At 43.6% G+C, this 60,948-nt stretch overlaps 1 protein-coding gene and 1 pseudogene across 3 annotated transcripts; both read left to right on the top strand.

Annotated features, from left to right (window-relative positions):
- The first annotated feature begins 600 nt into the window (after window positions 1-600).
- LOC122731796 lies at window positions 601-32,976 on the top strand (annotated as a pseudogene).
- A 9,615-nt stretch (window positions 32,977-42,591) lies between these two features.
- On the top strand, window positions 42,592-54,285 carry LGALS12 (galectin 12). Of its 3 annotated transcripts, none has more exons than XM_043972635.1 (9): window positions 42,592-42,717; window positions 47,387-47,472; window positions 47,770-47,989; window positions 48,516-48,635; window positions 49,043-49,081; window positions 49,667-49,693; window positions 50,205-50,293; window positions 52,742-52,892; window positions 53,889-54,285. In XM_043972635.1, the coding sequence occupies exons 1-9, from the start codon at window positions 42,646-42,648 to the stop codon at window positions 54,033-54,035; spliced, it is 951 nt and encodes a 316-aa protein (XP_043828570.1). In that variant the 5' UTR covers window positions 42,592-42,645; the 3' UTR covers window positions 54,036-54,285. The 3 variants fall into 3 exon arrangements, with proteins under 3 accessions (XP_043828570.1, XP_043828569.1, XP_043828571.1); XM_043972634.1 differs by having other exon boundaries at window positions 47,387-47,475; window positions 47,776-47,989; XM_043972636.1 differs by lacking the exon at window positions 49,667-49,693 and having other exon boundaries at window positions 47,387-47,475; window positions 47,776-47,989.
- Window positions 54,286-60,948: the final 6,663 nt, after the last annotated feature.

Genomic DNA, 60,948 nt, shown 5'->3' with positions numbered 1-60,948 from the left:
CATCAAGGAAAGAAAAATGCTTGGACCCAAAGGCCAACACCTTCCTGATTCTTCTGGGATGACATGAATATAGTTGGTTTCCTCAGTTAACTGTAATAAAGATTAACCTATATGGTACAAAGGTTAACATTGAACTTCAGGTTAAAGACAGTTTTTAAATGACCATTTCAAACATAGGAGAGTGTGCTTGGTAAAATATTGATTTTTGGTAACTCAGCATCTTCTTTAGTACTTAAAAAGATTCACTCAAGCTCTTTAGGGACAATGGAGAAAAACCAGGCTCAGCAGATATTCTAAGAGCCGAGGTAAGACCTGAGTTTAAATCTGACCCTTCCTAACTGTGTGAATTTTTCCAGGTCACTTGACCTCAGTCTGCCTGAAATGGTGATAATTCCATTTACCAGAGAAGTAGGTGCTGTAGTTATTATTGTCCTGATTTTACAAATGAGGAAACTGAGGCTGAGGGGTAGGGTGATAACAGCAATGGAGAAGACATTAATGTCTCCCTGGATCCTGTGCCAAAAACACAACAGAGAATTTCCCAACATTCATCAAGATGGATTGCCCTGACTCCTTTAAGATAAGATCCATGGGACCACCATGGATACACAAATCGCCTTCAAGAGTACATCTTTGGGGCAGCTAGGTGGTGCAATGGATAGAGGACTGGCCCTGGATTCAGGAGGACCTGAGTTCAAATCCGGACTCAGACACTTAACACTTACTAGCTGTGTGACCCTGAGCAAGTCACTTAACCCCAATTGCCTTACCAAAAAAAAAAAAATATATATATATATATATATATATATATATATATATATATATATATATATATATATATACACACACACACACACACACACACATGTATGTATGTATGTATGTATGTATTGTATCGGCACTTAGCACAGTGCCTGATACATTTTTTGTTGTTCAGTCTTTCAGTCATGTCCAACAACACCCTATAAGGGCCAAATTTAATATGGGGGAATTAATTGAGCAGCTCACCATAATACTGGGGTAAGGAAAGAGATTAACAGCCTCTTTCAGAAAAAAATAAAACAGGCTTTATTGGTGGGAACAAGTTTAAAACACAAGTAAGGTCAATGAAATAGGAACCAAGAAAAAAGGAATAAGAGAAGGAAAATTATACGACCTGCAATCACACCACCGCCAGGACTCAGCAGTTCCCAAAGAGCAAACACCTGCATCCCATCTCTCTTTCTCTCTCCCACACACCAAAATGAATGTCTCTTCCCTTCCTAGCTCCTCTCTCCCTCCCCCAAAGGGGAGGTCCTTCAAGCTGATTGGTTGAGAGTGGGTCTCTTGCTGATGTCAGTAGTACACCAACATGTCACTCAAGGCCAGCCAGGTGTGGCCTCCATCTAATCATCCTTAAGTAAATACTTAGTTTCTCATTCTCACCCAATTCAAACAATACTAAATCAATCAGGTGGGGCCCCTGGGCATCTGCCAAATTCCATTATTTTATCACAACCCCCACCCCAGCCCCGCTCAACCTCAAATCATGTTATCTTAGAAGGTAAGGGAGATATAAGAGAGGAAACAAGGTATAAATATATTCTAGAAACTACAAAGATGGGTTTCTTTCCTATTGACCTTTTACAATGCTGGGGGGGGGGGGTGTCCCTAATGGAATTAGAAGAGAATCTTAATCTTAAAGAATCAATGAAAAAACTATTTAAAATAATTAACAATTTTAGCAAAGTTTTGGGACATAAAATAAACCCACATAAAGGGCGGCTAAGTGGCACAGTGGATAAAGCACCAGCCCTGGATTCAGGAGTACCTGAGTACAAATCCGGACTCAGACACTTAACACTAGCTGTGTGACCCTGGACAAGTCACTTAACCCCAATTGCCTCACTAAAAAATAATAATAATAATAATTTTAAAAAAAATAAACCCACATAAATCATCAGTATTTCTATCCATGACCAACAAGGTTCAACAGCAAGAGATAGAAAGAGAAATTCCATTTAAAGTAACTGTAGACAATATAAAATACTTGGGAGTCTACCTGCCAAGACAAACCCAAGAACTATATGAACACAATTACAAAACACTTTTCACACAAATAAAATTAGATCTAAATAATGGGAAAAATATCAATTGCTCATGCATAGGCCAAGCTAATATAATAAAAATGACAATTCTACCTAAATTAATGTACTTATTCAGTGTCATACCAATCAGACTACCTAAAAATTATTTTATAGAGCTAGAAAAAATAATAACAAAATTCATCTGAAAGAACAAAAGGTCAAGAATATCAAGAGAACTAATGGAAAAAATGCACAGGAAGGTGGGCTAGCCCTACCAAATCTGAAGCTATACTATAAAGCAACAGTCATAAGAAGTATTTGGTACTGGATAAGAAAATAGAGTGGTGGATTATTTGAATAGGTTAGGCACAGGAGACACAGTAAATGACTATAGTAATCTACTGTTTGATAAACCCAAAGACTCCAGCTTCTGGGATAGGAACTCAGTATTTAAAAAAAACTGCTGAGAAAACTGGAAGATAGTATGGCAGAAACTAGCAACATCTGACACTGTATACCAAAATAAGGTCAAAATGGGTATGTGATTTAGACATAAAGGGTGATATCATAGGTAAATTAGGAGAGGAAGAAATAGTTTATCTCTCATATCTGTGGAGAGGAGAATAATTTATGATCAAATGAGAGATAGAGAATATTATGTAATGCAAAATGGATGATTTTGATTACATTAAATTTAAAAAGGTTTTATACAAACAGAAGCAATGCAGCCAAAATTAGAAAGGAAGTAAAAAGCTGGGAAACAAATTTTACAGCCAGTGTTTCTGACAAAGGCCTCATTTCTAAAATATATAGGGGGAAAAACAAAAAAACTAAAATATATAGGGAACTAAATCGAATTTATAAGAATACAAGTCATTCCCCAATTGAGAAATGGTCAATGAATATGAACAGGCAGTTTTCAGATGAAGAAATCAAATCTATCTATTGCCATATGAAAAAATGCTCTAAATTACTATTGATTAGAGAAATTCAAATTAAAAAAAAACTCTGAGGTACCACCTGACACCTATCAGATTGGCTAATATGACAAAAAAAGGAAATAATAAATGTTGGAGAAGCTGTGGAAACAAATTGGAACACTAATGCATTGTTGGTAGAGCTATGAACTGATCCAACCATTCTGGAGAGTAATTTGGAACTATACCCAAAGGTCTATGGGACTGTGCATAACCTTTGACCCAGTAATACCACTACTAGGTCTGTGTCCCAAAGAGATCATAGAAAAGGGAAAAGGACCCACATGTAGAAAAATATTTATAGCAGCTCTCTTTGTGGTGGTAAAGAATTGGAAATTGAGGAAATGCTCATCAATTAGGGAATGGCTGAACAAGCTGTGGTATATGAATATAATGGAATACTATTGTGCTGTAAGAAATGAGCAGGCAGATTTCAGAAAAACCTGGAAAGTTTTAAATGCACTGATGCTGAGTGAAATGAGCAGAACCAGGAGAACATTGTACACAGTAATAGCAACATTGTGTAATGATCAACTGTGATAGACTTGGCTCTTCTCAGCAGTACAATGATCCAAGACAATTCCAAAGAACTCATGATGGAAAATGTTCTCCACACAAAGAAAAAAGAACTGTGGATTCTGAATGTTTCTACTTTTCGGCTGTTTTTTTTTCTTTTTTAAGTTTTTCCCTTGAGTTCTGATTCTTCTTTCACAATATGACTAATGCAGAAATATGTTTAATGTGATTGTACATATATAACCTATATCATATTGCTTTCTGTCTTAGGGGAGGGAAGGAAGGGAGGGAGAAAAACTTGAAACTAAAAATCTTATGAAAACAAATATTGAAAAATATCTTTCATGTAACTAGAAAATAATAAAATACTTTTATGATTTTAAAAAAAGGGAATCTTGTCATTGACTGGCTAACGATGATCCTGCCCATTGATGGACCTGAAAATGCTAAGCTTGCCCTATCTGGACACATTCTAGGTGGGGTAAAGGAGTTTTGTGTGGAGAAGCATGTTAATCACTGAGTAGTGGGAGGAGCAGGATCCCTCCACCTCTACCCTACCTTTCCCTACCTTCCTCAGCCATGGCATCTTGTAACAGAAATACTTGCTCAATTAGGTTATACCACATCCAACAGAGAAATATACATGGAATTAAGCCAAGAATAATCTTCCAAAAATACCCCTGGCTAGAGAGAAGAGCCTAGCAATTGGGAGCTCAGTTAGAGAGAGCAGCAAGCCTATGGAGCCCAGTAGAGATGCCATCCCCAAAGAGAGGTGTGGGAGGATACTAGGGGGTCCTGCAGTGGCAGAGGTGTGAGTTGCCTTGCGCAGATAGCTTCCCTTCATTCTTCTGTCATTTTCTGAGTTTGTGCAGCCATGGGAGAGCGTGTCCCAGCTTTATGGTTGGTGTGGGAAAAAATTCCATCTGTGGGGCCAAAGATCTACCACCCAGTGGGGGCTGTTTTGGGACACACAGACTTTGGCTGGGTCTGTGCTCATAGAACACGGGACTAGAATTGGAATGGAGCCCACGGGCCGTCCAGTCCAACCTCTCCATTTTGTAGTTGAGGAAACTTAGGGTTAGCCCAGAGTGACTTGTCTAAGGCAAAACAGTGGAAAAGAAGCCAGGGCTGAGTGCAGGTGGCCCTTTCCACCATGCCACTCTGCTTCCTGCACTAAGCCAAGTCCATTTTTCCTCATCCCCAAGGAGTAATGAGGCCCTAGGGAATGCCTCCTTCCTCTAGTCAGGCTTCAGAAGCCTTCTAAACTGAGATTTGGGGCTGCAGAGAGTACGTTTCCCTAAACACTTCCTCCCAAGTTAAGATCTGAGATGTGAGCAGAGAACACCAAAATAGGCCTTTGAAACATGACCCCAGATGAGAATGCCCAGAAGAATCCCCACCAGGGACATGGTCTGAGAAATCTGCTTCAGGTGACTGGGAGTCACATCTGCTTCTACCACAAGAGAAGGAAAAAAAAAGCAATGGAGCATGATGGGGAAAGCTGAGAATGGCTCTGAAAGGGTATATTGACGTAGCCTTGTCTGAAAGAGGCCAGGAACCATCCCAATTCAAGGGGATTTTTGCCAAGGGGTTGTTGCTAGTGATCAACAATCAGGGAGAGCAGCTGGCATGTCCTCAGGCCACCAGAAAGAGCAAAGAGTTCAACAAAGACCACAAGGTCAGGTGGACTTAAGTAGAGACCAGGCAAAAGCCTTAGTCAGGACATACTCTGTTTGAAACCACTCAAGATCCTGCCTGATTGGGGAGCCCACTTCGGTTGTGTAAAGGCCTGCTCAGGGGGTTCAGCTGAGACCAGAGGCTTCTTGACACATGCACCTGATCTTCAGTTAACCAGAGGGCACCAGCTTTGAGATATTAAGACAAAACAAGAAAAGTGCTTCTAGAAATCTTATCAAAACAAATGTTGAAAACTATCTCTAAATGTAACTGGAAAATAATAAAATATTTATATGGGGAAAAACATTTTTAAAGAAAAAGAAAAGGAAAGTGCTTGGACCCAAAGGCAAACACCTTCATTATTCTTCTGGAACAACAAGAATATGGTTGGTTTCCTCAGTTAAATACAATAAAGATTAATCAACATGGTGCAGCACTTAACCCTGAACTTTCAAGTTAAAGAAGGTTAAAAGATGACTAAAGAATAGGAGAATGTGCTCAGTAAAATATTGACTTTTGGTAGCTCAGCAATAGCCTCAGTACTTAAACTAATTAGCTGAAGGGCTTTAGGGACAACAGGATGAAAACTAGGTTCAACAGATATTTTAGAGCTGAGGTTAGACCTGAGTTCAAATCCATCCTCAACACTAATTGTGTGACCTGTTACAAGTCACTTCACTGCTGCCTACCTGAAATGTCAGTTACTGCATTTAACTTGCACTTATAGTTATTACTATTTTCATTTTACAGATGAGGAAACTGAGGCTAAGATAAATAGAGCAATTACAGCAATGAAAAAGATTATTGTTTGGAACATGTACCAAAAAGATTACAGAATTTCTCATTAAGACAAATGTCCCCAACTCCCTGAAGATAAGCTCTACAAGAGCACAAATGGTACCCAAATACCTGCCAAGAGTACAAAGTCTGGGGCAGCTAGGTGGCGCAGTGGATAAAGCACTGGCCTTGGATTCAGGAGGACCTGAGTTCAAATCCAGCCTCAGACACTTGACACTTAACTAGCTGTGTGACCCTGGGCAAGTCACTTAACCCTCATTGCCCCGCAAAAGGAAAAAAGAAAAAAAAAGAGTACAAAATCTTAGTCAAGGAAAGTGAGTTTGTTTTCCTTGTGAATGGCCACTGAAGAGGTAATGCCCCTTGAAGAAACTTCATAAACCACAGGGAGAGATCACCAGAGGGCTGGCTAACCCAGGCCACCAATGTCTTCCATGGATATGCATGCATAAACCTATAGCTTTAAGCTTTAAGTCCCCACAGATGGGGGGTTTTTTTCCAATCAGAATGTAGCCAGAGGACACAATTAGCTCAAAAAACAAATACAACCTTGAATAGCATTGCTAGATTTATAGTAGAATCTTTTCTCCACCTTCTGCCCCCACCGAATTCAGAACCCATCCTCTGCTATCATATGCACCATCCATGAAATAAAGAAAAAATACAGAGATCATGCAAGAGGGACCCACAAAAGGAAAACACAAGTGCATGGGGAACTCACACCACAGAAGCTGTGGGGCCCCTGTTTCCTTTCTGATATATCTGCATGATTAGATGTTTCAGGAAGGGGCTGTCACTCTGCTGGGCTCCCTGGGCCTCCTCTCTAAAGGGTCCATTGCTGTCTCTGTAGCATCTAGCCTTCAGGTGGAACAGAAATCCTTGGCAAGAGCTTCACTAGAAAACTAGAGACCAATTTCCTTCATGAATGTTGATGCAAAACTCTTAAATAAAAGAATAACAAGGGAAGTACAGCAATATATCACAAAGATCACACAGTATCGCCAGGCGAGATTTATACCAGGAATGCAGCACTAGTTCAGTATCAGAAAAACTGTCAGGATAATTGACCATTTCAATAACAAAACCGACAGAAATTATATGATTATCTCAATAGATGCAGAGAAAGCTTTTGACAAAAGAAAGCACCCATTCCTATTGTTTTTTGTTTTTGTTTTTGTTTTTTTTTATTATTTTAAGTGAGGCAATTGGGGTTAAGTGACTTGCCCAGGGTCACACAGCTAGTAAGTGTTAAGTGACTGAGGCCGGATTTGAACTCAGGTACTCCTGACTCCAGGGCCGGTGCTCTATCCACTGCGCCACCTAGCTGCCCCCCTATTGTTTTTTAATCTAAAAGGCATAGGAATAAATGGAGCTTTCCTTAAGTTGATGTGTACAATCTATCTAAAACTGCCAGCAGCATTATATGTTAAGGAGATAAGCTAGAAGCCTTTCCAATAAGATCAGGGCAGAAGCAAGGATGCCCATTATCACCACTAGTGGTTAATATTGTACTAGAAATGCTGTCTATACCAAAAAGAAAAGAAAAGGAAATTGAATGAATTAGAAGAAACAATGAGGAAACAAAACAATTACTCTTTGCAGATGACATCAGCTAAAAATCACAGGATATAAAATAAATGCACCTAAGTCATTAGCATTTCTATATACTACCAACAAAGTTCAGTGGCAAGAGATGGAGAGTGAAATTCCATTTTAAATGACTGTAGACGATATAAAATATTTGAAAGTTTACCTGCCAAGACAAAGCCAGGAACTAAATGAATACAATTACAAAGCACTTTTCACACAAATAAAGTCAGATCAGAACAATTAGTAAAATATTAATTACTCATGGGTAGACTGAGCCAATATAATGAAAATGACAAATCTACCCAAATTAATTTAATTATTCATTGCCGTTGCAATCAAACTCTTAAAAATTATTTTCTATAGCTAGAAAAAATAACAACAAAATCCATTTGGAAGAAAAAAGTCAAGAATATCAAGGGAATAAATGGAAAACAAAATGTAAAGGAAGGCAGCCTAACCATAGGAGGTATCAAACTATATTTTAAAGTGGTAATCATCAAATCCATCTCACATGGGTTAAGAAATAGAGTAGTGAAAAAGCACCAGCTCTGGATTCAGGAGGACCTGAGTTCAAATCCAGATTCAGACACTTGACACTTACTAGCTGTGTGACCCTGGGCAAGTCACTTAATGCTCAATGCCCTGCAAAAGAAAAAGAAAGAAAGAAAAGAGGATGATGGTGGTAATACTTACTTTGCTGAACTATTGTGAAGAAAATTCTTTGTCAGGTATAAGGTACTATATAAAATGTAGTTTATTATAAAAAGAAAAAAGATGAGCAGGATGCTATCAGAAAAACCTGGAAAGACTTATATGAGCTAATGCAAAGTGAAATGTACTGTATACAAAATAACAGCAATATTGTAAGATGATCTGCTTCAAATGACTTAGTTATTTTTAGCAATACAATGATACAAGACAACTCTGAAGGACTTGTGAAAAATGCAATCTATCTACAGAGAAAGAACTGATGGCATCTGAATACAGATGAATGTATATTTTGTTGTTGTTCCATTTTCTAAAGTTTTTTTCATTTGCTATGTTTTCCATGACTGCACATGTATAACTTATATTGAATTTCTTGAGTTCTTAAGGTGGGAGTAGGGAGGAAGGATGAGAATTTGGAACATAAAATTTTAAAAGTCGACATTACAATTTGTTTTTATATGTAAGGTGGGGAGGAATTCTAAATAAGTAAATTAAATAAATAAATAAATAAATAATTGAAAAGAAAGAAATAGAGTAGTGCATCACTGAAATACATTAAACAAAACAGGCACAGTAGTAAAGGACCATAGTAATTTATTGTTTGATAAACCCAAAGATCCAAGCTTCTGGAACAAGCACTCACTATTTGACAAAAACTACTGGGGCAGCTAGGTGGCGCAGTGGATAGAGCACCAGCCCTGGAGTCAGGAGTACCTGAGTTCAAATCCAGCCTCAGACATTTAACACTTACTAGCTGCATGACCCTGGGCAAGTCACTTAACCCCAATTGCCTCACTTAAAAAAAAAAAAACCACTGGGGATATTGGAAAACAGTTCAACAGAACCAAAGTGTAGATGATGGTTTGATGTATATGCAGAACTAGGTAGAGACCAACAGCTCACACTGTATTGTATCAAGATAAGGTAAAAATGGGTACATGAATTAGACATAAAGGGTAATACCATAAGAAAATTAGGAGAGCATGGAATGATTTGCCTGTCAGATCTTTAAATAAAGAAAGAATTTATGACAAACATCTAGAGAGCATCACAAGATAGGATAGTTTTTATTATATTAAATTTAAATGGTTTTGCACAAACAAAACCAAAGCAGCCAAGATTAGAGGGAAAACAGAAAGGGCAGCTAGTCAGGAGGACCTGAGTTCAAATCCGGCCTCAGACACTTGACACTTACTAGCTGTGTGACCCTGGGTAAGTCACTTAATCCCAATTACCCCACAAAAGTAGAAGAAGAAGGAGGAGGAGGAGGAGGAAAGCAGAAAACCTAGGGAAAAAAAACTTTTTTACAGCAAGTTTCTCTGCTAAAGGCCTCATTTCTCAAATACATAGACAGCTGAGTAAAATTTATAAGCATACAAGTTATTACCAAATAGATAAATGATCAAAGCATATGAACAGGCACTTGGAGATGATGAAATCAAAGCTCTCTGTAGTCATCTAAATCACTTAAAACAACTCTGAGGTACTACTGCACACCTGTCATCTTGCCCAATATGACAGAAAAGGAAAATGATAAATGTTGGACAGGATGTGAGGAAAGTGGGACACTAATGTACTCAATGGAATTGTGAACTGTTCCAACCATTCTGGAGAGCAATTTAAAACTTTGGCTAAAGGGTTATTCATCTGTGCACACCCTTTGACTCAGCAAGACCACTGCTAGGTCTGTATCCCAAAGAGATTCTTTTAAATGAAGAGGATCTACATGTACAAAAAAAATTTTTAACAACTCTTTTTGTGGGGACAAAGAATTAAAAAGTGAGGAGATGCCCATCAATTTGGGATTGGCTAAACAAGTTGTGGTATATGAGGGAATATGATCATGCTCTTAGAAATGATGAGGAGAGGGGCCAGCTAGGTGGCACAGTGGATAAAGCACCAGCTCTGGATTCAGGAGGACCTGAATTCAAATCCAGAATCAGACACTTGACACTTACTAGCTGTGTGACCCTGGGCAAGTCACTTACCCCTTATTGCCTCATCAAAAAATTTTAATTAATTAGTTAATTAATGAAGAAATGAAATAGAAAAATTATGAGCAGGATGCTTTCAGAAAAACCTAGAAAGACTTACATGAACTGAAGCAGAGTACAGTGAACAGAACCACAAGAACATTGTACATAGAAACAGCAATATTGTATGATGACCAACTGTGAATGACTTATTCTCAGCAATACAATGATCAAAAAAAAATTCTAGAAGACTCATGATAAAAAAAAAAATTCTATCCACCTCTGAAGAAAGAACCAGTGGAGTCTGAATGTAGATGGAAGCATAGTGTTTTTCACTTTCTTTGTTATGTGTCTCTGTTTTGTTCTGTTTTGTTGGTATGCGTTTTCTTTAACAGCATCACCATTATGGAAATATGTTTTGCATGATTTCACATGTATTGCCAACATCAAATTGCTTGCCACTGGCGGGGGGAGGGGGAGGGAAGGAAAGAATTTGAAACTCAAATTTTTTAAAAAGCAAATGTAAAAGAAAATTTACACGTAATTAGAAAAATATTATTCCAAAATAAAGTATGGGGCTGACCAGGATACAAGTACAATCTACCTTGATTCCAGTGCCTCCTCTCATTGAAATTTTTTTATTTATTCTATATATAGCTTCTATGTACATATTTGTTTGCTTGTCATCTCTCTCATGAGATGGTGAGCTCCTTCAGAGCAGAGAATCTTTTGCCTTTTTTATATCTCCAGTGCTTGACACTATAGTAGACAATTTAAAAATGTTTCTTGACTAACTGACAACTCAGGAAGAATTGGAAGAATACATCTTGCAAGTCTATCAAAAAAAACTTCAAATTAAAAAGGAAAGGGAAAGAGGAAAGGACCTGGGACTAGGCACCAAGCTGGACACCATACTAAGTAGCTAAAATGAAGAAGACTAGCAGTTGAGACTATCTTAAATTAACAGCAGATGAAATCCAAGGAAGGAACCAGCAGTAAAATCCATGGCTTCAAAGGTTTATGCAGAAATGTCCAAACTTTAGGAAATTAAAAAAGGGAATCGAAGGTCCCGATGTAAGGACGCAAACCCAGACTCCTTAGTGCAGGACAGTTGGTCTTTGAAAGACCAGGACCAGGGCAGCTAGGTGGTGCAGTGGATAGAGCACCGGCCCTAGAGTCAGGAGAACCTGAGTTCAAATCCGGCATCAGACACTTGACACTTAACTAGCTGTGTGACCCTGGGCAAGTCACTTAACCCCCATTGCCACTCGCAAAAAAAAAAAAAGGAAAAAAAAGAAAAAAAAGAAAGAAAGAAAGAAAGACCAGGACCTATGGTATCAAAGGGGTCAATGAGGAGGGATAGGCTCAGCCACTCCTTTCTGAGGTGCGGTCAAGTTCATTCAGTGAATAAAAAGTCCCAGAGTCATTGAGGTCAAGTGAGCCCAGGCAGAAATGATTGGATCTAAGGGCATCTCAGAGAGGAAGCCCCAGGCTGAGGGAAGTCCCAAGGAAAGGAGACGCCTTCCCACAACTGCCCGTCAAGATGCCTGTCTATCCACAGACATCCCAACATGTCAAAAATCATATGATATAGAAAAACAGTTCAGCAAAACTGACAAAATGCTCATGTCTGATAACCCTAAGCAAAATTCTGACCCCAAGATTCCCCTTGCCCCTATATATCTATAGAAAGCATGGAATGGGGAATCTAGTTCTCTGGAATCAAGGTTGGCCTTTGGAATTCACTTGTGTTTAGGAACTCAGGGAGGAAACTCAAATAGTCTGCCCTGACCTCCCACGCAGCCATCTTGCTACCACATTGCCTGTCACTGCCCTAAGAGCTGAACCTCTAGGATTCAGTCAATGTTTCCTGCAATACATTCCACCTGGCTCTCAACTAACTCAGCCATGTCAAAGCTACACATTTTCAATCTGAAGTTGATTTTTAACCAATGCAGTCTGTAAATTTATCTTTGTTGTACTTCCTCACTGGGATTGTGACAAGGACATATCATATGGGGATACCTCTCAGACAGGTGAGTGAGTTTCATAGAGCTTAAAGTTGGAATATAATTTCGTCTACTCCACTCCTTTGACAAAGTAGGAAAACAGGGCCCAGGGCAGCTAAGAGGCTTGCCCAAGGTCACATAACTCACGTCAAAAGCAAAATTCAAACCAAGGATTTTCTCTTTATTTCCATGTCATGCCAATAATCTATGATGACAGGGAGAAGATTCAAGGCTAGAATTGAAGCTATGGGTGGAGGTGGTTCTAAGATTGGAAAGAACCTACTAAAACAGTCAGGTTGGTGATGGGTTCAACATGGGACAAAGGTCAGTCAGTAAATAGTCAATCAAAATCCCGACCAAAAAACAAAAAACAAACAAACAATAATCAATCAACAAGCATTTCTTAAAGATTTACTGTGTGCCAGGAACTGGGCTAAGAGCTAGGGGTAGAAAACAAAAGACAGTCCCTACCTTCGGGGAGCTCACATTTAGTGGGGGGAGACAACATGCAAACTACTATGTACATTCAAGAAACACACACCATAAACTGGGGGTAGCCTCAAAAGGAAGGCACTACCATTAATGGGGAGTGAGGAAGGCTTCTTGCTAATGGGGGAATTTTAGATAAACTTCAAGAAGTCAAGGAAAAGAGAGAAGAGACAAAGGGAAGATATTCCAGGGAGGGGGAGAGAGCAATGAAAACAATGCACAGTGAGGATGTCTGGGAGGAGAGATGATATTATTATGCCTCTGCCCTGAGGTCACAGATATTGGGCTTCCCATGATGTAGGTTTGGGCGAAAACGGATGCTGTCTCTAAGTTACTTCATGTTGGCTGTCTTCAGCACTGGGGCTGCCTTTGCCCAGTCATTCCTGGTGTACTGTTGTTTTCGCCTCCTGCTTGCGTTTTCAGTGTCAGGATTTGTACTTAGCAATGGGTCCCTCGGTATGTCTTCTCTGTGGGGCTTCTTCAACATTTGCGTAAGTTCTTTGAGATCCCATCTGTGCCTGAAATTCACCCTGTGCTGTGATTTCCTTGCACTCATGGAATGGACCACCAGCCAGTACCAACACCTAGTAGCAGTCACATTAGGTCTGTTCCTTAGCTTGGGGCATCTGCTTCTTGGGATTCTGACCAATGGCATCCAGGACTGGTGAAAATTCCAACTGGTAGTCTCTGCTCCCTTCTTTGTCTTTCTCCTAGCCACTTGGTAAGTACCCCCAGGGTTCTTGCTGTCTCTCTGAGAGGCTGAAGATGGAGGCTGGAGAATCCCAAATGTCTACATATAATAAAGCTCATGTCAGGATGTTTCAAATCTTGTAAGAAGATGGGAAACATTCCTATCCTGAACCTGGGGGACACTCAGGAGTTAAAACCTATGTGTGCCAGATACCTTCATCAAATTAGCTCTAGATTGTAACAAGTAAAGAAAAGAAAATGAAAAATATTAGATGGACAGACTTTCCCCAGCATACCAAGAATATCCCAAAACACAAGAAGTGAAATAGAAAAAGCATTAAATTTCAAATCAGAAGTCATGAGTTCAAATCCCATCTTTACCCCTTAACAGGTGAGTAACCTTTCACCAATCACTTACCTCCCCCAGACCCCAAACTCTTCCTCTATTAAATAAATGGGTCAAACTAAGTGACTTTTAGGATCCTTTCTAGCTCAAGGGGCAGCTGGGTAGTGGCAGAGTGGGTACAGTACTAGAAAACAAAGTCAGGAATCAGGAAGACTCTTTCTTCATATGTTCAAATCTGGACTCAGACACTTACAAGCTGTGAGACCCTGGACAAATCACTTAACTCTCTTTGCCTCAGTTCCTAATCTGTAAAAGTGATGAAGAATAAAATGGCAAACCATTACAGGATCTTTGCCAAGCAAACCCCAAATGGATATTTCCAAAACAACTGAACAACATCCTACTGGAGGAAAAAAAATGATCTTCAATAGAATAGAAGGCTTTCAATCATTTTTAATGGAACTAAATGGACTAAAGCTGAGTAGAAGTATATTTCTATTTACATATGGGCATTTATAGAAATATATTTTATCTTTATGTTTTCTCCCTGTTAGAATATTAGCTCCTTGACAATGGTCTTTTTTCTTTCTTTCTTTCTTCTTCTTCTTTTTTTTTTTTTTTTTTTTTGCTTTTCCCCTGTATCTCCAGCATCAGAACAGGGCCTGGCATATAGTAAGCATATAATAAATGCTTATTGATTTATGGAAGATAAAGGTTAAAAAATTGCACTCAAAAAGACCTCTCTACCATTTTTGTGTCTTCTCCAGCTTTTCTCCAGCAAGGATGGGAAAATAGTCTCTTCAATTTCTCTCACACTCCCATTTAAGTGTTTCTCTAGATTTCATAAAATAACAGTTGAATCAGGTTCAACAAGAAAGTAATTCATCCTCCTCTTGTTTCTGTCTGCTCCATAATTTATCTCACAGATCCTCATAGATCAAAATTGAACTTATTTATATACTCCCTGACTCCATGGCGAGAAACATCTCTTAGCATGACAATTACAACTGTTCCTACATATTCCCTTCTCTGATACTAAAGGGAGTTCAGTTTCTACAGTCTAGGTAGGAGAGGCTTTTGAAATGACCTCTCATGAATCCTTCAAAGGCTGCCTATAAATAAGACTGGAGGATTTCCTCTCTGGAAACATCTTGGCATGATATTAGTCCCCATGCATGGTTCAGGCTGCACACAGGTTATCTCTCAATTATGCTACATAACTTTTCCAGTGACACCTTTGGACCAACTATTCAGTCTATGCCCACCATGAATTTCTCCATAGCTCTCCGGGCAGGGGGGGGGGGGACTCCAAATTTCTATTCTTAAGATATTGTGGCAGGGGACTAGCCCTTTCCTGCCCAGATTATTAGGGAGCCAGGCTGGGGTTTCTAAGATATTGCTACTTATAAATTAGAGGCTATTGCACCAGTTTGGGCAGCAAGCATTTATTGTTAATTTGACTGCGTGTTTGAAAAACTTCCCCACTAGTAATACACCCAACATGGGGCTGGGGAGAACCAGCCCAGGGCAAGAGAAGTGCATAAGACAGTAGGAGAGGCAAGAGCTGGTGCCTAGCTCAAGGAGGTCCCCAGTGCAAGAGAGAGAGTAAACAAACCTGCTGTGATCCACCCACCCCACTCTTCTTCCCCTCAGGTGACTGGCTCATCCACACTGTTCAAAGCTAATTGGCTGGAATCATTTAATTCCATTGGTTGACAAGACCTGAGGTCCATAATAGAATGAGCTATATCGTGGTGAGCTCAGGGTCTAGTGGAAGACAAACCCTCTGAGGGAGAAGGTGCTCTCCAAAAGATGTGGTTTTAATTTCTACTGAGTTAATCTGATCTCTAATGCACCTTTGGGCTGGCTCTGAGAAACCAGTCAGAGTTCCTGAGTGGGGAGGAAGGGTCCCTGGGTCCCCCCAAAAGTCTATTATTAATCATTATTTTCTCACAATCTCTTAACTCATCAAGGTATGAAAGTGTGTTAGAGAATTTCTTTAAATGATTTGGCTCAACAAGAATGATCTGACAATCTCAATGAGACTACCCTGCTCTGGTGATCTTGATGAACGGTCTAGAAAGAAATTGTATTTACATTGGTAATGGGGCTTATTAGACACAAGAATCTTCCTAATAAAGACCATGGAGATGAAATGTTAGATAAATTCAGGAGGCATTTGTTTTAACCTTGAAATTATAACAAGGAGATGCTAGACCTGCCATATTTATTTATTTGTTCTTTTATGAGTGGAATGAGGGAATGAAGAGGATTTAGAGGACAGACTAAAAATAAAGGAAACAAAATATTTCTAATAGAAAAGATCAGAAGGGAAAGTTAGGTGGCACAGTGGATAAAGCACTGGTCCTGGAGTCAGGAGGACCAGAGTTCAAATCCAGCCTCAGACACTTGACAATTATTAACTGTGTGACCCTGGGCAAGTCACTTAACCCTCATTGCCCTGCCAAAAAACAGAAAAGATCAGAAAACTTCACTTAGGATGGAAGGAAATATCTATTTCCTGGGCAGAGATTCAAGACATATTCAAATAATAAAATTCTCCTATCTGCATTTGCATTGCTGATACAAGAATCAAATTCATGCTGAATTGTGCACTGGAGAGGAATACTCCCCTGGGACAGAGAAGGAGGCAAATATTTGCCACTTAGAGTCTAAAAGAATGAAATGATTATTTCAATCCTGTCTAATCTATTGGCAACTTTGGAAGTTTTTCCCATAGTCTATTTGAATATGTATAGGGGAGGTCAGATTGAGCCAAAAGAAAGCCCCGTCCTGACTCATTTAAAGGGAAAAATTTGGGGCAGCTAGGTGGCGCAGTGGATAGAGCACTGGCCCTGGATTCGGGAGGACCTGAGTTCAAATCCAGCCTCAGACACTTGACACTTAACTAGCTGTGTGACCTTGAGTAAGTCACTTAACCCCAACTGCCTCACCCAAAAATAAATATTTTTTTTAAAAAAGTAGTACCATATATTAAAGGGAAAAATTCAAAAGGGCTTTGGTTGATCAGTAACTCTGGCCATCTTGTCAGAGAGCTGTGGCATAGGATAATTGGCAATGAAAGCTTTTACACATGAACTTTCTTTTGCATGTTAAATAATACAAAGTAATTAGTTGTAGTTTTTTTAAAAAAAAGAACCTCAGATCTGCTATACACAAGAAGTGTTGTTTTCAACAAGAAGAAAATGGAGGATTAACTATACTGTCATGCCCTATTTAATTAGGTGGTTACCAGAGTCTGCTAGATGGCTGATTGTCCACAACAAATGTGATGATGCCTTAAAGGTGCTCAGACAAGTTGCAAAAATCAATGGAGTAAAGGACAAGACCCTGACTATTGAGGTGAGAGGGGAAGGAGGAGCCAGGGCTGGGATGTTGGAAATGATGGCTTTTCAACTCAAGCCCAAGAGCCAAGGGCCTACCAAGAAGAAAGTCCAATCTCTGATGAGCCTTCTCCAAATCTTGCTGGGCAAGGGAACAGGTAAAGGATAAGGGTGGCTAATTTAATCCATAATGGCCAAGTAGAGGGACTTGGTGATTGAGGGTCCCTGGAGGCTACAATAAATTTGCCTGTTGGAAGCCATCAATCTTTGGGCCTGCCTGGCTGTGTCAGAGAGAGAAATCAGAGTCGGGGAGAAGGACTTGAACTATGAAAGGTGTGAGGATGTCCTAGTGGAGGGCGGGAATGGAGTCTCTCTCCTCTCTGGTTTAAGAGGTTCCCTACAGCCCTCTGCCCTTCTCCCCTCCTGTCTCCAGTGTCATTCTCCATATCCCTTCCCTTTCCACTTTCTCCTCTTTTCTTTTTCGGTCAGTGGTTTAACCCTACCCCCTGCCATTCTATAAGGAGTGTGGGGACCAATTTTTAATTGGGGAGTGCTAGCTAAGCGACTCGCCGCAATATTGGGGCAAGAAAGGAGACTGGCAGCCTCCCTCAAAACAGAACAAGATTTATTTTAACAAGAACGAACTTAAAAACAAAACACAAACAGGATCAGTAGGATCAAGGGAAAGGAAATAAAATGGGGAAAGGGAAATTATAATACCTGAAAAAATAGCACCGCCCAGAAATCAGCTGAAAATACGCAGCAGAATGCCTGTCGCTTTCCAGCCTCCACCTACAATGCCCAATTCTCCTCCCCCAAACCTAGAAACTCCCCACACAGCCCCAGCCAATGGGATGGCCACTCTGACAGTCACATGACTGCCCTCACTAGGCTTCCAATCATTATAATTTTGCTAGGCCCATGTAGGCGTCGCGAGTGGTGATGAGTGAGGTGCCAGCCCTGGCAACACCTACAACCAGTGGGTAGAGCACCATGCGGTTTGTGGAGCCCCAGGCCAGTGCGCGCTGAGGCATAAAAACCTCAAATAACAATTAATTCTTTACATTAGACAATGTAAAATGGTTGATGAGACAATTATATAATGAATATGAAATGAACTTATACAGGTAATGCACTTAGCACAGTGCTTGTCACATACTAGGTGCTTAATAAATGCTTACCCCCTGACTCCTTTTGGTCCCATAACAGCCTTGACTGTGGCTTGACTACCAAGGATCACCTAACTCACACGTGGCAAATTTAGAAAAAGAATCCTACTGGAATTTGTATGAAATGAGTTTGATGAGCTGTACTCCAGTAAATCACGGGAACACAAGGGAGGTACAGAAGCCAGCTCCTGCAGACAATGTGGAGAGAACACTAGGTTCTTTGGTCAGGAGACATGACTTTAAATCTTCCTCAGTCACATCCTTGTTGGGTCATCATAGACAAGTCACTTCATCTCTCAAGCCTCAGGTTCCTCACTCATCCATATGTAGCTCCAAGGGGAATTTCCCTAACTCATATATGGGGTACCAAACAGGACCATCCCTGGGTCCTACACTTTGAATTACAATGAGACCAAATTCTCACAGCAACTGAAAGAAAAGTGCCCTCTGTCCAAGCTAAAGCCTCAGCCTTCTGTCCTACTGCAAGGATGAGGGGAAAATACTACAGAAGCAAGGTGTTCTCTCTGTTAAGCTACATCCTCTCAGAACCATAGCTCATGAGCCCCCACTGGTATCATTGCTTTTTGTGTTCAGCCAATGAGCAAAAGCCAAAGCAAAGCAAATTTTAGTGAAATAGCATAATGAAAAAGTATCAGTAGAACATTTCCCTCATAAACCTAGGGAACACATTCAACAGTTTTACTACACTGCATCAATATGTAGAGTGGACATGTGCAGGAAACATAAGTCCATACAATAATAGGTCCCCATTGTAACGATTGTAATAACGCCACCTGCTGGAGACTTACTGTAGAAGAGTTCCACCCATGAAGTGAAGGTCTTTGAGGGCAAGACCAGGAGTCTTTTCTTTGGCGTTAGGAAGTGACGCGGCTAGTGGGAGGAGGAAGGGAGAGACTGGCGCTCACTCTCGCCCCCCATATTCTGAGTTGTTTGTTTTTGTTATTTTTTCTCAACTGATTATTTGATCAAACTCTTTAAAGCATTTCCCTGGCAAATTGGTTGCCATGGCAAGTGTAAATTGATTCTAGAAGTATTATTTTTGATAAGCATATTCCAAAAAAAATAAAAAGAGGGGAACATTTGTAAGTTTTCTTTTTTCAAAAAAAAAAGTTTTCTTTGAGATTCTGTTGTGCTTTAACTTGTATTTAAATATGTTCTGATTTTTCACAAAAGTAATTGTATACTAAGTAAAAAAAAGGGTATTATTTGAAATTGTTGCATAATTATATATTATATTTTGAGTCAAGATATATTCACATTTTTTGCAATCATTTATTATCCTCAATTTTAAATACATATGAGACTTGGATTATGGGAACTTATCATTTAAGACATTAATTGCCTTTATTCTGAGTTATCAGCACAAGAGGAATACATGCAAGAGCAGACACTGAACTGTCACATGAGGGGAGACATGCATGAAGTCAAGGTATGGCCGAGGGAACGGCTTTTGACAAATGTTGAGGTTGGATTCTCTTGGTTTAATATTTTATTCTCTTTTTCCCCACAATATTGTACAGATGGCTGGAAGTATTCATCCCACCCATCTCACTTCTACACCTGGCTTCTATGCTCCCTCCTATATGCCTGATGCCATGGACATCTCAATCCCATGCATCTGATTAAGTCTGACTCAGTTTCCTCCAATATGTTCAGTGGCATGGACGTGTATTCCATCCACCTATTTTAAGCCTGGCATACTGCATGGGCAGTATATATTGCTCAAGTGTGAGAATGCTCATATCCCATCATTTCTCTGCTCTTTTATGGTAACCCCCATAATTATCTCAGGTGTCATGAAAAATAACAGTGTTGAATTTGGCCTTGATATCTGTTACTAATTATATTAGATTTTAAAATTTCTCATAATGGCATGAGGATAATTAGGCAGATGATGCAAAAAGTGATGAAACAAAGATAAAAATTATTTTTAATAATTAATATTGCAGCAATTGTCTTCTCAATTACCCTCCATAAGGGGGACTATAGTAATATTATAATTTTAAAGAATGTTTCAATTTTTGTTTTATTATATGTTTCATGTGTAACAACTAAGATTATGAATTCCCTTAGACATGTTTTTGAGAACTTTTATTGTTTGATTTGATTATTGACAAAGCTATTTTAAAGTTGTGTTAAGATCAATTTTGTAGGAAATTTCCTGGCTGATTACCAGCATCCACACATCAACCCCTGAAAAGACTTCCATTCCACGACTACACCTAGAGGACATCTGAGAAAAGACTTTCAGAGACTTTAAATGAACAGTTTTGTTTTGTTTTTTTCTCTTTTCTTTTTCTGTTATAATATACACCATCTGTAATATGCATTCTCTGGGGGCAGCTAGATGGCACAGTGGTTAAAGCACCGGCCCTGAATTCAGGAGTACCTGAGTTCAAATCCGGCCTCAGACACTTGACACTTACTAGCTGTGTGACCCTGGGCAAGTCACTTAACCCCCATTGCCTGCAAAAAAAAAAAAAAAAAACCAAATATGTATTCTCTGCAGAGGCCCTCCCTTTGCAAGACCAATGTCAAAGCGTCGGTTCATGAGGACAAAAAAATCGCCCCTCTGGACAAAAACTTTCATCTCTCCCTTTTCTATATTGTTATTAACATATTGTTAGCATAGGTTATTATATTCTGTTATTTTTGACTGTTTCATCAAGGAAACGTACCGTTTCTTGAGGAAACAAAGCGGGGAACTGTAACGATTGGAATAACGCCACCTGCTGGAGACTTACTGTAGAAGAGTTCTACCCATGAAGTGAAGGTCTTTGAGGGCAAGACCAGGAGTCTTTTCTTTGGCGTCAGGAAGTGACGCGGCTAGTGGGAGGAGGAAGGGAGAGACTGGCGCTCGCTCTGGGGCTCTCTTTCCTGAGGACGCGGGCGGAGAAGGGAGCTAAAAATGTGCTCTCCCTTTAATAGATAGAAATCTAGGCCTTTCTCTCTCTCTTTACCAAATTCTTATTCTCCTTAATAAATGCTTAAAAGTCTAACTCTTGCTAAAGCTTATAATTTATTGGTGACCACTCATTAGATATTTTAGACAGTTTAGCTAGAATTTTAACCTTTAACACCATATAAGGGCTTCTATAGGCCACCTAGGCCAACCCCCTTCTTTTACAGATGACGAAACTGAGGTTCATAGAGTATGCTAGTGACTTGAACAAGTTCACAGCAGTATTAAAGGAGAGATATGAGCCCATATATTCTGACTCCCGAGTCAGCACTCTTTCTGCTCTACTCCATATGCATTGAGAGGCACACACACACACATACACAGGGAATGTGTGTGATCAGGACATATTTGGGGACCATGCAATCATAGAGTTGAAGCTGGAAGGGACCTCAGCTGCTTTCTAGCTGAACCCCCTCATTTTACAAATAAGAAAACCCAGGCACAGGGAGAATAAGGGACTAGTCGGCTTGGGGCACACAGGAAGAATCAATGACAAGATTTGAACCCAGATTTCTGTCTCCAGGCTAGTGCTAAAACTAATAGTTTTGGGGCAGCTAGGTGGCACAGTGGATAAAGCACCGACCCTGGATTCAGGAGGACCTGAGTTCAAATCCGGCCTCAGACACTTGATACTTCCTAGCTGTGTGACCCTGGGCAAGTCACTTACCCCCAATTGCCTCACCAAAAAAAAAAAAAAATAATAGTTTTTTCCTCTGTTGCTCGTTAGCTTTTATGATGCAGGTATGCTAGAAATGACTAAGTTCTGAAGAACATTTAGCCATCTCATTCAAACAGTGCCTATGATGCATTTCCATTAATGTTTTCTTAAAATGCACTGATGGTGCACAGAGGGCTCCATTTATTTACATCAGTAGTTCCATGGAGGAGCACCCACAGGTCATATATGGGGTCAAGGTGTGCCCCTCATGCTGTAGTGACCGACCTGGGCACAGCCTGCTGTCTCTGCTGATCTTGCACTGCCTGAGGCTTCTCAGTGGTACTCCTTTGGTCCTATGGACACAGGTATGGCTCCCCTGGGCATGTTATAGAGCTTGTCATTGAAGTAAGGAAAGGCTTGATGAGGCCTTGGGGTCATAGCCAACGAGCTTTCATTTAGTCTCAGTCCCTGCCTAAAACCTCTTCCTGACCCAATCCTTCCTTCTCCTTTCTCCTGTTCTTCCATACCTTAACCTCCAGATTGACTCTGTTCTTGACTGTTCTCCCAAAAGGCTTTGAGATCCACCATGGAGAAGGAGCTGGGTACAACACAAACCCATTATACCATGTTGGATTTGATCCACTTTCCTGTCCTGCGTAGAAGAATCCTCTGTATGTCCTTTTCATGGTAGGTTCCTTAAAATGTATGAGGAATGTTCAAGCCTACAAGCAACTCCAAAAGAATCCCTCAGGTAGACAAAGTAACTAGGAAGTAGAAAAAGACAAGCTGAGCTGCAATCCTCTCCCTCTGATGCACAGAATTGTACAATTTTAGAGCTAGGTGACACAGTGGATAGCATGACATCCCTGGAATCAGAAAGTCTCATCTTTCTGAGTTCAAATCTGACCTCAGATACTTAATAGCTGTGTGACCTTGAGCATGTCACTTAACCCTATTTCTTTTCATTTCCTTTTCTGTAAAATGATCTGGAGAAGGAAATGGCAAACCACTCCAAATACTTGCCAAGAAAATACCCAATGAGGTGATGAAGAGTCAGACACAACTGAAACAACTCAACAACAACAAAGAGTTTGAAAAGCCTTCAAAGGTTATCTTATTTAAGCTGGATTTAAGGAATTCACTGAGCAGTATTGCATCAACATCACCTCCCAACTCTTATCCAGCTTCTGCTACAAACCTCTAGTAAGAGGCAATCCAGTATCTCTTGGCACAGTTCATTCTACCTTCAAACAGATCTAACTATTGAGATTGTTCTTTACATCAAGCTTCAATCTGCCTCTTTGTAACTTCCACCAATAACTCCCAGTTCTGCTTCTGAGGCCATGTGGAGCAAATGTTTGCTCTCTTCCATGTGTCAGCTGTGCAGGTCCCTGAAGGCAGCGCTCGTGTCCCCCCTCCCCAAGGCTTCTCTTCTCCAAATGAAACACCCTCAGTTCCTTCAAGTGACAAGAACACGATGACCTTGAGCATCCTGGCTCCCCTCCTCGGGGCACTCATCCTAGTCCTATTTCGGATTTTTTAAATCACAGGCCAAGAAGAGCCCCCAACACTTTCTTACGTGATATTGGAGATCTATCTCAAGGCATCCGACAATTATCATTATGCTTCCATGGATTCAAGACCTCAGGGACATGCATTCTCCTTCCACTGGTGAAGATTCAAACCCACAGTCACCTTCTTTCTCATCTTGTGTACTTGTTTATCCAAATCAATCCACAAGTCTTCCTTGAAGGATCTATCCAAAGTGGTAGAGCAATAAAGGTGATAATGGTACCTAGCATTCATATGAGTCTTAAGGTTCACAGAGCATTTGACAGCTATTTTCCCATTTGCCCCTCATAACAACACTTTGAGATAGGTGCTATTATTACCCCATTTTATAGAGAAGGAAACTGAGGCAGACTGAGGATAAGTGACTTGCCCCGAGTCAAACAAACAGTATTTGAGCCTGTATTTGAAATCAGAGCTTACTGATTCCAGGTCTTGCTCTCTACCCACTTTGCAACTCATTTGTCAATCTTCCTCTAGGTCTCTTCACATATCATAGGTATCAGTGCAATACTTGGGCAGCCCAGCTGTTTATCCCTCACTCTCCCTACATGCCAAGTGCACTCATGCATCATTCTAAAGATGCTGTAATGATTGGAATGATGTCACCTACTGGAGACTTGCCGTGGGAAAGCTCCACCATGAGGAAAATGCCTCAGAGGCATTGTGGCTTTTCCTTGGCGTCAGGAAATGACGTTTGCTCATGGGGGCTGTCTATTAAGGCTACCAGCCAATCAACTTGAGGAGCCTCCTATGGTCTGGGAGGAGACAGGAAGGAGGAAAGGGAGCCTGCGCGGAAAGCTCTGGGGCTTTTTGGGTTCCTGACTTGATGGTGGTGGCGGCAGAGAACTTCACAGGAAATTTGAGGAAAGATAGGAATGCCAGGCTGTTGGAATTCTGCTCTCAATCTTTTTCTTCCTATTTTCCAATAAACCCTTAAAAACCTAAACTCGTTTTATCAGTGATTTTAGTCAGTTTCCCCCAAAACTGGGGGAACAGATTAGAATCCACATTTAGAATCTTAAATTACACAATGCCTTTCATGAAACTTGAAAAAAAAAAACACCTCAGATTCATCCTATAGACCTTGTTCTATGTGAAGGTTGGAGAACATCTTTTCCCTCTCTAACCTACAAAAATATCTCCCTTTTTTCCATCCCAAGGTTTCTCCCCTAAACCTCTGGTTTTTCATATTTAAATGTTTCTCTTAGGTGAAACTTTTTTGCTGTTTTCCAAGTGTGATATAACTCACTGGAAGAGACAGTCCCCATGACCAATGTGTTGAACCCAGAAAGCAATAGGATGAGGTATGCATGCTGAGTGTCCTGCAGAAAACTGCAGACCTCCTTTGATGACTCTAAGCTTCCCCCAGAAACAAAGACCCTTCTTCCTAATACTGATATATTACCAGCATTGTGTATGGCAGGGAGATGTGGAACACCAGGCTTCAAAGATCTGGCAATGAATATCATCCAGAGGGAGATTGAAAGGCACAAAGTGGGTGTGAACATGCTTCACATTAGAGCCAATGAGAAACTCTGGAAAACAGGAATTAAAGATGTCATTAAGGGATTTTTCAGAGGAAGACAATATGCACTAGCCATATAGTGGGTGCAAGGAAAATGCCCCTCTGCACAATTAGATAAATGATAGGATCTTCAGCTGTCAAGACAAAGTTGAATACCAAGCATGTTATAAGGTCTCTTCTGTCTTATCCTAAAAAGCTGCTTCTGTATAGATAGTAAATTTCACAGAAACTGTACCTAAGACCTTAGGACCCAAAGGCTCATTGTGCAAACAGCATACTTGGGAGAAGTGACCTTATATAAACTTGGTAAGTAGTATGGGCCACTACCTAAATCTCTTATTGTCTCAGGTGTTCACTCAGAGAAGATGAGGAAGATTAATAGTATAAAATCATATATCATAGTGGAGGGGCAGCTAGGTGGCACAGGGGATAAAGCACCATTCTTGGATTAGGGAGAACCTGAGTTCAAATCCGGCCTCAGACACTTGACACTTACTAGTTGTATGACCCTGGGTAAGTCACTTAACCTTCATTGCCCCACCAAAAAATAAATAAAGAAAATAAAGAAAATCATATATCATATAGGGCAAGAGGAAACATATGAAAAAAGAATGAATGAAAGATTCAATAAAGATGGAAAATTATGAGCTCCAACTTATTCCTAACATATTGACTATGTTAAAGAATTAGTAGGTAGTAACTTGGGAAAAGAGAATTTCTCCTCTCCTAATTTACCTATGGTATCACCCTTTATATCTAAATCATGTACCCATTTTGACCTTATTTTTGTATATGGTGTAAGATATTGGTCTATGCTAGTTTCTGCCATACTATCTTCCAGTTTTCCTAGCAGTTTTTGTCAAATACTGCATTCCTATCTCGGAAACTGGAGTCTTTGGGTTTATCAAACAGTAGATTACTGTAGTCATTTACTACTGTGTCTCCTTTGCCCAGCCAAACCATCGATAGAGAATTTCTCTAGTCTCAAAGGAGGTACTGAACACTGGTTTAGGGGAAAAAATTTTAACTAAAAGCCTTGGTCTTACATGTGAACATGATGAATAGAAGCTGGTTCAGTAAAAGAAAAGGGTATCCCCCCCCCGTCCCCCAGTATAGTGGGCAGTGGATATAGAGCTGACTTCAGACTAAGGCACATTTCTCCCACATCCTGAGCACATCCTGTGACACAGGGCAATTCTCTTAACCTGTCAGGGCTGCAGACAAAACTCTAAGACTAAGTTGCAGAGAAGATGACAATTTCCATTGAGAGTTTGTTTCTTTACCCACTAGCTTGATTCATCAATGAAATCACAGATCCGGTAAGAAAACAAAAAGAAAAAAGAAAAAAAGGGGGAAAAAAGCAACCAAACAAAAAATCCTACATCTTGTCTCAAGAGAGCAGTGCTGGTGGCACCAGTCATCTCAAGCATTCTTCCATGCTTCTTCTCTTTGTCCATCCTTCCTCAAATGACAGGTTAAATAGATAGCTTGGTTCCAGAATCATGCAGTTTCAATGTCAAAGGGGACCTCCAAAGTCACTGAGTCTACCTATATCAAAACAAGAATCCTCTTTGTTTCCAATTTACCTATTTCCTCCTTAATCTTTTATATTTCTTATTTTGTGCTTATTTTAGGTTTCTTTACTGATTTTCAACTTTTTTAATGAATATTTAATTCACTGGTCCTTTCATTTTCTATTTGGTTAATGTATGAATGTTAAGTATATGATTTTCCCTCTGAGGATTGCACTAAATAAATCTCAGAAATTGTAATCTATTGAATCATCATTATCATTTTCTTTTACCTGGTTATTAATTATTTTTATTATTTATCCTTTGACTCATTCATTACTTAAGATTTAATGTTTAGTTTCCCTTTGGAACTGTATCCTTTGTTTATAGTTGCTGAAAAAAATTATTTTTATTGTATTATGGTCTGCATAGGATATATTAACTATTTCTGCCTCTTTACATTTGTTTGTAATATCTCTGTGTCCTATTACATGGTCAATTTTTATAAAGTTTCATATGGTGCAGAGAATTACATACATTTTTTCCTGTTCTATTCGGTTTCTACTGAAATTTGTAAAGCTTTATATTTTACCTTTTCTTTATCTTTATGTAAGACTTCTCTAAAATGAATAGAGTTACATTAAAGTCTCCTGTCACTATTATTTTAGTATATGTTTTCTCGAAGTTCAGATGTTTCCTTTATGAATTTGGAAGCTAAAGCATTTGTTCTGTGTCAGTGTATTAATGATATTGGTTTTTATCTTTGCTTCTTTTCAGCATAATTTCCTTTTTTATCCTTTTAAAATTTTTTAATATTCTTATTTTGTCTGATAGAATAATGATAATTTCTGCTTTTTGCATAGTAAAATTTTTCCCATCGCCTCAGGTTTTTTGTGTATGTCTTTGTTTTTTAAGTGTTTTTCTTGCAAGCAACAGATTGTAGGATTTTGTTTTTTATTCAATCTGTGACTTTTTCATTTATTGGATTGATTAATCCATTCACATTTAAGATTATGAGTTAGGTTTATATTTTCCCCTGTCTCTAAAATTAGGGATATTTTTCAAGTTAAGATTTTTTTCCCTCTTCTGCTGTAAACATAGTAATACTTTCCTTTCATCTTTCTTTATGGTGGCCCTATTTTCACTGATTCTCTTCTTCTTACAACTGATTCCCTCTTCTTTTTTGTTACCCCCTTCCTCTTTAGAGTTTTGTTTATTAGGTGTTTTTTTCTTTCTCATTTTAATGTTGTTGTATAACTCTTCCCCTCCATTTTCCTCTATGTCAAGTGGATCTCCCCTTTCTATACCTCCCTTTCAGGAGTCCTTTTCATTACTTTTTGCAATTTCATCTTTTGTACCCCTTTACAAAAATAATTTCTTTCCCTCTCTTTATTATCTATCTTTTCTTTCTATTTACTCCAGAATCTCATTCTCTGCTTCATAAAAGTCTAATCATATGGTTTCTTTCTTTTGTCTATATCCATCTTACAACTGAAGCTTCTAAGAGATCCATTCTAATGACTCTCCATTCTAGGAATTTTCTACCACTGGTTTGTAGGCGTTATCCCAGAGATTCCCCTTTTCCATTGCACCTCACTCCCAGAACAATGTAGTTGTCAGAGAGTACACTGCACCATGGTAGGTTCCCTACCCCACAACTGGTCTATACACACTCTTGTTGGACATTGTTTCTTTATTTGCCTGGAAATTTCCTCCCTGTATTCATGTTCTCCCATGCTTCCAGGTACCAGTTGCCCCCAGTGGATCCAACTCTACCCCCCCCTCCCAAGATATGTAGACTTTTCAAGCACCATACCCCCAGGCTTCATTCAATGTAAGGTCCTCATCTCCCTCTCCACCCATATCACAGATTCAATGAACACTAGGCAATGCACCACATTCCTCTTTGTGTCTTCAGAATGTCATTTTTAGGAGCTTCCTCTCCTCAGGACAATTTCCCTTACAAAAAGCCTTAGGATCCTCCCTATACTTTCTCTAAACCCTTTGAAATTGGCCCTCCCAAATCCAAGATGCATGTCAAACTAGGTCCTGCTTCCTCGCTTTCTCTGTCATGAACTCTAGGATGGATTAGTCCCCTGATCCCAAAGATCTTAACATTTCTTCAATATTCAGTTTCTCTACATTGAACAGAGTCAGGGACATAATTACAATTTCTTTAATCTTTTTAAAGCATGAAATTCTCAAGGTAAATCATTAATTTTTGTTTGTTTAGAATTTTATTTTACAAATTACATGTAAGGTAAATTATTAATTTTATAGCTTCCCTGTTTTTGGCAGATTGCATTCCAACAAATATTTAGGTAATTGAAAGTCCTTATTAACATACTTTCCTACTCCAACGTGTCAGGTTTGTGATTAATTTGTCCAACTCTTCATGCACTTTCTCTTTCTGTCAAAGTGGTCTGTAGTATAATCCTACACTAATTTCAGTTCTGTTACTCTCTCCTTTGACTCTTATCCAAATGCTACTAATTATTCCCCCCACCCCAAATTCCCGGATTCTATGACTATTATGCAATAACTATGAAAGCTTTGAGTCAGTCATCACCTACTGCATTTTGTCAACAACTTTATAATTTTAATTTTGGTCCTTAGTTGATAGTTATTTTTGGCTTAAAAGTAAGGGAGTTGATAAACTTAGTTAAATTTGTGAGTAGACATTTAAGATTAACTAATGCTTGTAACATCTCCCTTGGCCCTACATCCCCATAAAAGCTTAGACTACAACCACACTGGTGGGTTTGCCCTGAACTTCTGAAACTGACATTTAGAGGTCTCCATATTATGGCTCCAGACTTATTTAACATTATTGCTGTTCATGCTCTATCTACGTGACAACCACAAATGACTTTCTTGCTATCTCCTGCACTAGGGAGTCCATCCCCTACTCTTTGTCTTGGCTCTGCAGTTCCTCATGCCTAGAACACATACCTTCCTAACCTTTGACTTATCAAATCCTTGGCTGCCTTCAAGGCTCAGCCCCAGGCACCAGCTCCCACTGAAGCCTGTTCTGATCACCCCATTTAGTGATCCCCTTGCCCTCCTGAATGTATCTGTTATTTACTTAACTGCATTCATGGAACATTGCAACCCCTAGCTGAACTCCTTGAGGGGTTTGTGTCCCTAGCACCTAGTACAGGCCCTGGCACCCAACAGGTCTTTCAGAAAGGCTTGTTGAGGGGCAGTTAGGTGGCTCAGTGGATAGAATACTAGCCCTGGATTCAGGAGGACCTGAGTTTAAATCCGGCCTCAGACCCTTGACACTTACTAGCTGTGTGACCCTGGGCAAGTCACTTAACCCCAATTGCCTCACCAAAAAAAAAAAAAAAAAAGGCTTGTTGAACTGAACTGCATTTAATGGTGAGCTCTGGGCTCCAAGTGTGATGGATTCTCTCCCCCTTCCCCACTGTCTGCTGCAGATTCACAACAGGGATGCTTTTCTATGGATTCTTTCTGGATCTTCAGGACTTGGGGCACAATATTCAAATGCTCCAGGTTCTTTTGGGAGCTTCCACCTTCCTCAGCAGGTTTGGGGCCTTGTTTATCATGAACTGCCTTGGCCGTCGAACAATAGCAGTGGCTTGCTTCCTTCTTGCTGGACTGCTCATACTTGTCAATGTATTTCTGTCTCCAGGTAAGAGATTAGGCTTTGAGGCAAGGGGAAAAGGGGAAAGGAGGCTTTCCAAGGGATCAGAGGCAGCTTATGACCTAAAGGAGCAATTGAAGGAACTTGGGACATTTAGTCTTAAGAAAGACAGATTCAGGGAGAATATGAGTCATGTCTTTTAGTATCTGAAGGGCTGTCTTATGCAGACCTCTTTGTTTTGGTTTGGTTTTTGGTTTTTTTGTGGGGTAATGAGGGTTAAGTGACTTGCCCAGGGTCACACAGCTAGTAAGTGTCAAGTGTCTGAAGCCAGATTTGAACTCAGGTCCTCCTGAATCTAGGGCCAGTGCTTTATCCACTGTGCCACCTTGCTGCCCCCTAAGGGTTGTCTTATGGAGGGGGGAGTAGCTTTGTTCTGGTTGACCCTAACAAGGTCAGAACCAGGAATTTTGGTAGACATTCACAGGCTCATTTAGCCTTGATGTCAGGAAAAGCTTCCCAACAATTACAGTCATCCCCAACTGGGCTGATGATGGGCTGCCTCAAGAGGTCGTCCTTCCTGGATGCCTTCCGACTGATGCTGGACAACCACTTATTGGGTGTATTGTAAGGAGGATTCCTTCATGCATGAATTGTTTTAGATGGACACTGAGATCCTATCCAAATCTCAGATTCCATGGTTCCATGCAATATATATGCCACCATTCATGTATTGAAACCCAAAGCTTTCTGACTCCAGATCCTATAATCTCTCCTCTATGTTACCCCACCTGTAGAAGAGGAAAGAAGGAAGGAAATAAAGAATGAGAAAGACAGGAAAGGAGAGGAGGAGACAGAGTGAGGACTAGAGGAATGAAGCAAGAAAGGAAAGAGGGAAAGAAGAAAGGATTTCATTGTGATTTCTGAAAATGGTGAGGCTAATCCTTTTTGCAAATGTAGTGATAAATTTTGTTTTCACATCACCTAAATTTCTCCTCTTATTCTTCCCCCCTCTCCTTCTCCTAGAGAGTCATCGCTTATAACAAAGAATGATTTTTAAAAGAAAAAAAGGAAGAGAAAAAAATCTATAAAATTGATCAGGGCACTGAAAAAGCCTGAAAATAACTATAATATTCTATGCTCATGGACCTCTGACCTATGCAAAAGAGGTGGGGAAAGGGGGAAGATATGTTTTCTCATAACTCTGCTTTGTGTTATTCTTTCCATTTATTTTGTTGTCTTTGTTGGACATAGCTGCTCTAGTTTTTCTAGGAAATACATAAGTCAACAGTCCCTATCCTGAAGAAACTTCCACTCTACCAGGAGTAGAGATAGGAGAAAAGAGTGGCACCCTTCCAAGACTTCAACCAATGAAGGAGTTTCATCCTTACTACTGATGAAGGAGGTTGATCCTTGACACATTCAGCTATAGATACCAGGGAGAAAGAGGGAAAATAGAGCTATTGAAGCAAGATCAAACTAACATATCTGGCTATTTCTTGAGATGATCATTTGGAGTATAAACTATAGTTTCTTTTTCTGCAAATCTATAAATTCCAAGAACTCTGAGCTTCCTGTGATTTTTAAGAATTTCAGTACTCCATGAATACACACTATAGACTCAACTAAAAGTGGGTTACAGGAAGGAGATATTTAACAGGTATTGAATTTAGAACAATCAGATCTTCTTCATCCTAACAGGAACATGTCCATTGGATTGATTCTTACAACAGAGCAGGTTGGGGCAATTCTGGGCCCACTGGTGAAAATACTCAAGCACTACATGCCAGCCATGCCACAGATCATCTTTGCAATCATAGCCATCACTGCCAGCCTTGTGATCTTCTTCTTCCTCCCTTAAACAAATAACAAGCCAATGCCTGACATCATCCAAGATATACCACCTGTGGCATCTTGGGAAGGTCACTTAACTTGTCTAAGCTTCATTTTCCTCAACTGTAAAAAGAGGGAATTGGACTAGATGAATGAATACATGCGTGACTTTATTTAGCACTTACTGTGCGTTTAATAAAGCTTTGTGCTAAGCACTTGGGAAACAAATACACAAAGATTCAAGCCCTACCCTCAAGGAGCTTACATTCTACTAGGGGAAGAAAAATATATACAACAGAATTAGGGTCCTATTCGAATGTTTTGGTCTGGAGAGTCACAGAGAAGGTGAATAGAGACACAGGGGAATTGATTGACAAGGCTTTTTCAGAAGCAATAGCAATATTGTTTTCTGGAAAGGGGGTGAAGTAGTGAAGAGTGCTTATAGGGACTGGGTGAAGGAAGGTATTCCATGACATTAACAAGAAAGGTTAGGAGGGAAAGAGAGGCATCACTCCTCCTGGGAGCAGCTAGGTGGTGCAGTGAATAAAGCACTGACCCTGGATTCAGGAGGACCTGAGTTCAAATCTCACCTAAGACACTTGACACTAACTGTGTGACCCTGGACAAGTCACTTAACCCTCATTGCCCCACAAAAATAAATAAATTAATGAATTAATAAATGAGCAAGTAAATGAATGAATGAATGAATAGGTGAATGAATGAATAAATAAATAAATAAATGAAGACACAGAAGGAGTGGTCAGAGAGGTAGGAGGACAATAAGAAGAAAACAGGGTCTGGGAAGCCAGGGGAGGATAGAGAGAGGAAAAAGGAGAGGGCCCTCACATGTTTCCTGGTTTTAAGGGATCAAAAAGAAGATGGGGAGCAGGGAAGAAGAAGAAGAATATGGGGAGCCAGAGAAGGAGATAAAGAGTGGTTAGAGGCTTACATGATCTGATGCAAAGTGAAGTTTACTGTAGTCACAGTAACAGCAACATTGTAAGATGATCAACTATGAATGGCTTAGCTATTCTCAGCAATACAATGATCCAATTCAACTCTGAAGGACTGATGAGAAATGTGACCATCTCCAGAGAAAGAATTGGCGCCATCTGAATACAGAGTGAAGCATCATTTTTTCAGTTTCTTTTTCTTAAGGTGTTTTTTTGGGTTGTTTTCTTTCACAACAGGACTAACATGGAAATGTTTCACATGACTACACATGTATAACTTACATTGAATTGTTTGCATTCTTTGGGGGGGGGATTGGAGTTAAGTGACTTGCCCAGGGTCACACAGCTAGTAAGTGTTAAGGGTCTGAGGCCGGATTTGAACTCAGGTCCTCCTGACTCCAGGGCCAGTGCTTTATCCAGTGGGCCACCTAGCTGCCCCAAATTGTTTGCATTCTTAAGGGAGGGTGAGAAGAGTGGGAGGAAGAGAATTTGGAACACAAAGTTTTAAAAATGTATGTTAAAAAAAACTTTTTTACATGTAATTGGGGGAGAAAATAAAATTCTAAATAAATGAAAAAGAAAGGAGAAAAAGAGTGGTCAGAGGTCCTGTAAGTGCCATGGAATGGCATTTGACTTGGACTACAAATCCCAGGGTCCAAGTTCTAGTTGGCCAGTTTATAACCATGTGACCTTGAGTAGAAGGACCATACAGAGGATGGACATCTCAGGTCCCTCCTAGCTGAGACATCCCACCTTAGAGGTCATCAAGTCGAATCCCCTCATTTTATAGTTGAGGAAGTAGGCTCGAGGAGGGGCAGAGTCCTGCCAAAGAACCAGAGCTGAGATCTGACCCCAGGCCCCGAACTGTAAACTCACTTCTCCATTTAGCCACAGAGGGAAGTATTTCTCCAGTGGAATTCAAGCTTCTCATGGGCTCAGAATGTTTCATACAATCAAAAGTTTAGAGTTAGATGGGACCTCAGAGAGTCTAATCAAAGCGAGTGGGCCACAGTCACATAGGTAAAAAGAGCCAGAGGAAGGGCTCTTTCTACTACACGCCATTCCTTTTGTATCTGCATTGACCACCACAAAACAGATGCCTAATAAATGCTTGTTCGATTAAATTGAATAGTAAAATGAAAATTTTTTTTAAAAAGAAACAAACAAGCCAAAGGCATTACTACTGGATGGCATCCAAAGACATGGGCTCATTGTGCGAAATCCACTGATAGCCATCAGTGGCCATCACCGGCCTCTTGGCTCTCCATCTCAGACAAGTTTAATCCCTACTTAATCAAATGAAGTAATATTTGCAAAAGCACTTAGCATAGGTGCCTGTCACATAGTGGATGCTTCATAAACACTTCTCTTCTTCCCTTTCCTCCATTACACACTCACATTGGTTTCTTTTCTTTCCATTCATTCTTGGGAAGATATTCAAGAGAAGAGGCAAGACCAAGAGATCCAGGTGACACCATGGTGAAAATAAGCCAATTTTAGGATTGCTCCAGGAGTCTGACTAAGAAGAAGACAACTATAGTCTAACCTGGGGTTTCCTCTTCCTTTGGTGGGGAGGCAATGCATCAGTGGTCCTGCTTAGACTCCAGCCTTCCAGGAGGGTTCAGTAGTGTGAAGCAATCAACAAGCATTAATTAAACACTAACTAAACACCTCTGTGGCACCTCACACATAACAGCTTCACTCATATGAGAGGAAAGGAAAATGAAAAATGTTGGAGGAGGAGGTGGGAACAGTGGGACACAAATGCACTGTTGGTAGAGTTGTGAACTGATCCAACCATTCTAGAGAATAATTTGGAACTATGCCCAAAGGGCAATCAAACTGTGCATACCCTTTGATCCAGCAATGCCACTACTAGGTCTGTATCCCAAAAAGATCAAAAAGGGGGGGAAAGGACCTATATGTACAAAAATACTTACAGCAGCTCTTTTTGTGATGGTAAAAAATTGGAAATTGAAGAGATGCCCATCAGTTGGGGAATGACGGAATAAGTTGTCATATAGGATTATGATGGAACACTATTGTGCTATAAGAAATGATGAACAGGGGGGCAACTAGGTGGCGCAGTAGATAAAGCACCAGCCCTGGATTCAGGAGTACCCGAGTTCAGATCCAGCCTCAGACACTTGACACTTACTAGCTGTATGACCCTGGGCAAGTCACTTAATCCCCATTGCCCCACAAAAACAAAAGCAAAAACAAAAAAAAAAGAAATGATGAACAGGCAGATTTCAGAAAACCCTAGAAAGACTTACATGAAATGATGCTGAGTGAGGTGAGCAAAAGCAGGAGAACATTGCGCATAGTAACAGCAACATTGTACTATGATCAACTATGAATGAATTAGCTCTTCTCAGAAACACAATGAATGATCCAAGACAATCCAAAGATGTCATGATGAAAGATGCTGTCCTCCAAAGAAAGAGCTGATGGAGTCTCAATGCAGATCAAAGCAAACTATTTTCACTTTATTTTTGTCGTAGCTTTTTTCCCTTTTTGTCTGTTTCTTCTTTCCCAACATAACTAATATGGAATTTATTAATTTAATATGGAAATTATGAATTTAATCTGGAAACATCATTGCATTTATATAACCTGTTACAAATTGCTCACTGTTCTAGGGAGGAGGGAGGGGAGTGAGGGAAGGAGAAAATGTAGAAGTCAAATTTTTTAAATGAATGGTAAAATCTGTCTTTAAATGTAATTAGAAAAATAAAATATTATTAAAAATGAAATACTTTGGGGCAGGTAGGTGGCGCAGTGGATAGAGCACTGGCCCTGGATTCAGGAGGACCTGAGTTCAAATCCGGCCTCAGACACTTAACATTTACTAGCTTAACCCCAAATGCCTCACCAAAAAAAATTTTTTTTAAAAATGAAATACTTCCTAAGTGCTAGGCACTGCAGATACAGAGGCAAAAACCCAGCAACCTCTGCTCTCAGGGAGATCACCTTCTATCTGGGGAGAGGGCACAAATACAGATAACTAAATACAAAATATGCTTAAAGAATGCCAGACAATGCTCCACAGAGGACCTGTGCCCATTTACTTGACACTGCCCTCACTCCAAGGAGAATCCACAAACAGAAGTCAGTGGCTTGAAGACCTGCCCTTTGACAGTCACTGCCAGGAGAGGCTCCCCCTTGAGCAGAACCTGGATTTCCAAGGGAATTGAGCTGCCCCTGTTTCAGGATCTCCAGGATGGAAAGGGGACTCAAAAGTGATTTCTAATTTTTCCTACTTTGCTGCCTCAAAACTTTCCAGTGTTTCCTCATCCCTCTAGGATCAAAGACAAATTTCTGCCAGGCTTTTCAAGCTCTCCACAAACTAACTCCAAGCAAACTTAGTTCTCATGACTCCCCTTATCACACCTCTCTTCTGGCCAAACTTGTCCTTCAACCTCACACTTCCATGCCATTGCACAGACTGTGCCTGTATGTCTGGTTGTTTTCCCAAATTGCCTTTCCCTCTGACAGTGCTTAAGTACCAACTCCAGTGGAAAAACATTTCTCGTGCTCCTAGTTATCAGTGACCATAGCTTCCTCAAATTGCCTGCTATATTCATTCCTCTATAGGTACTATAGCTGCCATTTACCCTATAGAATGTAAACTCTCAGAAAGCAGCACCTGCCTTGTTTTGTTTCTTTGCTTTCTCTCCATGGCCTTAGCACCTAGAACAGTATCCAACCCAGGAGGAGCTTAATAAATGGTGCTTCAATTGAATCAAATTGAATTATTAAAAATCAACTTGTAGATAGATCATTAAAACTTTGCAGTTGGCATAAAATCAGGTGGAATTTACTATGTAAAATCTCCATTTATGGGGCAAGAAAACTCTTACTGATAACAGAATAATCTGGGAACAAGAAAAGAGAAAGGCAAGTGGCTCATTCTCTAATTGATTAATGGCCAAGACATGAATAGGCAGTTTTCAAAAGAAAAAAAAAATTAAAGCTCTCAAAAACCTATTAGTAATAATAATGACCATAATAATGAAAAGCTAGTGTTTCTGCCAAGCTTTAAAGTTCACAAAAGGCTGCTTTGCAAATATTATCCCATGTTGTTCTCACAACTCTATGCCTGGGGGGCAGGTAGGTAGCACAGTGGATAAAGCACCCACCCTGGATTCAGGAGGACCTGAGTTCAAATCTGACCTCAGACACTTGACACTTACTAGCTATATGACCCTGGTTAAGTCACTTAACCCTCACTGACCCAAGTCCCCCCCCAAAAAAAAAAGACAACTCTATGCCTGGGGTCTCACACCTAGTGTCTGAAATTTGAACTTGAGTTTTCATGACTCCACATGTATTGTCCTATTCACTGTAATTCCCAGGGTCAACATATGAAAAAATGCTTCAGATCACTAAAAATTAGGAAAATGTGAATTAAAGCAAAAGGGCAAAATCAAAGAGTGATAAAAAGCCATCGTTTGAAAAAGAAAACTTTGGCCAGTTGATAGATCCTTCAAAGAGCAGCACTGAAGTCCTGAAAATAGCTTCCTTCTTTTTTTTTCTTTGCAGGGCAGTGAGGGTTAAGTGACTTGCCTAGGGTCACACAGCTAGTAAGTGTCAAGTGTCTGAGAGCAGATTTGAACTCAAGTCCTTCTGAATCCAGGGCCGGTGCTTTATCCACTGTACCACCTAGCTGCCCCTGAAAATAGCTTATTTCTAATAGGCTCTCATATATTCCTCTGCCTCTGTATGAGAATGAAGCCTGAAACTCTGACTCGACTTTCCACTCTGAAACTCCTTAAATACCAGAACCTAAACCACTGACTCTGGATCTAGTATTGGAGCCTTGAGGTTCCATCTGCTTGTCAGGAGGACTTTCTATGACCTGAGGAACAGTTAGTAACCGAGAAGATTTATAGCACAGCTTGCCTTGAAGCAAGATGAGAAAAGTCTTATTGTATGACAAGGTTACTGTTCATGACTCAGGACTTGGAGTCATCATTTAGAAAGAGTTCTAAAGAAATTTGTATGAAATGAATTTCAGGATCTAAGCTCTCGCATCGATATTCTCTGCATGAGAAGAATTTTATTTCTAAGTTTTTTGAATCTATCTCTTAGTTCCAAGAAGACTTCTGACTCATCGGGATATAAAAGTTTGTTAGAAAATTACTTTTTAGAGCTAGAAAGACTACCAAAATCTATCTGGAGGAATAAAAAGTCAAGAATGATAGGGAATTAGTGAAACAAAACAAAATGAGAAGGGAGACTAGCAGCACCAGATCTCAAACTACACTACAGAGCTGAAATATCAAAACAACTTTTCTGGTTAAAACTTTTCTGGTTCTGGATAAAAAATACAGGATGGAGAGTGAGACAGATTGGGTACAACTGGGGCTAAGGCTGTCACCTCCTGCCTCAGTGACAATGCTGGAGGTGAAGACACTTGGGTCAGAGGTCTGTCGATATATTCCCCTAGCTCTGATCCATTGACATTCAGCACTGAGCCATTTGGCTTTAAGAGCTACCACTGTGATTATGGGAAACCACTTTCTTTTGCATTCTGTTGGGGGCAGACACCTTCAGAAACATGCCAAGCTGAGGTTTCCAGGAAAGGTGGTAACATTGTCAAGAACTTCCACCCCACTGCCTGGCAGCAGTGAAGTTGTCCAAGGGATTGTTACTATCGATCAACAATCAGAGAGAAAGGCTGCTCGGCCACTATCAAGACCAAAGGGTTCAGCAAAGACAAGGTCAGGTGAACCCAAGTGGAAACCTGGCAAAAGCCTTAGCAAAGACAGGTTCTGATTGAAAACCTACAAAATACGGCTTGATGGGGGAGCTCACTTCAGCTGTGTAAAGGCCTGCTCTGTAGACTAATCTGAGCCCAGAATTTTCTGGACACCTGCACTTCATCTCCAATTAACAAGAGGACACCAGCTTTGAGATCTTAAGACACATCAAGGAAAGAAAAGTGCTTGGACCCAAAGGCCAACACCTTCCTGATTCTTCTGGGATGACAACAAGAATATGATTGGCTTCCTCAGTAAAATGCAGTAAAGAATGATCAATATGGTGAAGAGTTTAACACTAAACTTCAGATTAAAGAGTTTAAAAATTACTATTTCAAACATAGGAAAAGGTTCTTGGTAAAATATTGACTTGTGGTAACTCAACATCTGCTTCAGTACTTGAATAGATTACCCCCAAAATCTTTAGGGACAACAAGGAAACAAACTAGCTTCACAAGATATTCTAGAGACGAAGAACTGAGTTCAAATATCACATCAGACATTTACTATGTGACACGTTACAAGTAACTTAATCTCTACCTTAATGTCTGGAATGACAATAATTTCACTTACCTATGAAGGAAGAGCTATAGGTATGATGGTCCTCATTTTACAGATGAGGTAACTGAGGCTCACAGAGGCAGAGGGATAACAACAATGGACTCGATGACCCTCGGGGTCTCCTCCAGCTCTCCGTCTATGATCTGAGGCTTAGAGTAGCACCCCCACCATTTTGTCAGTTTATACTCACTTAGGACCCCTGTGGCCCCTGGGGTAGAGGATAAAGATAAGGTAAGGAGAAGATCAGCTATCAGCCGTGGTTCTGTTAGTCTTGTGCTCTTTTCCTCATCTCTGGGGCCACCTGGTGGTGGAGTAGATGAAGCCTGGGCCTGACTCGGGAAAACCTGAGTTCAAACAGGGTCTCAGACATTTCCCAGCTGTGTGACCCTGGGCAAGTCACTTCACCCTATTTGCCTGTTTCCTCATCTGTAAAATGAGCTGGAGAAGGAAATGGCAAATCCCTCCAGTATCTTTACCAAGAAAACCCCAAAATGGGGTCACAGAGAGTCAGACATGACTGAAAATGACTAAACAACAACTACAAAAGTGGGGATAATAACAGCATCTACCTCCAGGGTTGTTGTGAGGCTCAAACGAGATGTGTTTAATGCACTTTGCCAACCCTGAAGTCTCTTTCAGTGTGAGCCACTGCGTTATTGTTGCTATTGCTGAGTGTGAAATCAAAGGACCTGGGTTCACTTTCCAGATCTGTTAGGATGATGAGAAATAACTGGGACACATGATCCTCACAACAGCCCCAGGGAGGGAGGGGCTCTGGGTACTTTACAGAATCAATTCAATGCAGTGTAGTTCTCCCTAGACTGGCAAATGGCTCTTTGGACAAAAAAGGTTTAAAAAGACCCTGCTCTAACCCGCTCATTACAGATGGGCAGATCCTGACCTACAACCCTGGGAGGAAGCCTGTGGGATGAAATCTGTTCTCTAACTGAATCTGCAGGAGTTTTCTGTCATTGTGCATTTTCAACCCACCAATGCTAGGGTAGCCCTACTCCAGGAATGTGATAACAGTTGCTGCTGTTTCCATAACCGAGTGCTATCACCTGGGATCTTGGCAACAACTTAAATGTCACAACCATCCCCATCTGAAAGATGAGAAAACTGAGGCTCATGGAGGTTAATATTTGCCCATGTTTGAGTGGTTTGGAAGGAAGGGTCAGAGGCAGGATTTGAGCCCAGGTCTTCCTTATTCCTAATCCAGTGGTTCTCTACTATTAAAGGGGGATTTTCATATGCAAAAAAAACGCTGGGAACCATTGAGCTGGGTGGTTTAAATCCCATGCCCTGAGATCCTCTGTCCTCCTTTGGGTCAGACTCCCTAGCTTTTGGACACCTGGGCACTTTCCCAGAGTCAGTGCTGAAAAGGAACCCTATCCAAAGCCACCAACCCTGGGAAGAGACAGGAAGTTATGGAAGGGGGCTGGGGGAGGGGGGTGGGGAAGGGAGCAGGTGGCAGAGGTAGGGCCAGAGTCACCTGTCAGAAAAGAGTATACTACAAGAAGGAGAGACTTAGCTTCTCCAAAATAAAAATGCATCCTCCCCCCACCCCACCGCCAGGCCACAGAGGGGCTAGGGTTTTGGCAGAAATGAAGAGGAATCCCTGAGGGGTTGGGGAAGAGCCAACAGTCATGCTAACCCCAAGGGGTGCCAACAAGTCCCAGCCCCACCCCGCCTAGCTCCTGACCCACCCATGAATATGGGTCTCTTAGAACTTACCTCATCCTGATCTGAAAGGGTTAACTTTTGGGGCCTGGATTCAGAAAGTCTGATTGCACACCCTCTTGTTGCACACCATCTGGCCGAGTCTTCTGGGTGCCAACTGAGGTCAGGGCTCAAGCCGGAACTGGGGAGGAATGGGGTGAAATGGTGCAGGGGGAAGAATGAAGTGACAGGGTTCAAGACCTGACCCCTTAACCCCACCACCCCCCAGCTGTGTGGCCTTGGACAAGTCACTTCCCCAGCGGGGCACTTAGTTTCCAAACCTACACAATGAAGGGGTTAGACTGGGTGACTTCTGAGGCCCCTTCCAGCTCCATTAGCATCCAGTGATTTCCCATGTGTCATTTGTTTCATTTGTAACCATGGGCAAGAACCTCTCCCTTTTAGAGAGGCTGGAACAGTGGAAAGACCTGAGTTCAAATCCAGATTTCTGCTCCCTACTACCTGGGAGACCTTGGGAAAAGAACTTGCTGCTGTTTATGCTCCGAGTCAAGGCAAATAAGTCAACAAACACGCTAAGCATTTACTGTTTGCCAGGCACTATGCTAAGCCCTAAGGATGAAAAGGGAGGGGGGGGGGGGCATGTGTGCAAAAACAGTCCCTTTCCTCAAAGAGCTCACATTCTAATGGGGGGGGGGAGTCCATGAACTTTCATTAAAAGTATTTTGATACCTATATTTCAATATATTTTTGTATTTTCCTTTGTAATCCTGTGTATTTTATTTGATGCCTTTAAAAACATTCTTCTGAGGAGGGATTTCTCCCAGAGTGCCCAAGAGGTCCGAGACTCAACAAAGGTTAAGAACTCCTGGAGCTGATAGAGAGCAATCTTAGAAGGGAAGGCACTAGCAATGGGGGAAACCAAGGCAGACCTCCTGTTAGGGATGGGACTGGAGCTGACTCTTGTATGTATGTTTTATGTTCTTCTCTGTGGATGTCATCCTATTGCTCCACTACCACCCTTGCCCCTCCCAGAGGTTCAGCTTCACGAGGGCAGCGAATGTTTGGGTTTTGTCTGTATTTTGGCTTTCTGATATAGTACCTGGCACATAGCAGGCATTTAAGAAATGTAGACTTGGGGGGCAGCTAGGTGGCACAGTGGATAAAGCACCAGCCCTGGATTCAGGAGGTCCTGAGTTCAAATCCAGCCTTAGACACTTGACACTTACTAGCTGTGTGACCCTGGGCAAGTCACTTGATTCCCATTGCCCCACCAAAAAAAAAAGAAAGAAAGAAAGAAATGTAGCCTTGAATTGCATTCTGAGTGTAAAATGAGAGGGTCTGACTGGATTGTCCCTAAGGTTTCTTTAAGGACTAAATCTGTGATTCCTAGGTTGGTTTGGTTGGGGGGCAGGGGGCATGGCTGATTCCCAAAAGGCCTCCCCAAGCAAATAGCCATCCAGAACTAGCCAGAGGGCATTAGGACCCTGAAGGGGGTAGGCTAGAGCAAGCGCTGGGAGAAAGGGCTTTGGGTGCATTCAGATCCAGCCCCAGGAAACAAGAGTCAATCAGGTGGGCAGGCTGATCTTGGCCTTACCAGCTCCCAATCTCAGATAGCTGCCAGGCTCTTCATTCACTCACCCACCCACCCTCCATGTGGCGAGGAGAAGGAGGTCTGGACCCCCTTCCTGACAGCTTCATCTTGCAGCCACCAATCTTTTACCCGGTAAGTAGTTTCCCTGGCTGGGGAACTCTTGGTGCCAGGGGCTCTGACCTCCCACATTATAGTAATGAATGCTGGGAAGTAGGTCAGATTTATCCCCTTCCCACCATCAGTGGTCTCTGGCTGTGGAGCATTCTCCTGTCCTCAGAGCACCATGTATACAGTGGAGTGGAAAGCACCCTGAATCTAGAGTTGGGGGAGGGGAGGTCTCCTGGATTAGAATCCTGAATCTTGTTACAAGCCACATGGCAGAGTAGGGAGAGTTTTCAGTTTGGAAGCAAGAAGAGAGGAATTTGAATCCTGACTCTAACATTTAAATGATCAACCCACTCTTAGCCTCAGCATTCTCTATAAAGTGGAGATAATAGTACTTTCATTCCCTCACCCCACAGAGTTGCTATGAAACACCTAGGAGATCTTGGTAAAGTTCTTTGCAAACCTTAATGCCAGTTAAGTTAGCTATTCTTATTAGTAGTACTATCTGTGTGACCTTGGGCAAGTCAAAAGTAAAACACCACCATAACATTCCATTATATACATATGCCATTGTTTGTTCAGCTGTTCCACAATTGATGGACTTCCCTCCTTTGTTTCCAGTATTTTGCCACAAAGAGTTGCTACAAATATGTTTGTATATATGGGTCTTCTTCCTCTTTCTTTGATATCTTTGGAGTATAGCTGGGTTAAAGGGCACGCACAGTTTAGTGATAATACAGGTATGGTTCCAAATCACTTTCCAGAATGACTGGACCCACTCAACTCCACCAGCCTTTCCAGCATTTGTCAATTTCCTTTTTTTAAGCATCTGTGGTGATTTGATGGGTGTCAAGTGGACACCTGCTCCCACCCCTGAGCTGAAGGCAGGGTCCAGAGCTGGCACCTCTAAGGTCAAGGTATTCTAACACCCTGGGGAGCCTGGCAGAGCTGGGCACAAATAGAGGTACCCTCCCCCATGCCCCTCTCCTACCCATCCAGAGGGGCAATCCCCCAGCCCATAATTTGTCACATATCAGCAAATGAGCTAAAAGTGAAACTTTGTTGATTTAAAAGGGATTTTTAAAAAATAAAAGGGATTAAAATGTGACCAACCAGTAAAAAACTGGAAACAAAGCAGGTGTCCCTCAGACTGAATAGAGTGTGGCACATAAATAAAATAGAATGTGTTTGTGCTATAAGAAATGATGACTGTAGTAGGAATATGGAGAAATAGGAGAGAGAATAGCTGTGTGAATCTGCTTCTAAGGATTTTGTGATGATCAAATGAAATAGCATATATAAAGAGCTTTAAAAACCTTAAGGCATTATATAAATGCTAGCTGCTGCTGCTGTTATGCCTCACAACTACTTGGCAAGGTAGTTGTTATTATCCCCATTTTACAGATAAGGAAACTGAGGCTACAAGATTTGAACAGCTTGCCCAGCATCACACAACCAATAGATGTCTGAGACAAAATTTGAACCCAAGTCTTCTGTCTCCTGGTTCAGAGTTGTTCCCTATATCATGCTGTCTCTCTCAGGAGATACACCCCTTTGTGATGAATCCATCAAAAGGCATCAATTTATTAGACCCTGGGGTACAGACCAAAACAAAACAGTTCCTGTCCTCCATTAGCTCACAGTCTATGGGGTTGGGGGTGGTGGGAACTGAAAAGGTCAGGCCCAAATAACTGGGCCTCCTGAGCTATGGAACCCCAGTGCATATGAGGGACACCAGCATCACCCCAGATGTGAAAGGTGGGGCTGGGTGAGAAGGGAAACAAAAATTCCGAAGAATGCTTCTTTTTTCTTTATAAGAACTTTGATTTTTCCAAAATCATGAATGCCTTCTGACAACAGCAGTGATGACATCCAGCTCTTAGTGTGTTAAGGTTTGCAAAGCTCTTTATATCCAGGATCTTATTTGATCCTTACCCCCTCTGTGAGGTAGGGAATAACACTCCTATGCCCACCTGATAGAAGAGGATCCTGAGGATCCCAGAAGTCATTTAGACTTGCCCATTGTGGCAAGTAAAACTATATGTGGTCGCCCTGTTACTGTCCCAAGCGTAGGGAAAATTAGCTGGGATTTATCATCTATTTGTTACTTAGAAATTAGAGACTACTGCACCAAGTTTGGGGCATTAAGCATTTATTAAAGTATATTAAATATTAGTAATGAGAGCACACATGGCTCTGAAAGATAGGAGAGCCTCGCTAGGAAATAGAAGAGAGAGAAAAGATAAAATGGGGAACCCCAGTGGGCTGCATCTGCTCTCACCAAGTTCCCACACCAAAAAGAAAGCCAGTGTCTGTGCAAGCTCACTGCAGGCAGGAGCAGAGCCCACCCATACACATTGTTCAAAGCTCATTGGCTAGTATCACTCAAATCTATTGGTTCACTGGATCTCAGGGTGGTTCAGTGTAGTCGTGCTGAGGTCAGAGCCCAGAGAACAGATCCTCTGGTAGGAACAAGGCTTTCAGGTAGGTGTGGTTTTGAGTGAGGTAACTTCCTGACTCTAGGCTGACCTTAAGAAAGGTCAGGCCCAGCTCTCTCAGCAGGGGCTTCTGGGAGTCCCAAAACCCCTATTATTAATAATTTTCTCACAATCCCCCCTCTCCTTTGTTAAGAAACAGGGTTTCCTTAAATGAAGCAATGAATATAAACAAAATACTTATAAAGGAGTTCTATGACTAACAATATAAGGAGAATGAAAAGAGAGAAAAGAAATTGAGCAACACATTGACAAAAACTAAAGGGAACAGTCCCCTTTAGGAGGTGAATATCACAAATCATGTATGCAATAGGAAAAGGAAAACAGGAAAATGTCCATTTAAGTCTTTGAAAGTCAAGTGGTTCTTGGGATGTCATCTGTGTATAGCTCTGGATTCTGGCTCTGGATTCTAGGCATGGTCTCAGGTGTGGTTGTAAAGCAGTCTCTCAGGTGTGGATGGAATTTGGAATCAGGTACCCAGTGAACACTGGGGATTGCCTGGTTCTCCAAACTGCTGGAAGGTTTCCTATAAAATTGATCTTAACACAATTTTAAATAGATTTGCCAATAACCAAATCAAATTATAATTCCCCCTGTGGAGAATAAATTGAGACAGTATAATATAAAAATTGTCAGATTAATTTCAATTATAATAACTTCTTAACAAAAGTGAATATACCCTTAAGTTATTTGCAAAAGAGTCCATAAGTTATGCTGATTTATTTATTTATACCTTCTTTAATACAGGACTAAGACAATTTTGATATTAATTTTAAAAAGGATTTATATCCTGGTTTCATCACTTTTTGCCTTCATGTGCCTAATTATCCTCATGCCATTATGAGAAAGTAAAGAATCTAATATAACTGGTAATAAATGCCAAGGCCAAATTCAACATCGTGTTTATCATGATACCTGAGATAATTATGGGGTTACCATAAAAGAACAGAGAAGTAAAGGAAACAAATGTTGCCAAGCTTCATGGTTCTGCAGACAACCAGTGCAATATGTGGAAGGGAAATTGAGTCAGGCTTAATCAGATGCATGGGATTGAGACATCCATGGCATCAGGAATATAGGAGGGGGAATCAAAGCCAGGTGTAGAATGAGATGGCATAGCCTGGCCATCCAGTGCTGGGGGGGGGGGGCAGGGCATGAAATTAAACCAAGAGAATCCAACCTCAGCTCTTACCAATGGCCATTCTCTCAGCCTTTCCCAAGGCAGTGCAGTACCTAGACTTCCTGCTTGTTACACGTCCTGTGACAGTTCAATACACGCTCTTGTATGTATTCCCCTCCTAAATGACTGTTATCTTGGCTGCTCTGATCTGATAACTCCGAATAAAGGCAATTAATATCTGAAATGGTAAGTTCCCATAATCTAAGGCTCATATGGATTTAACAAATGAAGATATTGATGAAAGCAAAAAATGTGAATTTGCTTCATGACTCAGAATATTATACAATAATTTCAAATAATAACTACAAATATATAGTCACAATCACATATAGTAGATGATAAATGTAAATGACTGACAGTATTATTCATTATTACATAATTTCCATCAATGCATTAATAAGTAAAATCACATCACCTTGAGAATCAATGTGAGCTGCCCATTAATCCCTTATTTTATATATATATATATATATATGTATAAAGCTTAATAAAAATATTAATACTTCTAGAATTAATTTATACTTACCATGGCAATCGATTTACCAAGGAAATACTTTATAGAATCTGATCAAATAATCAGTTGGAAAAACAAACAATTTAGAATACAGGAGAATAATACTTCCAGAATTAATATTGTATTATGATATCAAGACCATCTTGCATTGGTTCACACAGCTAGTAAGTGCTGGAGGGAGCGTTCAAGGCCACATCTCCTCTTGACTTCATGTCCAGTTCTCTTTTCATTACATCACATTGCCTTAAAAACAAATCTCCTGGGGCAGCTAGGTGGCACAGGGGATAAAGCACCGGCCCTGGAGTCAGGAGGACCTGAGTTCAAATCTAGCCTCAGACACAACACTTACTAGTTGTGTGACCCTGGGCAAGTCAACCCCAATTGCCTCACAAAAAAAAAAAAAAAAATCTCCTTCAGATGTGTCTCTCTCTAGCCTTCCCATCTCTAGTGTGGGTACCCTGCCCCCTGCCACATCACATCATGACTTTGTTTCCCTGGCTGGTTCAGGTAATCCCCTATGTCACGACAATTTTTGGTGGCCTTCGTGCTGGGAAGATGGTCATGGTCCAGGGCGTGGTCCCACCTGATGCTCAGAGGTAAGAAGGCTCAAGTCCCTGGTGTCTAAAGGGTTCCCCCATCCTCAGCAACTCCCCAGAAGGTAATGATGGGAAAGGGGGCGAGGTTACTTGCTTTGCTCCATAGGACCCAGAATAAGAACTGCTTGGCCTGAGCTTGCACAGGGAGTTGGGGCCAGCCAGGTGTTTGGGTGCTGGGCACAGGGCTGCCCATTGTCTGTCCTATTACCTTAGAGTCAAGGTGACAGCCTTCCCAGGTGGGGCTCCGGGACATCTGGGCTAATCATCATCTCCCTTCCCTCTCTGCCCTGGCCCTGCCAGGTTCCAGATCGATTTCCAGTGTGGCTGCAGCCTGCAGCCACGGCCAGATATCGCCATTCATTTTAACCCTCGATTCTACACCAATAAACCCCATGTCATCTGCAACACCCTGAACTGTGGAAGATGGCAGCGGGAGGCACGCTGGCCGGGGCTGGCCATGGGCAGAGGGGACAGTTTCCTGATCCTCTTCCTCTTTGGAAATGAGGATGTAAAGGTAATAGGTGAAGTCAGGGGATGGAAAGCCCTGGGCTGTTCTCAGTCTGGAAAGGAGGAGGAGGGAGAGGTGAGAAAGAGAAGGGAGAAAAGAGAAGGAGGGAGCAAAAAAGAGGAAGAGAAACAGAAGAGGGGGGAGTGAAGGAAAAAGAAAAGGAAGAGGAGAGAAGAAGGGAGAAAAGAGGAGAGAGGAGGGAGAGAAGAAGAGGGACAGAAAAGAGGGGGAGGGAGCAAAGGAGAAGGAAGAGAAGGAGGGAAGAGGGGGAGGGGAGGAGGGAAAGGAGGCCAGGGTGTCTAGAGAAAAGGGGGGAAGGAGTGAGAGAATGAGAAGAGCGGGGGAAGGCCAGTGTAGACTAAGGGAGGGGGAATTCTTTGCTGTCCAACTCTTGCCCTTTCCTTGAGAGCCTTCCCAGAAGACCAGGTGTTCCTGGTTAGCTCATTCCTCATCCTGAAGGTGAAGTGGGCGGGAGCAGGCAAGAGTGGAGAGAGCCGGTGGTGTCGGGGGTACCAGGCATCTTTCTCTACAGGTGAGCGTGAATGGCCAACACTTCCTCCACTATCCGTACCGGCTCCCGCTGTCTAGAGTGGACACCCTGGGCGTTTACGGCCATATCTTTGTGAAAGCCATCGGATTCCTGAACAGCAATGTAATTGGTTCTGGGAACCCAGGCCTGGGGCAGCGGGACTCTGTCCTATAGCATTGGGTGGGCAGGAAGGGGCTTTCTGGTTCCAGCTAGGAAGTATTCAGGGAGAGAAGAGGCAGAATTGCAGAGGCCAGGCTGGAGGCACAGGCTGATTTACCAGGGAGGGAGGGCAAGGTTGGGAGCTATTCCCTGGGGAGATAGGGCAGATGGCTTCTTGGGCACTGACAGGCCCTGTGGGCACAAAGGAGAAAGACCAGGCCCTGCCCTGTGCCAGGTAGCAAGTAGCCTCCCCAGGCAGAGTGAGCCCCCACACGTGGGAAAAGCCACGAGACTTTCTATGAAGTGGCCAGTTAGGGATGTTTGCTGGCCACTGCTTGCCACGGTCACCCGTCTTGTCCTTCTGTGCACAGCCCTTTGTGGAGGGTGGAACAGAGTACCCAACTGGACACGTGAGTACAAGTGGGACCTCCCAGCTCCATCCCAGGGTCCTGACAAGCAGCCAAAGCTGCTGTCCTCCATCGCAGGGCCTTGAGAGGCTAGCTACGCCCCTGCCACCCCACCCCCACCACGCCTTCCCACCCACGCCGAGCTCTCCAGGGTGGGGAGGGACCTGAGTTGGGGCACAGAACCCCGGAGGGGGGTTACTGTGTGCAGAGGGTGGCCTGATGCCACCTCCCTGCCACCCACCCCTGGGCCATTCCCAGCTTGCACAAGTCCAGGGCTGCCACTTCCCCTACTGCTGTGGTGCAAGGGGACAGGCCCCAGGCCCAGAGTCAGGCCGGCTTCAGCTCCCCGAGGGCTGGCCTTTAACTCTGCCTTTTCTACACCAAAGTCCCTTCTTGACCCAGTGGAGAAGAGCTGCTGAGCCTGGATAAGGCCAGGCTGGGGTAGCATCTGGCCCTGTCAGGACACCCAGAGGGGCTTGGGGGAGAGGGGCTGGGGGATCAGGATGCTGGGGGAGGGAGTTGCTGGGCGGGAGGGGGCTGCTGGGCAGATGAGGGAGGCACTCTTCCCAGCTCCTTTTCCCTTCACAGCCTTTTTTACTGAAGAGCTCCAGACTGGTGAGTGAGGCTTCCCTCCCATCTTGGGGAGCCAGTTGCGGGGGAGGCTCAGGGCTGAAGAGACTTGCACATGGGTTAGGGCTTTAAGGGGGATGCCTAAGTTTCTGCCCAGCCTCCTCCCTTTTCTTTGTAAGAAGCTGGCCCCAGCAAGTAGAACTGTGCAGAAAGCCTGGTGAGACTATAAGCCCCTTGAGGGCAGGGGCTACTTTTTGTTTCCATAGCCTCCACATCAGGCATAGTGCCTTGCACCTGGTAATGTTTGCTGACTAGGGAGGGTTGAGGGTCCAGGAGGTTTTCTAGAAAATCCCTTCCTTGGCATGGGTCCAGGGGGCAGATATACTCTTTTGTGGGTGGGGAGTGTTCAGTAAAAAGCTGTGGTCTTGCTTGGAGCGGGGAGGGGGGCCCATCCTTGGGTATGAGTCTCCTATTTCCCCTTGGCTCAGCTTCTCCTGGGGACACCCTCTGACCCAGGGCCTCCTGGGATCTCAGTAACTCTTCCTTGTGCTTTCAGGCAGTTCCCTGCACTTGGCCTCTTCCCCAGGGCCTGTGGCCAGGACAGGTCATCGTGGTGCGGGGCCTCGTGTGTCCCAACCCTCAGGAGTAGGTACCGGCAGGATGGAGGAAGTGAGTGGTCCAAGGGGGAAGAGAGGGAGTGAGTCCCCTGTGCGGAGCTCAGTGTCCAGGGGGGAGGGTGAATGAGTGCTCCTCCTGGGGCAGTTACAGAACAGAAGTCAGGGGGAACCTCCCACTTCAGAGCCGGCCACCCCCAGTGCTTCTCCCTTCAGACTCTTGACCATGCTAATGACTAATGTTCTGAGTGATTTAGCGCCCCCGTGAGGCAGGTGCTGGGATTATCCCCATTTTAGAGATGAAGGAAGTGAGGTGTGACAAGCCCAGAGTCACACAGCTAGTTATGGGTCTAAGGCACTTGGGGTGTCCCCTGGCCCAAGGCCTGCACTCCTTCCATAGCCAGTACTGCCCCTCTCAGAGCAAGGGACATAAATGCCAGGGTCCCCATACTTCTAGGCTCAGTGGGGTCAAAGCAGGTGACCAGTGACATCTCTTGGGGCCCAGGCCCTGGGAAGGTAGAGCACTCCATAGCTCTTGGTTTTTTTTTGGGGGGGGGCAGAGTAATGGGGGTTAAGTGACTTGCCCAGGGTTACACAGCTAGTAAGTGCCAAGCATCTGAGGCCAGATTTGAACTCAGGTCCTCCTGAATGCAGGACCTGCGCTTTATCCACTGCGCCACCTAGCTGCCCCCCCCTTTTTTTTAATCAATGATATTCTTTTTTTCCCCAGGGCAATGAGGGTTAAGTGACTTGCCCAGGGTCACACAGCTAGGAAGTGTTAAGTGTCCGAGGCCAGATTTGAACTCAGGTCCTCCTGAATCCAGGGCCAGTGCTCTATCCACTGCACCACCTAGCTGCCCCCTGTAGCTCTTTTAAAAGGAAGGTTGTCACCATGCTTTGCACAATCCCCTTGCCTTTCTGCCAGACCACATACTCTTAACCTTTATCCAACATCCCCACCTCCTGGCCCTCGGTGGAGAGACACATGTGCTGATTGCTATTAGGTTCTCCCAAGCATCATCTCTGCTTAGAGGTGAGTGACCCTGGGCTCCCTCAGCCATGCCAGGGGAATCAAGCCAGAAAGTCTGGCCACCAGGGGCTGAGGTCCAGGGCCAGCACAATGATGCCCTACCAGGCCAGCCCAAACTCCAATATCTGCCATGCATCATTCCCACATGGTGGCACAGTGGAAGGCGTGTTGTCTCTGGAGTCAAAGGCCCTGGGTTCAAATCCCACCTCCAAAGCTTACTACCCTGTGACCTTGGGAAAGTCACATCATCTCCTAAGGGCTTCAATATATTCAGCTGTCACCTGGGGGGTGAGGTGGGGTACAGACAGACTATGGAGGGGCCCTTCCAAGGTCAAACCAATGATCCTCTGAGCCTTTATTTAGTTTGGGCCTCTGTTACTGTACTGAAAGCAGCCAACAGGACAGGAAGAAAGAACATATCAACATCATAGTTACAGGAATCATTGTGTCACATATTATCCACGGGTCATTATTATTATAGCTGTCATGACCTGCTTGGCCTACTCTGTCTCATTGGACCCTCACAATGACTCTGTCAGGTAGATGCTACTATCCAGATGAGAACACTGAGGCTCAGAGAAGAAAGTGACTTGCTCAAAGTTGCACAGCGAGGAGGCTGCAGAGTCCAAACACAGCACTCTGACTGTCTCCCTCTGCCTTAAGAAACCAAATTCCATTTCTTCCCCTATGCCCTATTTCCCTTTAGCCCCGGCTGGCACAGGAAAGAATGTCCCAGACGGTGCCGAGGCTGCAATCCAAAGCACAGATTCCAAAGATTCACTTTTGTGCCTAAAGTGCACCCACTTACAAAAGGTCAATTCCTCCCTTCTTTGTGTGGGGAGGAGGGTATCTGGGAGCCACAGAAGTTCTTGGCCTCTTTGGCCTGCTGTTATTCCTTAAATCAGTGTGGCTAGAATGCCAGGTTTGGCACTACTTCTTCCCCTTAATGCCTGTGTGACCCTGGGCCCGTCCTTTCTAGGTGTCACTTTCTCTATTTAATGAGAGAGTCTCTTCTCCCTCTAAAGAACATGCCTCAGGGGCAGCTAGGTGGTGCAGTGGTTAAAGCACCGGCCCTGGAGTCAGGGGTAATTGAGTTCAAATCCGGCCTCAGACACTTAACACTTACTAGCTGTGTGACCCTGGGCAAGTCACTTAACCCCAATTGCCTCACTAAAATTAAACAAAAAAAAAAAAAAAAGAATATGTCTCGCGGTGCCTGGTGTAGACATCATGTCTTCTGTGCCTGGTTCCGGCTCAGATGGCTTGAGGAGGGCGCCTCTGGGCTCAGTGGGCACTAGCATTTGCACTATTCCGATAAGACCAGACTTTCTGCCCTCCCCACAGCTCTTACATAGGCAGGAGTCCGCCCACCAGATCCCCCAAATCTACTCCAGGCACTCAGCTAAGCGTGCTCCCTCCCTGCAACTCCCTCCCTCTTCCGTGGTCCAGATTCACACTGAGCCTACAGGACGATTCAGCCCAAAGACCCATGAAGCTCGAGGTTTCCTTTAGAAATCGCACGTTGGCCTGGATCTCCCCATGGGGCCGGAAGGAGCTGATCTCAGCCCCTTTCCTCTTTCACCCACAGCGCTTCTTTGAGGTAAGGCAGGGGCTCCTGGGACTCCAGCAAGACACCCCCTTTTCCTAAACTCCCCCCAAAACTTTAGTCTCTAAGGACGGCTGGATTCAGGGGAGGGGGAGGGACAGCGCCGTCAGCATCTCCTCCAACACCCTGCTTTTCTAGATGGGAACATGGAGAAAGGAAGCCGCTTGCCAAAGCTCTTGTCGATTTTTGATGAGACAGAACTAGGGAGGACTCCTCTGTTTTCCCTCCTGTTCCATCCGGTCAAGGTCAGCAGGTGGCTTTGGGTAGTAGAGAGAGTCAGAAGAGCTGGGCCCAAGTCCCACAGACTCTGACGCGTAATGGCTGTGGGTGACCCTGGGCAACCTATGTCTCTGTGCCCTGGACAGCTCCCTGTGGCTGCAAATAGGTTTGGGCCTGGCTTGGGAGAAGGATTCCCTCCCTCGGAGTCCCCTGCGCAAAGAAATCACTAGTCTTCTTCTATCCCGAGGCCTCCTGCTACTGCTCCCCAGTGTCGGGAAGCTGAGGTTGGGCTCTCTGAGGCCGTGCCAATGGAATGAATTGAAAACACTGAGTCCAGGCTCACGCTACTTGTCTGTCGCCTGAAGACCAGCCCAGCTCCATTAGGAGAGGGGTGCGTCCCCAAGGATGTCACAGGAGGAGGAGTTTTTCAGTCATGACAATCCTCAAAACCAGCTAAGTTAGAGGAGGGCTGCTATTGGCACAGGTGGAGGGTATAGCCACACCGGCACAGTGGGAGATCCAAGACCTGGCCGCTAGATCATCGTTACAAACATTACCGAGTAAAAGAGAACTAGAATGAGAGTCGGGAGATCTGGGTTTGAATTTTAATCCTCACACTTGCCAGCTGTAGGATGTGGGGTGACTCACTTAACCTCTTCCTGCCTTGGTCTCTTCCAGCCCCATAGCCTAGGATTCCTCTTACCCAGCTGGCCAGGCCCACACGCCCACCACCTCTCGGCTTCGCCCACAAGTCTCTCCTTTGTTCCCTAGGTCCTGCTCCTGTGCTGGGACAATGGCCTCAAATTAGCCCTGAATGGGAATGCGGTGGGGGCTGCCAGCCTGGGGCAGCGGGCCCTAGGGCGGCTCCGGGTGCTTCGGATCAGCGGCAGTGTGGAGCTCTACTGTGTCCATTGCTAGAGACCACCCGGGAGCATCCCTCGCCCTGGGTCACCCCGGGGCCCATCCAGCGGCAGCCTGGGCCTCTGTCAGCTACCTCCTCTCTGATTCCTGAACTTCATGTTGGCTTTTCTCCCCAGCCTGGCTTCAGAGGTGCAGGGATGCCTACCCTCCCTAAGGGCAGAGACTTTGGGCTGGCCCACAATTCCCCAGGGATGCACACCAGTCAAGAAGGTGGAGAGAACTGGCTGGCATTTTATAAGGTGGAAGGGAGGTCACCTCTGTTAGCCCTGCAAGGTTAGGCCCTGCCAGGCCTAACATAATGTTCCACATGTGATCTGAACCAGGGCAGAAGACTGGGGGACTTCACAGAGGTCGGTGGTACATCTTACCCTGCGCTCATTTTTCTTTATCCCCCAGCAACCCTCAGTGTGGTGCCTGGCGCATAGTAAAAGCTTCTTGACTTGACCTCATTCTGGGTGCTCTGCCCTCAATCTCCCTGGTTTTTGTTGGGGGGGGGGTGGGCAGGATGCAGAAACCTGCAGGCCTCCCTCCCCTACACTGAAGCCTCCTGCAGAAGGTTTCCCGCTTCTTGGACAAGAGTCTCCCCATCTCCCCCCACCCCAGCTGTGGGACCTACTCCTGTCTATCCAGAAGACACAGGTTCAAATCCTGCCCCCAATTCTTACTAGCTGTGGGACCCACTTTATCTCCGTTTGCCTCCATTTCCTCAACTGTAAAATGAGACTGGACTCAATGGCCACCAAGGGGCCCCTTTAGCTCTAGACTCATGGGGTCCTGTGAGAGATCTATAGGTGCAACCAATGAAATACGTGTCGCTTCATTGGAGATAGTCATTAAAAAGAGGTTCTATCACTTCCAACAAGGAAGCAGTTGGGGAGCAGGGCATGTTGTATAGAATGCTGGACTTGAACACAGGAAGATCTGAGTTTAAATTCTGCCTTAGACACTTATTAGCCTCTCAGCCTCAGTTTCCTCATCTGTAAAATTGAGGAGGTTAGGCTAGGTATCCTGTATTGTCCCTTCCAGCTCTAAACCTACACTGCTGAGCAGCCCACCCCGCTGATGGGGCTGAGCAGCCCACCCCCCACCCCCCATGGGGCTGGGGCGGCCGTTTCTCAGGACTTGGGCTCACAAAATAGAGGCTTTTTTCTTAATGAATGCAGTTTAATGGACTTATTTGCAGGTTTGTTCTGCAGCCCTTAACGAAGGCCAGTGGCTGGGTGGGTGGGCTTAGCTGGGCCAGGGGCCAGAGACAAGCCCCTCTCTGCCCCCTGGAAGAGCGGGCTCACTGCCATCACCACGGTCCCTCCCGGAGGCTCGTTAGGCAGCCTCCCGCAGCTGCTTCTCCCGAGCATCGAAGGCCGCCTTAGTTTCCATGAGCTCCCCCAGGGCTTTCTTCACCTCCTCCATCTCCTGCTCAGCCTGCTGGTAGCGCTGCACCAGCTCCCAGTTTTCCTGGCGAAGCTCTTCCATCAACACGCGGGCATCTGTGTTCTGCTGCTTACAGCGATTCCGCAGCTGCTCCGCCTCCTTCAGCAGCGTCGCCACTGACTTGGCCACTGAGTCGAGTTGATCTGTGGACGTGGAAAGTGGGACTTTGGGGGTCAAAGGAAGTGGGTCAGATCAGAAAAGGGGGGATGTCCTACATAGGACAGCCACGAAACTCAGGGCATGCCAGTGAGTGATGGGCATTTCAAATGATTCCAGTCAAAATAAACCAAGCATGTGCCTGTTTCCTTATCTGTCAAGGGAAGGGGCTGAATCTGAAGGAGGTCGCGTCTATTCTAAACTGACAATCCTTTGACCCCTTCAGTTAAATGGTGAGCCATAGAGATGGAGAGCAACAGGTGCCTTGGGTCACAGTCTTGGACTCATTTTACCTAATGCTTGGAGGGGGTGGGGGGGCGGTGCTGTTTTGGATAGAGCTCTGGGCCTCGTCAGGAAGACTCTTCTCCATGAGTTCAATTTCAGCCTCAGACACCACCTAGCTGTGTGACCCTGGGCAAGTCACTTAACCCTGCTGGCCTCAGTTTCCTCGTCTGTTGAGGTCTTCACCATTATTCTATGCTTGACTATCATTCTCCTGTTCAGACCATGCAAATGAAGAACAGGATGTGACGCGGTCAGAGAGAAGCAGGAGAAGCAGGTACCCGATCCTGGGCCTGTCGTCACTGGGACAAAGAAAGACATGTGCCCGTTCCCTCATCCCCATCTTCAGCCACCCCCTCTCCTCCCTCTGGGGCCATGAGCATATGCCTTTGTATTTCCTGAATCTGGGATCGAGAGCAAGATCATCTCACGCAGCCGACCCATTTGGTCCGATCTGGCATCCAGAGACGGGAGGGGGGGAGGGGCTTGCCCTGCATGGCATAGTTAACAATCAGCAGCAGCAAACCCCAATTGCCCTCCTTCCCTCATGCCCTTCATTCCCTCCTTCCCTCCTGTCGCTCCTTCCTTTCCTCTTCCTTTCCAGTGCTGTTCTCCAGTCAAGGCCTAGGTGAGTCCTTCCCTCCCGGGCCTTCCTTACCATAGACAAGTTCCTGTTACCTGGGAACGATTCAGCCTCTTTGCGTGCTGGATCTTCTGTCTCCTTTTCCATCCACAAGTCTAGGTCTAAGAAGCCTCGAACTTTCTACCACCCCCTTAGACTCCCCCCAACTCCAACCGCCCACCGCTCGGTCAGCAGCCTCCCTGCTTCCCACTCTTAGCTCCAACAGGACCAGCCTGGGCTGTGTCCTGGCAACCATGGAACGGGCTCAGAATTCCAGCCCGCTGGTGGGGAGGGCACAGGGGGAGGGGCAACCAAAGCCAACTGCTATCATCGTGGAGGGAAAAGATGCCAACCAATGAGGTGAGGGTGGGCAAGATGGAGACAAGATGGAAGCAAGACCAGGCAGGGAGGAAAAATGTCCCCTGAAAAGTTGTGTCGGGAAGGCTAAAGCTCACCATGAGGCAGAGCTGGGACAAAAGCCATTCCATGTTCGAAGCTATAAATACATTTAGGTTATTAAATACGATTGTATAAAAGAGGGAGGGGGCCAAAGATGGGATCAGACCAGGAATGTGGCTGTGAGACGCCTTCTGCGTGCTCAGGCAGCATCTGCAGGACATGCTCCGCTTTAGGGACCACAGTTTGAGAGAGACCATTGAGAAGCGGTAGAGGGTCCGGAGGAGGGTCCCGGGGGAGGGTCCGGGGGAGGGTCGGGGGAGGGTGAAGAGCCTTGAGTCCATGTTCTGTGAGGAAACATTGAAGGAACTGGGCCCGGAGAAGAAAAGTCATAAAAGTGGTCTCCAGTGTCTGAAGGGTGGTCTCACGGCCTGAGGATTGGCCTCCTTCCCTTTGGCCCCAGGGGCAGAGCCAGGAGCAGGTGGGGAGGGAGAGATTCAAGCTTAATTGGAGGAAGACTTCTTTTTCTTTTTTTTTTTTTTTTAGTGAAGCAATTGGGGTTAAGTGACTTACCCAGAGTCACACAGCTAGTTAAGTGTCTGAGGCCAGATTTGAACTCAGGTCCTCCTGAATCCAGGGCCAGTGCTCTATCCAGTGTGCCACCTAGCTGCCCCGGAGGAAGACTTCCTAAGGGTGCAACACCCCCGCTTACAACGGCTGCCTTGGGAAGCGGGGCAATAGCCGGGGCAGTCGTGGGGGCCCGGGGGGTTGTTGGACCACTTGTCAGGGAGGTTGAGCCAGGCACAGGCTCCGCTGGAGGAGCTGGCTGCTGAGATCCCCTCTGCTTTGAATATTCTATAATTCTGGAAGGCCCCACCCGGTTTCCATGACACCATTATGCCCACAGTTTCTGACCCCTGGTCTGGGAGGCAAGGGGACAGCACCCCCACCCACACCCACACACATATGCCCCCGGTCCAGTTCTTTCCACCTGACTAGAGAAAGGCAGACACAAAGGAAGGCCCCCAGAGGAAGTGAGCCCCCCGCCCCCCCAGGGAAATGTGCAGCAGCCTCTAGGCCCTTGGGTGCCCCAGACTCTCCAGCGGCAGCTGGGTGGCTCAACGGGCATAGAGTCAGGAAGACCTGAGTTCAAATCTGGCCTCAGACACTTACTCGCTGTGTGACCTTAGCAAGTCACAAGCCTGTTTGCCTCAGTTTCCTCATCTATAAAATGAGGGTAATAATAGCACCTACCTCACAGGATTGTTGGAAGGACAAAAAAAAATGCTAGTTATTGTTGTTATTATTGCTGATTAAAGGGCAGAGCCTTCTCCTGGCCCCCAGTGGGCTGCTGGCATCCCCTGGCTCCCTCGTAGCCATATTCATTTGTAGAACCATAACTGGCCAGTGGGGGCCTGAAATCCAAGGTGAGCATCGTGAGGTGCTGGGAAACAACCTTTGAAAACAACTTCAGTCAAGTGAAAGATCATGGAGAGATACCCCAGAGAGGAAGAAGAGAAATTACTGGCTCTCAGCTCCCTCCATATTTGGCAGCCTTGCATGGCAAAGGTCAAGCCTGGAGCAACAGTGGGGTCAAGTGGACACCGGCTCTAGAGTCAGAGGGCCTGGGTTTGAATTCTGGCTGTGCTGTGTGACCTTGGCCAAGTACTTTCTGCTTCTGGGCCTCAATTTCCTGTAAAATGATGAGGACTTTAAGGTCCAGCAGTCAGTCAACAAGCACTTACTTTGTACCAGGTGAAAGCCCCTTCTGGTTCTAATCCAGGGGCCCTACAAAGCCCTAAAGGTGGGGAAGGGGTCCCTTTGAGGCTCAGAGTATCTCACTGACCATACAAACTGTCCCTTTGAGATTTTGTTTCCTTACTCTAGATATGCCTCGAATCCCACTGGCTACCACTTCCTACCACCCCCAACTCTCTGTCGGCCCCAGGTCTGTTTCCCTCTGTTCTTAAGGAGTTCACTCATTACTCACAGTTTTCCTTCCCTCTGCATCCCCTTTACTCGACACCTCTGGAAAGCCAGATGTGGCACCTTCCCAAGAGACCTCCCCCCAGAAGAATCCCTCCGCCAGGGGCCGGCCACCCTCCCTGAAGTAGCTTCTCAGTCGGTAGAATCTTTCCAGGATGCCAGAGAACCATGTCGTCACCACAGAAGAATGAAGCACCTCTGCTGAAAGCCCCAGATGTCCCTAGCCCACCCCTCAAATGCCCTGCTATCCAGGTGAGGCATCAGGGCCTGGGGTTGGAGTCTGGCCAACCAGCATTGAGTCTCAACTGGCAGAGCAGTTTCTCGGAGTCTGAAGGGAATGGGGCAGGTGGGATGAGAGGCAGATTAAAGAGGGGGGCCGCACACTTTGAGACCCACAGGATTCACAGCCCTTGCCCTATAAGCTCCGCATGCATTCGGTAGTTTAGGGCAAGGAATCTTTTTTTTTTTTGTCCCTGATCCCTTTGGCAGTGAGTCTGATGACGCCTTCTCCGAATAATGCTTTTTTAAGTGTATAAAATAGAATACATAAGGTTACACAGGAAACCCATTATATTGAAATACAGTTAGGTCCCAGTAAGTACAAATAATGACTCCCTTGAAGTGGTTGCCTGTATTTAAATTCACACTATTTGGAATTATAATTATGTGAAATATGGTCACTAGGGGCAGCTAGGTGACATAGTGGATAAAACACAAGCCCTGGATTCAGGAGGACCTGAGTTCAAATCTGGCCTTAGACACTTGACACTAGCTGTGTGACCCTAGACAAGTCACTTAACCTTCATTTCCCCACAAAAAGAAAAGAAAAGAAATATGGTCACTAGTTCCAGTCCAATGGAAATAGATATCAAATTTGAATAATGTAAGTACTTCACAAGATTCATTATTCCCCTGAACATAGACCTAATTCCACAGCTAGGTGGATAAATGGGTAAAGTACCAAAGTTTCTGGAATCAGAAAACCTAGGGTTCCCGAGTTCAAATCTGACCTCAGACACTTCCTAGCTCTGTGACCTTGGGCAAGCTACTTCAGCCTGTTTGCCTCGGATTCCTCATTTGTAAAATGAGCTGGAAAAGGAAATAGCAAACTCCTCCAGTATCTCTGCCAAGAAAACCCTAAATAGGGTAACAGAGTCAGACGTGACTGAACAACAAATATTTTTTAAAAGTTCATGGTGGGGACAGTGGATAGGTGGCACAGTGGATAAAGCACCGGCCCTGGATTCAGGAGTTCCTGAGTTCAAATCCAGCCTCAGACACTTGACACTTACTGGCTGTGTGACCCTGGGTAAGTCACTTAACCCTCATTGCCCCACCCCCCAAAAAAAGTTCATGGACCACGGGGCAGCTAGGTGGCAGAGTGGATAAAGCACTGGCCCTGGATTCAGGAGGACCTGAGTTCAAATCTGGCCTCAGATAATTGACACTTACTAGCTGTATGACCCTGGGCAAGTCACTTAACCCTCATTGCCCCACCCCCCCAAAAAAAGTTCATAGACCGGGGCAGCTAGGTGGCACAGTGGATAAAGCACTGGCCTTGGATTCAGGAGGACCTGAATTCAAATCAGGCCTCAGACACTTGACACTTACTAGCTGTGTGACCTTGGGCAAGTCATTTAACCCCAAAAAACCATTTTGCCTCACCATAAAAAAAGTTCATGAACCCCAGGTTAGAAACTTCTAGTTTAGGGGAAAGGGTAATGGGTTTGGTTTGGGTAGGACTAGAGGATGTCTCTGGTGCCTGGGTGGTAGTTGGGGGCAGAGCTGGAGCTTTGGCACCTGTGCTGCAGCCACTGGAGGAGCTCTGAGCTTCCCGCCTTTTGTTGTCTGTCATCCTGGGCCCTGAGGGGTCACGGGGCCTCTGGCTCAGACCCCCAGCCCTGTCTGCCCTCTCTTCTGAGCCTAGGAAAGGCCCAAGACTCACTCGGCCTGTTCTGTCCTGTGTAAAATGAGAGATGCAGGGACCCCTTCTTGAGGCCTAGGGGCCCCCCACGGAGGTCTGGGAACTTCCTGCAG

Source organism: Dromiciops gliroides, chromosome 6 (genome assembly GCF_019393635.1).
Source record: "Dromiciops gliroides isolate mDroGli1 chromosome 6, mDroGli1.pri, whole genome shotgun sequence".
NCBI lineage: Eukaryota > Metazoa > Chordata > Mammalia > Microbiotheria > Microbiotheriidae > Dromiciops > Dromiciops gliroides.
This window is presented reverse-complemented; position numbering and strand designations above follow the sequence as displayed.

Excerpts from the sequence above, each read along its gene's own strand:
- LGALS12 (XM_043972635.1), top strand. The coding sequence starts at position 42,646 with ATGTGGCGAGGAGAAGGAGGTCTGGACCCCCTTCCTGACAGCTTCATC. Across the intron at positions 42,718-47,386 it reads AGCCACCAATCTTTTACCCG|GTAATCCCCTATGTCACGAC; the intron begins GTAAGTAGTTTC and ends TGGCTGGTTCAG. Across the intron at positions 47,473-47,769 it reads GTGGTCCCACCTGATGCTCA|TGCCAGGTTCCAGATCGATT; the intron begins GAGGTAAGAAGG and ends CTGCCCTGGCCC.